This window comes from Henckelia pumila, chromosome 3, assembly GCF_033568475.1.
Source record: "Henckelia pumila isolate YLH828 chromosome 3, ASM3356847v2, whole genome shotgun sequence".
In the NCBI taxonomy this organism is placed as follows: domain Eukaryota; kingdom Viridiplantae; phylum Streptophyta; class Magnoliopsida; order Lamiales; family Gesneriaceae; genus Henckelia; species Henckelia pumila.
In genome coordinates this window covers 194,623,657-194,684,604 of record NC_133122.1, presented here as the reverse complement: position 1 = coordinate 194,684,604, position 60,948 = coordinate 194,623,657, and the positions used below count along the sequence as shown (strand labels likewise).

General features: G+C 34.6%; 6 protein-coding genes and 1 long non-coding RNA gene across 16 annotated transcripts; 5 read left to right on the top strand and 2 right to left on the bottom strand.

The window, feature by feature from the left end:
* Window positions 1-230: 230 nt before the first annotated feature.
* On the bottom strand, window positions 231-5,120 carry LOC140890274 (BTB/POZ domain-containing protein At1g04390-like). The gene is made up of 8 exons (XM_073298036.1): window positions 5,032-5,120; window positions 4,707-4,836; window positions 3,718-4,225; window positions 3,485-3,618; window positions 2,777-3,222; window positions 1,594-2,673; window positions 839-1,051; window positions 231-615 (listed from the first exon to the last, which is right to left on the bottom strand). Exons 1-8 carry the CDS (start codon window positions 5,118-5,120, stop codon window positions 231-233), a joined length of 2,985 nt encoding a protein of 994 aa, XP_073154137.1.
* Window positions 5,121-7,586: 2,466 nt separating this feature from the next.
* Window positions 7,587-14,876, top strand: LOC140887086 (uncharacterized). 2 transcript variants are annotated; one of them, XM_073294116.1, is made up of 16 exons: window positions 7,587-7,777; window positions 7,891-8,076; window positions 8,523-8,702; window positions 8,974-9,382; window positions 9,555-9,673; window positions 9,764-9,841; window positions 10,068-10,208; window positions 11,116-11,160; window positions 11,673-11,839; window positions 12,016-12,094; window positions 12,177-12,262; window positions 12,509-12,638; window positions 13,010-13,142; window positions 13,354-13,517; window positions 13,924-14,113; window positions 14,307-14,876. In XM_073294116.1, exons 1-16 carry the CDS (start codon window positions 7,658-7,660, stop codon window positions 14,507-14,509), a joined length of 2,430 nt encoding a protein of 809 aa, XP_073150217.1. In that variant the 5' UTR covers window positions 7,587-7,657; the 3' UTR covers window positions 14,510-14,876. The 2 variants fall into 2 exon arrangements, with proteins under 2 accessions (XP_073150217.1, XP_073150216.1); XM_073294115.1 differs by having other exon boundaries at window positions 14,304-14,876.
* A 2,309-nt stretch (window positions 14,877-17,185) lies between these two features.
* LOC140891990 (uncharacterized) lies at window positions 17,186-19,416 on the top strand. Its single transcript, XM_073300710.1, has 2 exons — window positions 17,186-17,245; window positions 17,313-19,416. Exon 2 carries the CDS (start codon window positions 17,422-17,424, stop codon window positions 19,135-19,137), a length of 1,716 nt encoding a protein of 571 aa, XP_073156811.1. The 5' UTR covers window positions 17,186-17,245; window positions 17,313-17,421; the 3' UTR covers window positions 19,138-19,416.
* A 688-nt stretch (window positions 19,417-20,104) lies between these two features.
* On the bottom strand, window positions 20,105-21,894 carry LOC140892911 (uncharacterized). The gene is made up of 2 exons (XR_012152936.1): window positions 21,758-21,894; window positions 20,105-20,483 (listed from the first exon to the last, which is right to left on the bottom strand). It is a non-coding gene; the product is annotated as an uncharacterized lncRNA (long non-coding RNA).
* A 997-nt stretch (window positions 21,895-22,891) lies between these two features.
* On the top strand, window positions 22,892-25,393 carry LOC140892118 (uncharacterized). Of its 3 annotated transcripts, none has more exons than XM_073300869.1 (3): window positions 22,892-22,944; window positions 23,062-24,388; window positions 24,611-25,393. In XM_073300869.1, the coding sequence occupies exon 2, from the start codon at window positions 23,087-23,089 to the stop codon at window positions 24,368-24,370; it is 1,284 nt and encodes a 427-aa protein (XP_073156970.1). In that variant the 5' UTR covers window positions 22,892-22,944; window positions 23,062-23,086; the 3' UTR covers window positions 24,371-24,388; window positions 24,611-25,393. The 3 variants fall into 3 exon arrangements, with proteins under 3 accessions (XP_073156970.1, XP_073156969.1, XP_073156968.1); XM_073300868.1 differs by having other exon boundaries at window positions 24,586-25,393; XM_073300867.1 differs by having other exon boundaries at window positions 23,062-25,391.
* Window positions 25,394-25,789: 396 nt separating this feature from the next.
* On the top strand, window positions 25,790-35,342 carry LOC140887771 (uncharacterized). Of its 7 annotated transcripts, none has more exons than XR_012152003.1 (14): window positions 25,790-26,154; window positions 26,246-26,341; window positions 27,313-27,396; window positions 27,746-27,820; window positions 28,274-28,354; window positions 28,588-28,727; window positions 29,853-30,110; window positions 30,683-30,857; window positions 31,232-31,315; window positions 31,490-31,598; window positions 31,678-31,871; window positions 32,546-33,433; window positions 34,622-34,733; window positions 34,902-35,342. XR_012152003.1 is itself a non-coding variant. In XM_073295233.1 (12 exons), exons 1-12 carry the CDS (start codon window positions 26,032-26,034, stop codon window positions 32,726-32,728), a joined length of 1,602 nt encoding a protein of 533 aa, XP_073151334.1. In that variant the 5' UTR covers window positions 25,790-26,031; the 3' UTR covers window positions 32,729-34,227. The 7 variants fall into 7 exon arrangements, 2 of the variants coding, with proteins under 2 accessions (XP_073151334.1, XP_073151335.1); XR_012152001.1 differs by having other exon boundaries at window positions 34,961-35,341; XR_012152004.1 differs by lacking the exon at window positions 34,622-34,733 and adding an exon at window positions 34,238-34,313 and having other exon boundaries at window positions 34,961-35,341.
* A 4,636-nt stretch (window positions 35,343-39,978) lies between these two features.
* On the top strand, window positions 39,979-44,466 carry LOC140892523 (NAC domain-containing protein 21/22). The gene is made up of 3 exons (XM_073301445.1): window positions 39,979-40,260; window positions 41,951-42,243; window positions 43,790-44,466. Exons 1-3 carry the CDS (start codon window positions 40,086-40,088, stop codon window positions 44,318-44,320), a joined length of 999 nt encoding a protein of 332 aa, XP_073157546.1. The 5' UTR covers window positions 39,979-40,085; the 3' UTR covers window positions 44,321-44,466.
* The last annotated feature ends 16,482 nt before the right edge of the window (window positions 44,467-60,948 follow it).

The following is a 60,948-nucleotide window of genomic DNA, read 5'->3' as shown; positions in this document are numbered from 1 at the left end:
ATATCATGTTTCACTTTCTCCAATTCTCTGTACATTGCCACAACGCCATTTTCTTGTAATTCACATAGATACTTCTATGTGAACCAAAAACAAAACCGCGAATACAACCGAACCGAATGAAAACTAAGTTCGAGCAAATGTAAGTAAGAATAACAGATAGATCGAGTACTTTAGTTACTTTACTGATGGCACGAACTATCTCAACAAGATAGACGTGATCAAGAGCGTCGTCAAGCTAACCAATCAGAAGAAGCTAACCAACCAGAAGTCTTTAGAAGATGAGACAAAGGCGCCAAATGACCTACTTCAACTCGCACCAAATTCCATTCAGGTAAATCAGCAACAACTTGAATTACATTTGCAGGCAAATTTGTAGAAAATTGCAAGCAAAAGACTAGAATTTTGCGACATTCTTCATAAAGATACTCGATTTGCCAAGAATCAGCTAGCCAACAGAGCTCCAAATATGGTCGAATCTCTTCCAGTTTCTCTTCTGGATCCAAATTATCCCACACACAGCCGAAATTAGGTGCAGGCAACTGGTCAGAATAGAGCCAGCTAACAAGTTTTTTCAGCGAATTCCAACTCACGGGAACCTTGATAGTATGTGAATTGCTGCAACACATATTTACAGAAAAAATATGATATTAAGAACACCATATGTGGCATTTCATAAACTACCCCCTTGTTTAAAAATTCCAAGAACATGGACAGTAATAAAAACATATTGTTAATCAAGTAAAAGATCGAAACAATTCGATGACAGTAGATATTTTGAAATTTCATCATGCTTAAAAGTTAAACCCAATGGTCAGGTCACTAGAAGCAAATATAATACCTTTCTTGCATTCCAGATCCAAACAAGACTTGTAAGTAAGCAGAGCTTGACTCCAAGACAACTCTGTGAACATGCAAATGAGGAACTGAAGCAAAGCAAAAATTGCACCTCCAATGCACCAGTTCTGTCGTGATGGCTTCCACAAGAAGATCCCTGATTACAGCAAAGGAGAAAATATACTCATTATAGCATCGAATCAAACACAGCGAATATCTGATTTACATGAGAAATATGAACAAATAGAAATCACTAAACAGTCTCTCCCTTAGCATGAAACTGCTCCTTGATGTTGTACCAAGTTAGGTGAATAGATAAACCAAGAATCTCCAATTCCAATTTAGTAACATGCATGCATGGCTCGAGTTCCAAGTTCTCAGGCGAGCATGAGCTGGGCCTTGAGCTCAATTTTCACTTGTCAAAAGCTTCAAATGGCTCATGAGCTTACAATTATTTTTCAATTTTCCAAAAAAAATTGTTTTAAGCTTGCGAGCCTAGCTAACTCATAATTTGAACTCACGAATATGTTGACCAACAAGGGATTTTTGAATGAAAGCTGATCTTATGATCCAGAACTTGAGCTTAATTCTTTTAGTCGAACTCCAGCTTGAATTTCACAAGTACTCAATTAACTATATGTAAACAAACATAGTTCAAGTTATCAATTTTAAATCGATGAATGGTGCTTTCTTAAAACTCGTGTCTAACTCAACATATTATTGTCCAGAGCCATTTCCAAGGGATAGAAAAGCACATACGAAAAATGATGATTGGTTGGCTCAAGAGCAGGACTTAGATCAAATCTCGGTATAGGGGTTTCCAAATTTGGTGCTTCTCTGTGCAGCATTTTCAACAGATGATCTCCCTGTTTACAGCACTTCGAAAAAATTATCAGATGATTTGCAAGGTCGTCATTAGCATGTAAATATCCCAAATATACAAATTCTAACAACTTCAAAAGTAACTGCCGATTCACGTTTACAGAAAGTTGGACCGAGTTAACTACTTCTCCTTGCAAAAGTGACTGCCGATCCACGGGAGGCAGTAACAATGGACATCTAAACATAAGAATTACTTTATGAGCACAGACAGCTTCTTGGTTTACAAGATCGAGCCTTAAATCAGCATTCTTATTCTCACCAAGTGCTTTCCCAATCCGCTGCCCCATTTTACTTGGGAAGCCGTATACTCCAAAAAAGCACAATATATAGGCAGCATACAATCTTGAACCAGGAGAAAACATACTACTACTGCAGAGTTCCTTGAGTTCCTGAACTATCTGATCATCGAACTGATAAGTTTTTTTAAGAGCAGAATGATGCACCAATTCAGCAAGAACCCTCAAGCTAAAAAGCAAAAACATGTCATCTCCTCCCCACTCTTCTGCACAGTGGAAGCAACAAATCTGCGTAGTGAAACCATCTAGCAAATGAGGCACCAAACTTGCTCTTTTTACACGAACAGGATCCTTTAACCACCACCTTATAAAGGCGATCAAAGTTTGTACTCCTTCACATTTAATGATGAGCCTTTGAAATTTTGGCAGGCTAGAATAGCATGCCAAACTCATTAAGCTCACCACAATCTGAAGATTGCTTGGAATCGCAACTTCACTGCTACACCTCAATTTTAGTGTCTTTAGTAAATTTTCAAGATAAACCTTGCGTCTGGATGGAAATAGTTCAAACAGTATGGACCTAGCCATGGATGCGATATATTTGCTTGCAGAACAAACCATCATAATAACTGCCCTAGCTGCCGATTCTCCGTGGATCGCATTTGGGTGACTTATTTGAGAAGTACGGCGCGGAATCTCTGTTGAGTTAATGAAGACCAAGCTGTCAAACATAAAGAAAGGAAAATATGTAAAACACAAACTGGATAAGCTATGCATCACGAAATCAACATCATGGACAGTCGTGTAGACCAAACATGGCATACCATACACATATTACAAGGACCTTAAGTTGAAATTTGTTTTTATGCATTTCACAGTTGAAATTCCCAGAACAATTTGCTGCAAGCCCTCCAAGAATATCCCATACATATGGTCTGAGAGACAGTTTAAAATTCGCACTAAGACCTTGTCGCACTTTGATGGCCAGATCATTCACAGATGACTCAAGTAGCATTTGATGAATTTCGTCATAATTGTCCAAAAGAAGATCAAGAAGGACTCTATCCACCCCTTCTTTCCAAAAGTACTGGTGATGATCACCTGCCCAACGAGTGACAGAAGCAAGACGGCATGCCTCTTTCACAACATCCATTTCGCTTTCAGTAAGCTTTTCAGACTGCAATTTCCAATTTTTGAGCTCCATGATCACTGCTTTGACAAGGGGCTCGGAGTATATGTTCATCATTTTTATACATCCTCTTCTGCTTAGCTGATTAATTCATGCAGCAAAAGAATTCAGGTGCATTAAAGTAAACAAGTTCCTCATAGTATATAAGAAAGTGTGTACTACATTTAGTGAAACACACCCCGGGTAGTCTATACTTTTATGTTATCTGATCAATATAGGCCATACAAGAATTTCATGCAAAATCAATGTCTGCGGTGGATAATCTAACGACTATTATCCAGAGAGATTGTTTCACTTAATGTAGCACATTCTTAATCAAACGAGTTCAAGTGCGAAAGAGTACCGCCAAACTTCTTGCAAGTCTAAATGCCCATAGACGGACTCCGAGTGAATTTGAACAATCCATGCAGTCCACGACCATTGTCAGAAGTGCTTCCCCACTTTCTAGTATCTTATCTGCCCCGTTACAACATAAAGCTGGCAGGAAGAATTGTCAAAAAAGTTGCAAGTTCACCACAATAACTTCAACAAGGAAACTAGCTGTAACAAGTACAAGTTCTGTAACAGTTTGAGTACCTAATGCATAATACAATTGCAGGACAACAAGTTTGGCTGAACTTTCAGACGTGTGTTTTGCAGAATCTAGAGCATTTAAGAACTTAGAATCATTATAGACACAGAACCTCAATGGTGGCCATAGCCACAGTATTTTACTTAAAGAAGAAGCCACTTCTAGAAATAATTTGATTGGTTTATCATCAACGCGAAATGTAGTTATGTTACAAACAAGGAAACTGACAGCCTTAGTTTTCTTCAAAATCGGCAGTCCTTCGTTGTCTTTTGTAAAAAGAAGCTGTGATAAAATGGAATTTAAGGCAGTGGCGCAAGACATAGCAACTTGCAGTTCCTGGGTAGACAACAATTCCACTAAAGGACCGATGAGATCCAAAACTTTAGATTGCAGATCTGAACCCCGTAAAACATTGGCCATCTTAGTGGAAACGTCGCAGGCCAACCTCATCAACCTCTGATTTTTGGATTTCAGAATACTCTCTAGTGCTTCAGTCATAGCATCCACTGAATCCTATAATAAGTAGAGACCAATATAAACTTTCAAACCCAGGCAGCGATCATCCTCCATTCATTTGATGAGGTAATTTTTTTTTATAAAATGCTTCATATGACACCCCATATTGTATATAACTTTCATCTTCACCGTGTTATTCTAATTTAAACTTCTTAAACATAGCAAATGCCTCACCCATGTCGTTTCAAATTCCATGAGTCAGTCAAGTAAATACATTAACCAATAGTCCATAACATCCAATAATAATAAACTTGCATACTGCAGTGTCTCTAGTCACTTTAAGCTTTTAGCAATCCATGTGAAACATCCCGTTGTCTGTTAAAAACAACATATTTAAGATTTCTTGGTGCCATTTTAAAATATAACTATAGATACTTTAGTAGCGTGGTGATGACCAACAGGCAGTATAATGCATATAATAGATAAATCGTTCGAATCAAAGTTTCTTGTTGGATCTGAAAGAAGCAAAGTTCCGTACCTTGACAAGTGGATGCTGTAATATATCGCTTGAAATACATTCAAGGAACGCATCAATTGATAGAATCACTAGTAACTGTATCTTAAAGTCCGGACAATGCCATTTCTCTGCGCTCTCCCGGTTTTTGCACCTTCAAGATGCAACATAACAAGAAAGGCTCGGTCGTAAGGTTGCCTAAATTTTCCACCAAAATCTACTACACCATAAATTCTTTATCATAAACTCATGGCAATTTTTAGCTGAACCCACATATATTTTCATTAAAAAAAGATGAAGAACAATGAACATTCTACTGATGACTTGGAATATGAACAGTCACTGCTACCCGAGTTTGAGAGCGTAGTGAAGGAGTCGATGAAGACTGAGCACGCGGCCTTTGCCGCGGTTGTTCTCCGCCTTCCCAGATGATGGCATTAGCATAATCCTCTTCGATTGATTCTACACAGAACTGCCGAAAAGAATGCAAACTACAGTTAAATCTCGCACGAATCAATTCAAGAAACTATATATCAAGCAATTGCAGAAAAGCAACCAAGGGAATTACGTGGTTCTTCAGGCTGTAAATTGGCCGGGAAATGGGTCAATGTGTTTCAAGATTGCAAGATCAAAGAACAAAAATTCACTCTTGTTTTTACTTTCTTTTGGCTCACAAGAAAAACACTCTCGAATCTTGATGGCTTCGACTCGATATGACTTCCTTCTTCTGTTTGAACTCTTAACCAACTAACCAACTGCCTTCAAAAAAAAAAAAACTAACCAACCAACTTCCCTTATTTTATATATATATTTAATTTTTTTATGGGTTGAAATTTAATCACGTGTGAAATACGTTTCATCAAATTGATTGTGAGATAGTATAAGTCAGAGGTGCAAACGAGCCGAGCTACTCGTGAGTAGCTCGGTTAAAACTCGATTCGAGCTCGGTTTGATCGAGTTCGAGCTCGAACTTCAAATATATGTGTTCGAGTAGCTCGCAATCTACTCCATAACACATATAAATAAAATATAATATAAATATATATATAAATATAATGTATATAATATAATATTTTATTTTATTTATTTATTCATATATATATATATATAATTTTCTAGCTCGAGCTATAGACGAGTTCGAGCTCGAGTACGAAACTAACTACTCGATCGAGCTCGAGCTCGAATAGTTAAATACGAGTCAAGCTCGAGCTCAAGTAGTGTGTTACTCGAGCTCGGCTCAATTCGATTGCACCCCTAGCTAGTATGAGTGACTATGACCCGAGTTTTCGTATTTGAAAATTAATTTTAATTAGCGTACACCTAAAAAAAGCAGTGTGATATTCATTAAATATTTTTTGTTTTAACTTTAATAATATGAAATTTCAAAGCAAGAGTTTCGTACAGTAATTAAGTTAATTGATCATTTGAAAATATTATTGCAATTTTTGTATTGGAAAATTAATTTCAAAAATGCTTTCTTGATCATCATATATAAAATATAGTTAAAAAACTAAAATTTTCTAATCATAACAATTAGACGGCACTTTTATTTGCGATAATTTTACGGATTTTAAATATTATATAAAATGGCCTTTTAAATCTAATTTATGTATGAAATAATATTTATTAGAATAATACTAATAAAAGATAAAATTATCTTAATTTTTTCTTGAAATTAAAGATTGTAATATTATTCAAATATCATCGTTTACAAGATACCAACAAAAAAAGAAATTATCCGTTCGTCTCTACTGCACCTCAGGACTCGGTGCAAAACTTAAACGAGTGTACAAGATAAAATTTAGAAATTGTCTTATTATTATTATTATTATTATTATTATTATTATTATTATTATTATTATTATTATTATTATTATTATAATAATAAAAACCATCTAATTAACTAACTTTCAATTAATTGGTGAAACTTGATTTGAAATTATCATCATCCTAACTTAATTTTCAATAAAACCAAAATTATTATGCAAAATTAGTCATTTTATAGCTTCATCTTTTTTAGTCATTAAATGTTTTATTATTTATCAAAATAACACTCGCTTTGTGTCATTCGATAATTTTTTTTACGAAAATGACACTCATTTTTTAAAATTTATATATATTTATTGTGATTTGTGATTATCTGTATAGGAAAACATTATATATATTATATTTTTAAAATTTTAAAATTTAGTGTTTTTTCGTTAAAAAAACTGAACTGTACGAGCACGCAACCTTAAATTACAAAACAAATCCAATAAACTATCAAATTACAAAAAAATATAAATTGTATTATATACACACAATGCATTGTATTTATATGTTAAGTTATACACACAATGCATGTGCATTAATGTTAGTAATTTTTTTATGTAAAAAGTGGTGATATATTTTAAAATTTGAGAAATATTGATAAAAATAAATAAATTGACATGCACTCTCTTTTTTTTTTTGAGAATACAATAAAATAAGAAAATTACCCACACAATCGACGAAACTTGAGCATAAACTCAAGACTTGCTTATTTCAAACAAAAAAATTATAAATAATAAACTACTAAATTTACTTAAATAAATTAAAAAATTTATTCATATGAAAATCGAACCTGAAATCATGTGACTCATGACCTCAACCTTAGCCGATAGGCTAATATCGGCTAAGGCCTCATGGGCAAATTGACATTACATGCACTCTTGCTGTACGGACTACTGGTATTATTATTTTCTATAAAAAAAAAACATACTATTAGATAAATTGTCATAAATTATCTTGCAATGGATCTATCTATTATGTTTTGACCCAATTGTACAGTACCCAATAAGGGCTAACTACATAAGCCCAAACCAAAGCCCAATTCCTCTTTCGACACGCCATGCAGGTGGCCCGCATGAACAAACAATACGAAAGATGGCGCTAGGGTTTATACGCCACGAGTAAAACCACCAATGGACGAGTTTTAGACGGAGAAGAATTGGAAAATGATTACCGGAGGGAAGAGCTTCGTTTCCTCACCGCCGGCATTCTCAAACGATGCCAAGAGACTTCTCGTTTGCACCGGAAACACTGTATCGATTTTCAGCACTTCGACTGGCTTACAGGTCCTTCCTCTTGTCAATATCTCATGCTTTTGGAACCTTTTTTAGTTTTAAAAATTGATTTCACGAGCAATTTCGTAAGAAAGTTGTAATTTTTTTGGTTTTTCTTTTTGAAGACAAGTGAATTGGTTGGCCACGGTTCACTGGTGACCTCGGTGATAGTTGTTCCTGCTTCCACTCCAGGGAGTACAGTCTTATGCTTTTGCTGGACGTCTTCTTTAGATGGCACGATCAAGTACTGGGATTTTGCGGCGCCTGAATTGATGAGGACTATAGACATTCGTTTCCCCATTCACTCAATGGTGATTTGAGTTTTTCCATAAATGTCATATTCAGCCGTTTATTGTTCGATTGCAGTGAAATGAATTCAGTGTTGCTCTATCTTCCTTCACACAGTGCGATTTACAATAATATCTAATAGCTGAATTGTATCTACTGCGGAGAGATTAATAAGGTCCCATCCCAGGATCTTGAGAAATTAGGAATATGAACTAGTACATCTTAATCCTCGTTTGGACAGGGAACTAATCTAATAATTTGGAATTTTAACCATAGTACATAACATTTGGGATGTTGACCTTTTGTTTATTTTTAGGGTTGTGTTATAAGTTATGGGCGCCATATAGAAGAATATGCATTATGCCCACTCTTTTCTTCAATACAATAAACAATGTCACAGGTTTACTGCTTTGTGATAACAAATTATGATTTGGGTCAACGTATTTAACATATGTTATCGTGAATACAGGTGATTCCAAGTTTATTTAGCCAGAAAACCAAAAGTAGTGAAAAGATTCCAGATCTTTTTGCTTATGTCTATGCTGAAGATGTGAAGCAAAAGGGAGAATTACCTAGTTTTTCATCCGGGCAGATTCGAAAATGTAATTTGACGAAGTCTCGCTTGGTTGGTGGAGTTACTTTGGCTGAGGTACTATTTTTTTTTTAATGTTTTACTCGTTATTGTGATTGTTTTGCAGTAACATGTTGGTAGTAATTATGAAAATTGTAGTCATGATAATGCTTTTACTGGATTAGATCCTAGAATACATTACTTGATTAGATCCTAGAAATACATTACTTATTAACTTCTTGTCTGTACTGTAGTTCTTTCGTTCACTTATTAGTTATCTATATATCTTTTGTATATTATATTATTATTTGACTTATTTTCTCAATGGCCATGTATTGTTGTTTTGCAGACAACAAAACCAGGTTCTATAATAGTTAGTGCCTCTGGGAAATACATTGGGATATATGAAAAGCGCAAGCTTCGGATATGGGAAATTCCAGGGGAAGAATCTGAAAACGTTGCTTATAAGAAAGTCAGATTGCATCATACAAAATCATTTACCACTCTGGCCTTTCATCCAACTGAAAGGGTGGTAGCAGCAGGTGATGCTACAGGAAGAATTCTATTATGGAGAGGTGTTGGTAGTGGAGCTTTCTCTAATGGTGATAAATCAATCAATGGAGGAATAGACAAAGATGTAGAGGATAGGCCTGGGGTGAGGGGTGACGATGATGCAGATTCTTGCACCACATGGCATTGGCATTCTTCACAAGTGAACGTTCTCTTCTTTTCTTCAGATGGTGCTTATTTGTTTTCAGGTATGATGAATTTCTAGTAATGCTTATTTAAAGTGAAAGAAACTGTTCATTATACTGGGCAACATAATATGGTACCAGTCCATGCCTTCCTTTTCTGATTTAATTTTTTTATTCTATTTTATTTGGAGATGAAACTTCAAGTTGTTTTACAAAAGAATTCTTAACTTTCTAGGTGGGAAAGAGGGAGTTTTAGTCGTATGGCAGTTAGACACTGGAAAGAAAAAATTTCTTCCACGGATTGGATCTCCACTTGTGCATTTCATAAATTCTTCCGACCCTTCATTAGCTTGTGTAAGAATAATATCAATTGAGTAATTGTTGTGTTATTCACAAATTCCATACGTTTCATGTGAGTTAGTTCTTAATAGTGAATTTCGTCAGATATCATGTGCAGATAACCGTATTCATCTACTCAGAATGCCTTCGATGGAGATCTTAAGATCCATTTCAGGGATTAAGGTTTGTTCCAATCTATTATCGACCTTTACAAACTGATTGGGATCAAAGAACCTATGAAAATGGGTACCCTTTCTGTAAAATAAGATACATATCCTCAGGCCATTTTTTATATAAGTTAAAATTCACAAGGGTAGGGAGTGGGAAACAATTGACTCCAAAATCCTTCACTCTAATGCTGAATGAATGTCTCGACCTGTGCTTATAAATTTAGTGGTATAAATTTCAGCTTCCAAGTTCATTTTTGGAATTTTACGAGGGATTTGGCTCGGGCGTTGTCGTCAATTACACTTATGGGCTGATTGCAGTACCCACAGAGAATTACCGTGTTCAATTTTATAGTTTATTTGACGATCGCGAGATTTCAGAGGTGAGCACGAACAATTTTGTTTATTAAGTCATGTTTTACATTTACTCGGCCCATTTTATGATTCAGTTTCAATTGTCTTGTCTTTGCTTCATCCCGAGTTTGTGTATCTCCTCACGCGTGAGAGGAAGACTAATGGCACATCAGGTTTTGTTTTGATACTTTTGGAAAGCATTCTGAGGAAATAAAGTGTATGGTTTTGTTTTGAGAAAAAAAGTTGGTATTACAGATGTCAATATGTCCGAAATTGTTCGATGATTTTTTTATAAATTTGAAGGCATTATATTTTTTAGTTCTTGTATAATATCACGATAAGAGTATTTTTGGTGCGTAATGAAAAAATTAGTTAAATGTAATGATCACGATGGGAGATTTGAAAAGGAGGGACAAATATGTATTGGGGGGAGAACTGAAAAGAATGAAAATCGATGATAGCGTTTGTTTCTATTTTGAGGATGAAATTTTTTTCATGATTACATAAATAAACGAGGGCTAAATTTTTCTTGGTAGATTCTTTTGGCATGCAATGCAATTTTACCTTCTGTTGGGGTGGGGAAATTGAGTGAATTTTTGTTCACTGTTTTTGCCACGTTGTTACATGGTATTATGTCTTTGGTTAAGACTGGAGATGAATCAGGATTGCAGTTTTAGTCCTGCGATGATGAGCATTGTAGGCTGTAGCTGGCTAGCTGATTTAATTTTGATCAAGTGACCTTTCTGTTTTTCATGTCAGTTTTCTCATGTGAAGTGTTTGGGTTTGATAAACAATTATTCTCAGTTTCTCACTTTAAGCTTTGTTACGCAGAAAAACTCTACTTGTTAAGCAAAGGTTGCCCGTTATTTCTGGCAGTGTGATCTCTTTTCTTCTCACTATTATTTGAAAATGATCTCTTAAATTTGCATGTTTCAGGTACAAATATGTCAAAGGAACCATCATCCAGGTGATGAAATCATGGTATAGGACCTCTTATTTTTATTCTCATCAATAGAAACCCTAATAAATCTTGATGAACAGATTTCTCCTTTTGTAACACTTTGATTTAGATTCAATAGTTTCCACAAGGATGATGGATACTATCATTTTGACTCACATTCCTCACTTACCATGCCTCCTGTCACTTTTCTTACTCTCATTTTGTTTTCTATTTGTAAATATATTTTCCATTGGTGCAGTTGCTTTAGAGGTGAATTTTGTATGCTTTAGAACTCTATAAATTTCAAAGTACACGCTTGTTTACGTGGTTTAAAAATCTATCTTGGTTGTCGGATCTTTTCATTTGATTTATTTTTAGTCTGTCTCGTGAATGAGTTTCTCTTTATTTTTCATCCCGTCAGCAATTGTATAATCTGATACAGACTTCAGTTATTCGAGTATTTGCACACTTCACAGTTCTAAAATTCTCGAGTCACTTATAAAAAGTCATTTTCTATCGATGTCAGCCTAAAGCAATTTTACAAACTTTGCAGGTAAAAGTGAATTTAGTGGCTCTTTCCTCAGATTGTTCTGCAATGATCACTGTTGAAACCAGACTCCCTGAAGAAGGAATAGGCAACCTTGTGAGTCTTAAATTCTGGTCATGTAACTCCCAGGACAAAGACTTCTCCTTATCTACCGTCATATATGAACCTCACAGGTTTGTTTCTTTTTAAACCCTTTCACAAATTTCTTGGCGTTATTTCATATTTCACATACTTTCGCAAGATCAAACCATGCATATTGTGTCTTGTCTGTCTGATAAATATAAGATAGAGAATTTTTAGCATTTATAACAACTAATAGAATCTCATGCTTGTGCTCAATTCTATGCAGGGAGGCTGGGATATCTTCCATAGCTTTCCGTCCAACTAGTAACATGGCCGTCAGTTCTTCATCTGGTGGCGACTTTAAGGTAGGTGGTCTCATTTACGATTCTAAGTTCTAACTGGTTGGCTGATGAGTTATTGATATTAGTTGACAATTTCGAATGGCAGATTTGGGCTCGTGACTACAAGACCACCCTGCAGGATTATACCCATCAGAGTACTGGCTGGGCATGCCATGCTATTGGATCATACAAGTATTCTCTTTGCACAAGATAATTTCAGCTTTATGACTTGATCCGATAAACCTATTTGAAAAACTGACATTCACATACTTACGGTTGTTTTGAAATCAATTAAGCCTGGTGAAGTTATATGATTTACTCATATCTATGGTTTTGCTACGGCCAATTTTACTTCTCTATTCATCGACTGCATAAATTTCGTGACAAGAATAGTAGTCTATAATTGAAGGATTCATAACCAAAGGTTCCGTTTGGCAGGAAGAAGCCTATGACTGCTGCTGCATTTTCGAGTGATGGGACTGTTTTGGCTGTTGCTGCAGATAAAGTTATTACCTTGTGGGATCCAGATGCGAATATTCTGGTGGCTGTCATTGGAGATAGTCTCGAGGTATTTTCTAACTTATCGGTATTTCATTATTATTTGGAATAGGAATTGGGAAAGTTTTTTGTACGTGAATCATGGCAAAGTGGTTTTTCCCTTTGATTAATCTCTTGTTTTGGCATTCTTCTACTGAGGGGATGGGCATTTCTTGCTATTGCTGAATGATGATTTTATGACAATAATTACTCGATGATTGCATGAGCAAGAGTTGTAGACTATCAATATCGTAGCCATTGTTATGGATTTTAACAATAATGTTGATATTCAAGGTCGTATTGGCATATGCCACAAATTTTACTCAAGATAATTCTATGTTGGTTTTTGTTATATCTTTCCATTATTAGTATTTTTATGCAAAATATTTACCTATTGTACAGCCAATTACAACTCTTTCATTTGTCGGGAAGTCAGAGTATCTTCTATCTGCTTCACAAGGTTCCAACCCTCAGGTGACTTTATGGAGTATGTCAAAGCTCTTGACATGTTGGTCCTACCGGCTTCATGCTGAAGGTGGTATTCTGTTTCCTCTAGGGGAAACTGGTACAGTGTTTGTGTTAGTCGATGTATTGATTGTTTTATATCTACAATTACGTAATGGGAAAGGACTCGCGTTGTGTTTTTATCTACAATACTTGCCTGGGTCAATAGCAAAGCTTGAAACATAGAAATTCTCTACTCGTATTGCATTTCTTGTAGGCTGATTGTGTGTTCATGTTTGCAGCTATTACTTGTTCGATGAACAACACTTCCTTTGCTGTTCTTGCTCGCACCAAGTCACCCACGCCCATGGTTTCTGATCATGCTGCATCACTAGGTGCTGATGGGGTTATCTTGTTTTTCAATGTTGAAAATCCAGTGCCATTGTCAACCTGGTTTGTCAGCAAGGTGACGTTCTCCGTCCTATGCTGTTTTAATTGGTTTTTTTCTCATTATTGATTCTGAGGCAATTTTGAATTTAGGTAGTGTCATTCATGTTATGCATATGATTTAGTTTAGGTGTGGTGCATGTATATATGATGCAAGAACTGCTACCGTCCATGCTACTTGACAGGGATTTTTTTTTTGGTTCAACGAAATCTGATTAATTTTTCCTTTGAAACCGTCATCTTGACGGCTGATTGCATACACCAGCGCCTCTGACAGTGGTATAACTTCGGTTGATAGTTATTAATGAACTACTATGCCTACTGAATACCCCCTATAGAGTGCTGATGAAAAATAAAAGGTTTTACTGCAAAAACGACTGTCTATTAAAGTTCATATTTGGATTAAAATATTCTCATATTCCCAGGCTGAGGGTGGAGGGCTTTCTTTTGTCGAGTCAAGTCTAAAAGCAGATGACGCCACAGAATCAAAATCAACCGAAGTGCTTGCTTACATAAACGGTGCTCATGAGTATGTTCTATTTGATCCATATGATGTGCAATCTGACAAGCTTAGCATTTCTGGTCCAAGGAATTTCGGCAGCCACGAGGAAACAGGTGAGATTTGATTTATACTGCATTATTCTTCTGCTTTCGGCCATTGGCATGCCCCACTTAATGTATATGAACCATGCTATCTCTCTCAGATGTCTGACATGATTGTTAGACTTCTCTTATGATAAATTCCCATTCATTTCTTGCTTTTGCACCACTTTTCGGTTGTGTTATGTAATTGGAATTTATTCAGCAGAAAGATTTGGCTATGCATCCATCTATGGTGAGTTACCAGTATTCAGCTTGACAAGAGATGAGATGCCACTCCCATCAATCCGGCCGGAGGGAACGTGGAAGACTATATTCAGTGGACCATCTCACAGTCTTCCTCCTCTTCCGAAGTTGTGTTCAGAGTTTTTGGAATCATTACTGGAGAGGAGGTCTATGGTTGTCGAATGAACGGATTAAATTTCTCTATTTAGCTCTTGGCTTGGTATCAGCGACGAGAGACGCGAGAGATATATCATTTGCACTGTCAGTTGCTTATGGCAGACCGAAAGAGATCATGCAGGTGAAGGAGGCAATACGGTGCCGTTTTCTTAGAGGCGAGATGAATGCGGTTAATTTATGGAGATTAGTCGGATATCATGGTGCCGGCTAGAAGTAAAGTTTGTGGAGATATAAATGTATTGATTGTTTTGGGATATATGTTAAAAGGAGGGTATTATTGTTGTATAACGAGGAATATAGTCAAAATGATCCTGTTAGTTTGTCCATTTTGTGTTTTGGTCTCGTAAGTATTTATTTTTGGTTTTTGGTCCTATAAGTTAAGTTATAATTGGTTTTTAATCATTTTTTCATAGAGTTTTGACGTGACATCAAAAAATGCTGACATGAGAGACAAAAACGCTCACGTGGCATTGAGAAATGATGATATGTCTGTTGTGACATCAACATTTAAATGTCATGTTTTCCAAACTGGATTGTATCGATCGGTTCAACCAGTTCGACTTGAAATGATCACTGGTTTTATCCGAAACACTCTCAAAAATCGTTTTAACGGTTGAACCGGCAAAATCAGTCAAGTTTTTCGATTTTTCTTTTCGAAAAATTAGTTTTTTTTTATTTTAAACTCTTAATTTAATATTTTATTATATATATATATATATGATTATTTGAAATTTTTTCTTCATTAAAAATATTATTTATTAATATTAGAATGTTTTAATTAATTAATTTATTTTTAAAAAAACATATAACTATAACTAATATTTTAAATATATTTATATAGTTATTTAGTTTTCAAAAATTACGATAAATGTATATTTTTCTATTTATATAAAAATTTTAGGTTTTTATAATTTTAAATATATTGTTAATTATATTATATTATATAAATAGTTTTCAATCTGATCGTATGGTTAAAATGGTCTAACCAATTGAATCATTTTTTTAAGTTAGATTGGTTTGATCACCGATTCGGTTATAAAAACATTGGTAAAATAAAAAAGAACTAAAAATCAAAACATAACTAAATTTACAGGATCAAAACCCAAAATTGAATACTTACATGACCAAATCACAAAATAAGCAAATTTACAAACTATTTTGACCATTATCCCTGATATATGTGACATTTTTGAAAGTTATATGAGGATTTTGTGAAGTTAATTTCCAAGCTAAGAATGTTCCTTAGTGTTATTTACTGTGTTACAAATTAATTACATGTCAAGATGCCATTTGATCTAAGGGTGGCTCGAGGATTTTGTTGAAAGAAATTGATGATTTGTTTACGCACGCTACACAATGAATTAGTATTTTACTTTTGAAAATTATTGATCTGAAATTTTAGGGCTTCTTTATTTGGAGAAATATCTTCTAGAATTTGGTGAATGGGAGTTGTCTCGATATCTCAGAAGTTATAATTACTATGCTAAAGTTGATTATACTTTTGTTAAACTTTACTAGTTTGTTTCGATTTATAGTATCTCTGGAGTTGAACACTCGTTTAAAAAGCTTGCTTTTGTATTAATTGTAAAGGTGTTTAAAACGTTTTAATTGTTTGAATTTGAATTTACGTTTTGAACTAATTGATATATTTAAAAAAACATATTTATGTGCAGATCTCTCGTGAGTTGTGAGACGGATTGATTTGATTCATACATATAGTGAAAAATAATACTTTTGATATAAAAAATCATACATTTTCATAGATTAGATATTCGTTTCATAAAATTGAACCGTAAAATTATCAGGCAAATGCTATGATGCATCGGGTGAAGTTGATTGGGCACCCTGGCCCATTTCATTGTGGGCCCGGGTGCCCGATCAAGGGAAAATGCTGCACCGGGTGAAGATCAACCGGTGGAGCATGCCCGGGCGGATTATCATATAGAAGTTTTTGTGTTATATGAGTAGTTTTCTTGTGAAACAGTATCACATAGTGAGACGATCGACCTTATCTATTTTATAATAAAAAGTAATATTTTTAACATAAAACGTAAGAATTTTTGTGTCCATTTTTATTTGTACACTGATCTCTGGCTATATGAAAAGGCTGATAATTTGTTCCAAGTATTCTACATGAGAAAATCATGTCTTCTCATTGAAGGTATTTTTTTATTATTTGTTTTTTGGTCATATAAATATTCAAATTTGGGGTTTGTACGTAATTTAAGTTTTATTTTAGCTTTTTTATCAAACATTCTCATTAGTTGATAATATTAGCATTAACTGAGAAGTTTGTGAAAGATTATGTGAAAAGTTTTATTGATGCTTAATTTATTCTTGTTGAGTAGACATTATTATCATAATTTTTAATTCATGAGTTGTAGGAAGGTATTTATGTCACCACAAACCGAAACTAAAGCAAGTGTTCGATTCAAAGGTGTTAGTACATATTGACTTATTATACTCCTAAATTCGTGCCTATATATTGAGCAATACAAAGCATTTGGTTGCCATCGCCTTCTACATTGAATAATTTCAACGGTATACAAGATCAAAGTTTTACCGGAGATGGGGACAGCACTTGGCCAAGTGGCGAAATGTCTAATTTTCTTTTCTTTTTCAGTTTTTTTTAATATTTATATAAATGGGAGAGAAACCAACTTTGGCAACTCTCAAGATAAAATTCAATAATGTAATCCACAATGGAATGGGAGGCTGTAACAAGTTCACTCAAAGATTAACAGAGTGCACATGACGACTTGGAGGACTCCACTCATTTTACATTCGCATTTGCTTTAAATCTATACTGCAGCTGAATCGCTCGAATTGTTCAGTTTCTTGATTTGCTATATTCTTCTCATGAGAGAGAGAACCACAATCAAATTCAAGATTTTTTTGGATAAAAAGATTATCTTGATTTCATGGCTATTCTCTTGCATTCATCGTCTCCTATAGCCAAACCATCTTCAGAAAACGGAGGGAAATCTTCTGGGTTTCGAGCCCATGCGCCCAAATTTCAGTCTTTCCCACTTAGCAAAGGTTATTCTAAAGTATTGTCTTCAACCCAGATAGCCAATGCTCCAAAAGATAGTGTTTTTACTCTGCCGAATTGGAGGTCTGGTAGGAGTGACATTAAAACCAGAGAAATTAGGCTGAACGATGCATTCCTGTATTTGGAGTATATGTTGGGGAAAGGCCACAAGCCTGATGTTGCAAATGCCACTCAGCTTTTGTACGATCTTTGTAAGTTTAATAAGCTAAGAAAAGCTACTAGAGTCATGGAGATGATAGTTAGGTCCGGTAGTATTCCGGATGCGGCTTCCTATACTTGTTTGGTTGATCATTTGTGTAAGAGGGGGAGTGTTGGGCATGCTATGCAGCTAGTGGAAAAAATGGAGGAATATGGGTACCCAACTAATACAGTTACTTATAATTCTCTTGTTAGAGGGCTTTGTATGCGCGGAAATTTGCATCAAAGTTTGCAGTTTGTGGAAAGATTGATGCAGAAGGGGTTGGTCCCTAATGCATTTACTTACTCAATCTTGCTTGAGGCTGCATACAAAGAGAGTGGAGTTGATGAAGCTAGGAGATTGTTGGATGATATTATTTTGAAAGGTGGGAATCTGAATCTTGCGAGTTATAATGTTATATTGACTGGTTTGTGCAAAGAAGGTAAAGTTGAAGAGGCAATGAAGCTTTTTCGTGATTTGCCCGGAAAGGGATATTACCCTAATGTTGTGAGCTATAACATCTTGTTGAGAAGCTTGTGCCATGAGGGATGTTGGCAAGAGGCGAATGAGCTTCTTGAAGAGATGGTGGGCGATGATTGTTCCCCATCTATAGTGACATATAATATACTGATTGGTTCACTTTCACTTCATGGTCGAACTGATCAGGCCCTCGAAGTTTTGGACGAGTTGTTTAGAGATGGCCGGTTCCAACCCAATGCTGCAAGTTACAACCCTGTTCTTTCTTCCCTTTGCAAGGAGAAGAAGGTAGATTCTGTCGTTAAGTGTCTAGACGAAATGGCATACAGAAATTGTAGCCCAAACGAGGGTACATACAATGCTATAGCCAGGCTTTGTAAGGAAGGAATGGTTCAAGAAGCATTCTCAATCATACAGAGTTTGAGAAATAAACAGGACTCCACAATTCATGACTTCTACAGAACGGTGATCACGAGTTTATGCAGGAAAGGAAACACATATCCGGCATTTCAGTTGCTTTACGAAATGACTTTGTGTGGTTTCAACCCGGATTCTTACACGTATTCTTCGCTTATTAGAGGACTGTGTATTGAGAGAATGCTTTCTGCTGCCATGGATGTGCTTAAAGTCATGGAAGACTATGGACACCGCCCCGGTGTAGACAATTTCAATACACTTGTTCTTGGATTGTGCAAATGTGGAAGAACAGATTTATCTATTGGGGTGGTTGAAATGATGATTGGAAAGGGTTACCTTCCTAGTGAGACCACCTATACCATTTTGATTGAAGGGATTATCCATGAAGATGAAAAGGAGCTGGCCGGAGCGGTTTTGAAGGAACTGAATGTCAAACGAGTCGTGAGTCGGAATACGTTGGAAAGGCTCACCATGCAGTATGATCTTGAAGGATTGGTTATACACATGGGATGAAAACTGATATGATGAACAATAGGGTCGAAAAGATGGTGGTTTCGCAAAGCATTCGGGATCAAGGCGTTTTAAGTACTCGTGGCAGATGGACTGTTCTGTACACTTATCGGTTCTTTGTACGACTAAAGCATAGGATGGCGATGACTGATGAGAGGTTTGATAGATCGTTCATTGGGAGAGACACGCGATCAAATCATAAAGCATTCAGATTTGAAATTCCTTGAATTTTTTTGACGTTTCTAACATGGTACATTTAAAGTTCGACATCACATTTGAGTCGCAACTAGGGGTGCAAACGAACTGAACCTGTTCGTGAGCTTTACGAACATGCTCGATAAATATTTGATTCGTATTCGAGCTTATCGAACTCGAGCCGAATTCGAACATGCTCGAACTTTTTTTCGAGCCGAGCTCAAGCCGAAATTATACTGTTCGATAGTTCACGAATAGTTCGCGAACCTTAATATTTAATTAATATAATATAATTATATAATAAATATATATATATTTCGAGCTTTTCGAACCATAATATTCGAATAGTTCACGAATAGGTTCGAATATTTCGAGCCAAACTCGAACTCAAACTTCATTTCGAGCCGAATTCGAGCCAAAATATTTGAAATTATCGAATTTCGAATCGAGCTCGAACTCAAATATACTCTTATCGAGCCGAATTTGAGTCTTAAAATTTTGCCATTATTCGACTCGATTCGATTCGTTTGCACCCCTAGTCGCAACTGGTCAAGATTAATACACAACGGCTTGCTTGTTTTCCATATATGGATGATATTGTGTTATAATTGTTGATCCTTTTCTCAAATTCATGATTATAAAGGTTAAATAGAAGAATAAGAATCATCTCTAATAGATAACACAAGAAAAGCATGGCCCTAAGGCTTGTAAACCATGTAAAGTGCAAGCACCTCAAGTTATTATCGAACCCTTTAAAAATCTCACAACCAAAAGATACCACAAAAATAATTAACAAAAAGAAATGGAAGCCGAGTATATTAAACATGATCATCGGTGACCTACGTTAACCAAAAATAACACACTCCAATGAGCTAACACATGAAATAGAGTTCGAAGTCTGAAAACTACAAGAGTTGGAACTACAAATTTTCCAGGAAGATATCACAAAATACGGACATCCGAATCCGTGAATAGGAAGATGGACTCCTTTTACAAAACTTCCTCAAAACCATCAAAGTTGCCAGGGCAGCAGATGATGAAAATTGAGCTTTAAGCAAAAGAAGCACATCCAATCCCATGTTTATCCTCTACTTGGATCTTTGTCTCATCTTTCGGCGCTTCCTCTTCAACCTCCTCATGCGCTTCTTCTTCCACTATATACACATTATATTGAATTTCAAATTCAAAGATATAAGGGAAAAATGCAAATTTAACAAAATCCAAATAAGTTTCTTTGTTTTATACTTTATCGACGAGTGTTCTTCATTATCTCGACAGGGTCAGCATTCAAGAAAACGTAAACAACAGGATTGCTTTTTAAATCCAATCAAAAAAATTAAAACTGACATTACAAGCAAAGCTCCCAAAAGCAAGTTCAATAGCGAGACGTTGGACTTATGTTGATGTCAACATTGGTAACTTCATCTCATGGGTAACTTCTATCTCATATTTATGATGCGGTGAGATCATGTTGAAATATGAATTTTTATTTTGATTCAATAAATTTATAGTTTAAAAAAAGAATACAATTGCAAATAATTAAAATAATTACAATTACAAATAATTTAAAACTTAAAGAAAGCAATACTAGAAAGATTTAGAAATTAACCTCTAATCTTCAATTTGAAATTTAACCCACCCATTTTTATTCCTTTATTATTATTATTATTATTATTATTATTATTATTATTATTATTATTATGTTCACTCTTTTCCTCATAAGAGATATTTACTGAACCGCTCACTATTTCAAGTCCATCTAAAAATCAATAATCTACAGGTTTTTCTTTTCATAAAAATTTTTTCCAGCATTTCCCAACACTACCAGTAGCTTCCCTAGCCAAATAACATATTCTAAAATTCCCATATACCATTTCTTCTGAATGATCCAACCATTAGAGTGAACACAAATAACCAATCTCGTTAATCAGAGCTTCGCTCCCTAAACAATGAAAAACAGGAGAATAATTAAACTACATATTACTCCAATTAACTAAGTCTTGAGAGTACCCTTATGTCTTAATAGTACTACTACCCCAATATCAAAATATTCTACATTTAGATCATTTGTTCATTCAAAAATAAAAAAAATCATTTGCGCATTCACAATACGTCATTAGGCAATAAAATGCAGCGCTCATACATCTAATTTTCCCCTTCAACTATTATATGCGGGACAAATCATAACCGAACACAAAAAAAAAAAACCAAGACGTGATTTTTTGAAGAAAACCATAAGCACAAATTCACATAAATAATCGTCCAGTATGAGTCAAAGTAAACATCGGAGTGACAGATTAACACAAATATTCAAACAGGAAAGTATATAGCATAAACAATCAAGACGAAATGAGGGATTAACTTCAATGAAAATATGCTAATTAATCACGATTCATAGATCACGACCAAACGGAGAGGATGCGCCTACCTTAGCCCTCATTACAACAGAAGTTTCCGAAGCTCAATTCGGAATCCACGAATGTTTTTGGTTTGAACACTGTGAAACCCTAAAATTGGGAGGAGCACATTTACAACATGCTAATTCTTCATTTCATTGGGTATATTTATAGGCCGAATGGGCCAAATTAGTGCAGGCCCATAATTCATAAATACATCCTTTTGTTTTAGATGAGAAATTACATGCTTAGTAGAAAAACTTCTTTAATTCTTCCCATACTTTTCATATTTTTATTTGTTTATTTGAATTCCGAATTTTACTTTTATCTCTAAGACTTTGTTCTAGTAATACAAGAATTGTGTATCTTTTACAACAATTCTATTAAGAATTTTACATTATCATTTCTAAAATTTTGGAGTGTTGATGAAATTGTCTTTATACTTTCAAAAATACATTTTTAACCACATGACTCCATCTTCCACATTTATCTTTCTATCGTATCTTATATCTCTTATTTCAATTTAAAAATTTTGAAAAATTTCACTTTCAAACTTGAAAGTCACACATATAATATGTATCACGACCCGATTCTACTAAAGTAAGCCCAAGAATTGGAGGCCTACTAGCGAGAAGCCTATTATGATTTGGTCCATTTCAAATCGAAGTTGGTATAAATTGATGCCTATAAAATATCAAACAAATCGAACAAAATTTATTAATAATGTGTCTCTTATTATATTATTAAGAATGTGATTATTATAATAAATATATTTAGTATATAGATTTGAACATTGAACACCATCATATTGCAACAAAGCTTCCTAGCAAATTGCAGTATGGCCTTTTTAATTTCACTTTCATCCGTCTTATCAACCTGTTTAGACAGCTTTATTTGTACAAACTAATTTCAAATGAGTCCTCAAAATTGTTTTCATCTCAACTTTTAGCAACAACATTTACCTAAAATACCATTTGAAGTCCCCTTTTCAAATAGCATGCTTAAGAACTATGTATCAGCAGCCATCTCCCGCCACACTTTCTTTCAAGAACTTTTGACCATGTGCGAACGTGTCCAACTTCTATTGGATGTAAAAATGGACCCCATTGTATTACTGCTGCTATTTATAATGCAAACTGGGGCAGGCACACACTAGCAACCCTACCCTCCGTACTACAGGATACTAACTACTAAACAACAAACCCACGCAATTCACAAGGTATCTCCGAGCCAGAAATCTCGGTGATGTTTGACATTTTCCGTTATAGTGGTTTTTTCTCCAGTTTTTTTAGTGTTAATTGCTGAATTTCTTTGAAATTCTTGATGCATTTTACAGGGAAATGGGTGTATGATTGACGAAGATGGCGTCTGCAGCTTGCGTGAATAGCGGCGTCGCAATGTCGCCGGAGAATTTCCTGGAGTGTGCTCCGGCTAGGTTTCCAGTGTACCGATGGTTGAGCCCCGGAATCTCATTGAGTCGCGAGTTTCCAGAAGAAGATGCCTCCGAAACCGCCGTTACTAAGTCTTCTGGGAGAACTCGAGCGGCATCCGAGAGTACTGATGCGGAGAAGCAGGGAGATTCAGATCCGGGAATCTCCGGCGAAGGCTTCGTGGATTTCGAGTTTCGGCTTGAAGATCCAGTCGTGATGCTTTCCGCCGATGAGCTGTTCTGTAACGGTAAGTTGGTACCCTTGCAGTTCTCTTCAATCTACCAGCCAAAAACATCAGCTCAAGCTCCAGCTCCAGTCTCTTCCGAGATCAGGTCACTTGACGCACCAAAATTTCAGCGGACAAAGGAGATTTCGTCTACGGATCCTTATTTGTTCTCTCCGAAGGCGCCGAGATGTTCGACTCGATGGAAGGAGTTTATCGGCTTGAAAAAACTGTATCAGAGCAGCAAAGGGAAACAAGAGGATCGCAAAACTCCGTCTTCTCCATTGTCCTCTAATAGTCACGGCGATCGAAATTCCGCCAGAGGTCTTAAAAACTTTCTTCACCGCAGCACAAGATCATCACTCAATGCATCCATTGATTCATCCTTGAGCCTTCCATTGCTGAAGGAGATGGATAACGAGTCGGCATCCATTTCGTCACAGCCATCGCTCTCGTCTTCTTCATCAGGCCATGACCACGATGATCACCCAAGACTCTCGCTCGATTCCGACAAGCCAAGGCCTACTACTCGCACTTCTCATAAAACCACCAGAAGCCTCAACAGAGCTCGAGTAGTTAAGCACAAGACATTGTCATCAGACAACCCAACGGCAGCGTCACGAGTAGGCCGAAGTTCAACCCGGAAAGCACCGGAATCTACCGTCCCAGCTAGCGGCGTTTCCGTGGATAGCCCTCGAATGAAACCGTCCGGGAAAATCGTGTTTCATGGGTTGGAGAGAAGTTCTAGCAGTCCAAGCTCTTTGAATGGTGGCTCCCGCTACAAGCATCGAGGCATAGAGAGATCGTACTCGGAAAAATTACGTGTTGCTCCAGTTCTTAATGTACCAGTTTGCTCACTTCTAGGCTCTTCGAAATCTGTTGTTTTTGGGTTTCCTCTGTTCTACACGCAACAGAAGAAAGAAGGCGGCATTAATGGCGGTGGAAACAGAACTCAGCGTCATCTCTGCAAGAACCGTACCGATCGAACTTGAGACAGTACATTTCCCCGGGTAACATTTAACCTCTTAACACTTTTCCGCCCAGTTAACAATGATTTTAGCAAGTTGTCTCTTTACATTTCAATGTGGGTTTTGTTTGTTCCTCTTCACAACAAGTTTTCACAAATTACTGCTGCAATTTCTAATGTACATAACCAAAGAACATATATGGTTCACTCTATTTTTTTTTTTTTTTTTTGTTTAAAAAGCTGAATGGAATCTCTGATACTTTAGCTTTTCGAAAAGTTACGATCGGGTCCGCCGTGTTGTATTCGTACGCGCCTCCTTTGCGATTGGGTTTTGGTGAGCTACACTTTTGGGAATGCAACGTAACACGGCATGCACTGCGCGCTTTCCCTGTTGTATTTGTTGTTGTACATTTGTACTCTTTTATTTTGTTTCTTCTTCCATTGTTCAGTCCTTTTTATTTTTATTTTTTTAATTATAATATAATATAGTTATTTGGGAAGCAATATTATTCGCAAAACTGCCACCTCTACTGCTCCGCTGTTCTTTCCTTTTCATTCATTTTATGCCAGTTTAATTTTTCCTGTATTTTTTTTACCATTAATTAATGAAAGTTTAGTAGACATGAAAATTAATTAATTAATAATATTTATAAACCCAATTATAAATTGAATAAAGATGTGAATGTGAGAATTGAATTTACACAAGAAACATTTAGTTTATCTCTTATTATTTTTTCGATCAATTTGGTTTTGACATATATAACCCGAAATCAAACCAAATAAATTTAGGTTTTTACACATATCCGAATTTCAAAACCTCTAGTTTTGCTTTGTCGAGAGATGAGATGTTATTATTTGTGGGTTTGGCTAACATCATCCAAGCTCTTTCTCTACTTTCAAGGCCGAGCCTTTATCAGGTGGAGCCTAAAATTATTTGTGGGTTTGGCTGACATGACTGGATTAATAGTTGCTTTCTGCGTTTTGACCAGATGTTGGCTAATTGAAGCCCATGAATTATTAATATGCCTTTAATGGATAATAAATGTTAGTATAAGCAAATAGCCCAGCTGGATAATTATTTGTCTTCTGCAATTATTTATATTTTTCCTTTAATATTTATATGTAATAATCATTTACTTCCTCTCTTCTATATTATTAAATTTGAGTTATAGATAATAACTACTTTGGTTTTAAAAAATAAAGTAACTATTTTTAGTAGGTTATGTCATACTTATTTTTTGTTTCCAAAATACTCTTATCTCATAATTATCATAATTTTTTAAAACAAAATAAATAATAATAAATTAATAATAAAAAACATAACATTAAATATAAATTATTTAAATTTTATTATATTTCATATAAAAGTTTGTGACACACAAATATAAAACTATATATTTTAAATAAAAATTTAATTTATATGCACGCATGGTGTGCATATGTTTACTAATTTAATATAAATTTCAACACCTATTTGTCACCGCAAAGCCACGTGTCAGTTTTTGCGGTGATTCGACAATTTCTTTACAAGAGTTAATTGGGCCAAACTGGATAATGCCCAATCCAAAACAAGGTCCAGCCCAACAAGCGCCTTCTTGTTCCTTCTGGACTTGGAGATAGCATCAGTGTGAATCCTAGTAGAATTTGGTGGGTGGAGGTAGCAACAGTTTTGAGAGCTCCGCCGCCATGGCCGGCGGCGGCTACTCGTGCAATACAGCAAGAGAAACTTTGGAGTGGATTGTTGCTATCAAAGATTTCCTAGAACCCTACAGATTCTTCTTGGATGCTCATGTTGTCAATTTCTTCACTGTAATTCTTCTTTCAGTTCGGATGTAAATATTTGGAATTGGATTGTGTGTTTACTGCAATGACTTGTTGATATTCGAGTGAATTCTAATAGGACAGGCTGTGGGAGGCTGTCGACAAAGAGTGGATGGATTGTCTTCGGAGAGAGCCTGTGGGACTTCTCCTTCAGATTCCTTCTGGTGTGATGCAGGTACTTTCTTAATATCCACATTTTCATTTTGAGGTTAAATTCGTGTGCTTTATGACTTTGAAAGTGTATTGACAATTTTAGATATGGTTTTCCATCTAGTATATCACATTTACTTTTTATATTTTGTTGCTGCAAAGTTATGAACTTACTTTGTAATTCATCAAACCTGATCGTAACCATGGTTCTAACCGAACTTGATTGAACATAGCCACACAATCATCACCTTTAGGTCCTCTCCATAAAGGTTGCACAGATATGCTTTGGTAGGGGTAGAACTAGCTGATGAGAGAGGCATGGAAACCGCTTTTGCTAATGAAAAATAAATATAATTTTTATTCATAATTTTTCTAACAATACAGGTTTTGCATCCCCTAATCTCCATCCAATGTCCAGGATCCCAGGGTCCATATTACCTTATTTGTACTATATTCTCGGTCCACCCCTGTTCGGAGGCATATAAAGAAGGCAGGAAGTACATGAATGTGCATTGTCTTTTAAGTATTAGATTAGCTGTTTACATTTTGATTTCGTGTCTTCTATTGTTCTTTATTTCATTCTTAGTTTTACATGCCGCATTTTAGTAGTTAGTGCTTGGATGGGGTGGGATTAATTGAACGATTCCTTTAGGTTGTGCTTGGATCAATGGGTTTGCATTGGTGAAATCAAATCCACTCAAATCCTTCAAATTTTAATTCAAATGCAACCAATTCCTCGACTTCCTTGTATGGTCAAAATTTAAAGTTGTGTTTGGATGGATTTGTGAGAGGATTTCAAATCAAATTGGAAAATACATCAATCGAACGATAACCTTAGTTCTTCATTTATTTTTCTTGTTTCTACTCTCGTCTCTTTTTTATATTTTACAATCCCCATGTCTAGCTTATTGCTGGAGATATACAGATGGAATCTCAAGCTTCATGAGAATCATGTCCTCATAATTTTCTCTCAATTTTTTTTGCTGCTGTTGCTAGAATAATTGGCCTGCCTCACTTAAAGAATTTGTTTGCACTCTAAAAGCGCTTTCTCTTCCTCGTGAGCAAGCTGATCTGCAGGAGGTATGTTTTGTTTACTACCTTTTGCATTTTAATAATTTCTTTTAACTGCGATGTCTTCTGATATATTGTTGGTGAGTTGTTGGCAAGTCTGCTGTCCATTTTGTCCTTGCAGTTTTTATGAAGTCATATCTAACATTCTAATTATCTAAGAACTTTTTCAATAGAAGAACTTCATACTCTCACACTTCAGATGACAGTAGGTTATAGTGAAAGCAGTTCAGGAATTTTTGGACCAGATTTAGTTTCGTATTTCTTCTACTTTTAAATACCATTTGAACTTATAGCTGGATATCACTTTCAACTTAATTCAGAAAATCAGGTCAATTTATTTATCCCTTTGTCTTTGCAGGCATTCCCAGGTCTGAATGTGGCATCACTAAATGATGTCATATCTCAAGGCATGAACCGAAAGAAAAAGCATGAAGTATGCTTGCATCCTACCTTTTCTTTGTTCTTCATCTGTTTGGATTTCATTTCCAGATCTGCCATGATCTTTTTATGTAGTACAATATGAGCTATTTGTATAGATAAAGACCTGGAGCTTTGTTTTATGGGTGGTAGGCTGGCAGTCTCATTATTGCTAGATGAATGATGCTGCTAATGGATGGTCCTGGTAATCTTGTTGATCCTTGATGGATGACACTATGCTAGTGAGGTTCTACATTAGTTTTGATAGATGTAATACTAATTTTGTTATATAGTTGGCCATCTTTAGAATACAGTTTCATCTTGTGGAAGCTTATGCATGGTCCACATCAAATAACTTTTATTTTAAGTCATTTAACCTTGGACTTCAATGTCACGTCTGGACTCCGGCCTTTGTTTAGTATGTGGGCAGGAATCCTAATTCTGTTATCTTTGGTACTCGTTGATCCAGATAGAATCACTAGCTTCTGTTATTGGCTTGATTGCTAAAAGTGTTGGGGCCGACACAGTTGTGGATGTTGGATCTGGTCAGGTATGATTTCAGTTGCTTTATGTTGCTCCCGATAATCCTACCCTGTACAAAATAATAGTAGTTTTTGCAGACTGCGAATTAAAATTACTCTGTGCAGTCATGGATTTGTTGCAAAGTGTTATTATGTGGTAAATGATTGTATAGTATATACAAGCTTTCTTGGATCTCATGTATGATACAAAATTAGATTCTTTTTTTTGGACTTAATGATTCCATTAAATTTGATTTTTCAGGGGTATCTTTCTCAAGTTCTTTGTTTCGAAAATGAGCTTTCTGTAGTAGCCATTGATGCTTCCTCCCATCATGGAGGCATTACTGATGCACGTGCCAAACGTATCAAGAAATATTATGCAGCTAAGATGCGGAAATCTTGGTATGAAACCAAAATCATTATGATCATTTTTCTGATATCTTGACAAATTGTAACCACCTTCATAAACTCGTTTCCTGGTCACTTACTAGCTTCCTGTTCAATTATTTTTCTGTCTTCAAACCAGTAGTGATAATCTGATCTGTGTTTCATGAACTTGGGTAATGGTACCATTAGATTCAAGTCGGGTAATGGGATGATATTTTTTCCCTGATCTGGCTTAAGATTTATAGATCTTTGATCTGTAAGGAAACTGTGATAGTGCATAGCACTAATATATGAGGATCGCTGTTCTCTCACCGTTCTTCCTTCCTGTCTAGATGCGCATGTGTTTGTATTGTGATGTGCATATGTATGTATCTGAGTGTTTTCATTGGTTATGTTTTTGTGCACACATGTCTATGATCACGAGTATGTTTTGGGGATGCACCCTTTTCATTGAATTTGTTTCTTGTACACATGATATTCATTTTGGAATCTGATTTATATTGACCAGTTCTCTGATTGGAATTATTTATTTGTCTTTAAAAATAAAATAAAATAAGAGTTTGTGTTCTCTTGTGGAGAAGATTTTTGTCATTCTGAAACTTTATTCCGGAATCCAAACAAATAATGGTAGGTATGCGTTCTCCTAGTTTGATTTGTAATTTCACTATGATGGCATTTCATGATTTTGACATCTGTACACTTGTATAAATTGGAAACCATTAATGTGGTCTCTCTTGGGCATCTCATTTGATCCTCTTTCCTGACGTTCATCCCATTTCCAATTTCAGTTTCGTTCTCACCTTTTGTTTTCAGAATCATGTTTACAATTTTAATATTTGGGGTTGTTTTAAATTGGATTGATGAGCATAATAATCTATATATAATAATGTGTTTGCTTCTCCTAAGTCAGATAAAAATGGGGGGTTCCTTCTGTGAATAATGCCCCATTATTCTGATGGTTTAGAGTTTTTACTGTTTTGTTGGGTTACTTGCATCTGAATTATATGCTCCGGCTAATCATATTTATTTATTTATTATTATTTTTTAATGAATTTTTGTATTTGCTAGTTCAAATCCTGCATAATCATTTATAAGTATTATCTTGTATTTGGGCTAATAGATTGTCAATTCTTCTGTTAGTCCAGTGCAAAGAGTTTTGACCATGCCAAAAACAGTCACATGCCGAGTACTGACTCCAGACATGTTGAAAAATATCAGCAGCTTATCAAAGGCAAATGATTCTGAAAAGTCTAATATTTTGGACATAAGTATCGAAGAAAAATCTCAGAAAGGAAGTGCTGGCAGTGAAATTGCCTCTCTTTCATGCACTAATGAGAAATCTTCGTTGATTCTGGCTGGACTCCATGCTTGTGGAGACCTTTCAGTGACAATGCTTAGGTACCCATCACATTTTTTAATGTTTTACTAATAACTGGTGTTTGCAGCAATTTGCCTCGCTTAATGATCATTTTATATGGTAAATACTTGCATGCAAATATCAATTTAAATTTGTTAGACAGCGGGTAGGTCTCAATGCCAATACCTCAATTAAAATTACGGTGTTAGTCACTATCTTTATGGAGCCTGTATTATTCTAATGCCTCTATTGGTTTTGTCATAAAATATCATAAGTTGGAATTTTCTACATGCTTAAGGAGTCCCTAACTTTTCAGATATATAATGAATTGTAAACCATGTAGAATGATTGAAGCACACGTTCGTTGTCAACATAAAATATACGTGTCAGTTATTAATTTGTTCCATTTTTAATCAATAAATTTTACAAGTTATGCATTTTTCGGGAATCTTAGTTTCTATGGTGTTGTGTCGAGTCATGATGATAGTTCCTTCATACTATTTGAGCCTACGTGACTCTGTTATATTTTCTTTATTGTATTCCATAGCTTGCTGTAATCTATATATCTTGCTTTATGTCTGCTGGGTGTAACTACTGACCATCTTTTACTTAGGACTTTCGTCGAATGCGAAGAGGTCAAAGCGGTGGTTAGCATTGGTTGCTGTTATAACTTGTTATCTGAAAAAGGGATCCATGAAGCTTATTTTGAAAGTGGTTTTCCAATGAGCAAGGGTGCTAACTCTGCAAGTTTACTTCTTGGGAAAAGTGCCCGTGACCTTGCTTGTCAGGTTTGTGTGCAATTTTAGTTTTGCCTTCGTGTGTAGATATTTGGATGTGGACCACAAACCTCAACTTTTGCATTCTGCATTTATTGTTTCAGCTAAGAATTTATAGTACAAACTGTATCTCAATTTATTTATATGGTTTTCTGATGGCTGTGCATTGATTTATTGTTGTATGGTGCTAGATCAACTGGTATTGTGCAGTGCCATTCACTCACTTTTCTTGCAACTTTGATATTCAATGTTATGTTCGTGCTGATTATGCTGCCTTTCTCTTATGAAATTGTGTGATTAATTTCTGTTGATTGTGTTTTGGTTAGTGTCAACTACTAGGTCTCCATGCAATTTTTTTTGCTGACACATTGCCTTGAAATAAATAGAGTGCAGATAGATGGAAAAGCCTGGGAGAAACTGCCGGCCTTCATAATTTTGAGCTTCATTCTTTTCGTGCTGCCTTTCAGATGGTATTTGAGACGGCACCTAGTTACTTTACTGTAGTCCAAGTGAATTAGTGAAATAAGGATATATCTACTTCTGTAATGTCTTCCGCCGACCAATGATTTTTCTTTTTATGTGTCATTCTTTTTCTACCAAAGTAGTTAGTTTTACGAAGACTCACACCTTGTTGAACTTTGAAGGTACTTCTACGATACTATCCAGAAATTATGATCCAAAGCCCTGCAATAGGGCGTCAAGGCAAAGCTTTGCGCCGCCAACATCATCGCAGGATCTTAGAGTCTGATACTGGTATTTTTGAATCTCTATAAGGACTGACAGAAGAAAGCGTAGCGATTCTCTATTTCTTTTACTGACGGTTCATTTGCAGGTTCAATCGGAGCTATTGATGCCTTAGTTGGTGAAGGATCTTCATACCTGAATTATGCTAGTGAAGAAACTGACAGTGTTTATAGGTATTCAATGTTTGTGAAGTTTTGCCATTCTGGATTAAGTCGGCTTGGTCATAGCAATTTTCACGATATTGACTTCTCTGACTTGTGGAAGGAAGCTGAACAATTTTCTGTGAGTTTGTTTTCTCTATTTTCACATTCCATCTGTTTTACAATTACCACTATCCAGGAAAATCAATTTGTTAGTTGATTCCGCTTTATAAATCATTCCTGATCTCATCGCTCCTTGATGGATACTAATGGCTGTGTATTTCTAGACGTGAAAAATGGAAAATTACCACATCGAGTTTGTTAGTGTGGTGGTTAGAAAGTGAGTTCATGTCAACAATTTCTTGGTTTTTCATGTTAAATTTATTTGATTCTCGGTGAGGTTGGAGTTGAATTTTATGTAATCCTATGTTTGGTGAAATGCAGTTGTTATGGGGCAGTATTTTGTGTTTCACCCCAGTTTTGGAGTTGAGTGCTAGGACTTCTATATTCCTTCTGAATTGCCTTTCATGTTTTGAATGATGTGGACTAGTATCTTTCCAAAAGATTGGATAGTCTCTTGAAGTTATTGCAAAGCAAACTTACCATTTTTTCCGGTTGTATGTTGATATATGGATATAGATATGTTCGGAAGTATGTTATGCATCTATGTCTGACACCAGCCATCCATACCCAGACTTAGAATTCTCTCGGAGTTTCGGCTTACACAAGTTTAACTGTTATTTTTTTAACGTATATGGCTGAGATGTGGATGGCATAAAGATTTTCATAATCTGCTATGAACTATTTACCCTGCAGGCACTCATTGGGCCTTACTGGACTCTTCGGGCTGCTCTGGGACCTGTTTTGGAAACTGTTCTGCTGCTTGATAGATTATTATTCCTTCAGGAGCAAGGCGACTTGCTTAAAGCAGTTATGCTGCCTATATTTAATCCTGTTTTATCTCCTAGAAATGTAGCTTTGATTGCAAAAAAACTGTGAAACAACTTCTATAACAAGTTGTCATGAACCGCAATCACTTTGTTCCTTTGTCTGTTACAACAATCAGGTGCTTAAAATGCGCAGGAAGAAAGGCAATTGGTAGTTTGGTACTCAGTGGCTGAGAAGAGTTGTTGGATGCTCGTGTGAGATTTGGTTGACAAATAGAGTTTATTTACAAATTTTCTTTTTCTCATTTGAGGATCACGTGATGGCATATTTTATCAGGGTATCGTGCATTGAATTGTATGCATGCTTTTTCTAGGGAGAGAGAGTGGGATATAATTTACAGTGAACAGAGAGAAATATGGGTTTTTCTGGTTTTTATACCAGAAATGTTGTCAATTATTTATTTTACAGCTTTTATACTGAGATATTGCGAAGAATGAAGAATCTGCAATAATTGGTTAACGTTTCTGAATACCGTCATCCTATCATCGATTTTACTGGCCCTTTCTCCTGTTAAATTATGTTGCAAGTTTTTATTTGATTTCTATATTAGATTTTCTTGACTTGTAGATTGGAACTTGTACGCCCTCCTGAAAACCAAGTGCTATCTAAAATCGAAAACCTGTTACTCTGATTTTCTCTTGAAATTTAGGGATTTTATATGATAAAAGATGGAGCTTCTTGAGAAGATGTATGGGCTACCGCAGTGGAGATTCTTGGTCCAAAAGCTCGAGCCAGCTTCAGTTGCAATGGACAAAAGTAAGCTGCTTGGCTTTTAAAAGCTTTATCTTCATATGGGTATAGATGTAAATGTACTCACTACTCATGCCTTTTGGATGTTACTACAACCTCAAGTATCTTTGGACAATGTAAGTACATGTATGTATTTCTTATGGATCAGATCAAAATAACTATCCTAAGGTTCAACCAATCCATTTGGATAAGATACATCCATCAGATGCCAATGAAAACTGATGGGTTGGGGATTTCTACTGATGTTAGTGCCTTATTCAGTCAAACTTTAGTGTTTAAATCTTGCCTTCCATGGTTTTCAATAATCGTTCTTGTACATGGAGTCAACATACAAATGCAATCATTTATATGTCTGTAGTTTTATTTTTTAAGGATTTCTCTTTATCCTTGTTTGCTACTTTTTCATATATGTGGTTCATTCATAGAACAATATATTACTAATGCTTAATTACTCAGACCGCTCTAAATTTCCATTATATCTTAAGATTTCTTATTACATGGAAAGAAATTACTTGAATTTGAGTATAAATCTTTTCATGCGCGGACAGCAAATTTCTGCAAGCAGACCCGTGCTAGATATTTTCTTTGCAAAACTTTTAACTTTTGGAACTACCGATTAATTGTTGATCCAAAGGTGATATTGTGTATTTAAATTTTAATTCAGAAATTTTTTAACCAAATGCCTGAAAGCAAATAGCTTTGGGAGCCTTCTTGTTCAGTTGTTTGCCTCGTTTTGTTCATTATGACATGCAAGTTTCTGTAAGTAATTTCTTATGTTTTTTCTCATCCTTATGTGTGTGAGCTGTTTAGGTAAGTTGTGGGTGGTATTGAAGGGAAGATAACGATGTTTATCAGTACAAGTATTCATCTTATCGCTGAATTGAAGGTTTATCAAATGCATCATTAAGGGTTTATCTTTTTTACTTAATGACATACTATTTCAGTATTTGTACCCCATGCTGGTACGATAAAGATAGTTTCATTTGTTAGGTAATCATTTTGTTACCCAACAATCTTTTCCCATTTTTTTTAATTTGCTTAGTTTCTAAACTGAGTTAGAAATATCTGATGAATTTCATTCCTGTGCTGTCATTTTCGTGAAATCCCGTCTTTTTTTTTTTTTAACTTCATTTATGGTACGTGTTCACCTCGTACAATTCCTTTTCACCATATAATTTAGTCTCTCTGAAACAGATGTGTCACCCCCATGCCCTTCTGTTTAACATCTTTAAACTGAGCCCTTAAAAATAGGGGGAAAGGACAAAGGAAATAGCGATGCCTACATTCAATCAATTGTTTCGTCATGGTAAGAGCTCCCTTGGGCGCTATGATATTCAATGATGAATCTCATTTCACACGCACACGCACGTGCTGCGCTTTAGTGCTGAAAGGGTTAGCTATATATTGTTGCATGCATGAAACCTTAGGTATGTGGTTGATCTGAAAATTCTGTTCTTTTTTCAAAAAAACTTAGGCACTAAGGTAGGGCTGTCTTTCTCACTGCTAAAGTTAACTCATGTTGTGCACGACTAGATGCCACGAGCAATTCGTCTGATTTGGCGTGACAACTGGCAGCTTGTGGAAGTTTCGCGTGTTCATGTTTGAAAAAAATAAGCTGTCGTTTTGCGCAAAGTGATTTGGTTTGTGGGGGAATATGTAAAAAACTTAGTTGTCAAGTCAATAATGTGATTGTTTGTAACAAGATAACCTGGAGGTTGCTATCACTATAAAGGCAGATGGATGAAGAATTCAAAGTATTTGGACAAAAATAAGTAGCTGATATACATTATGCTTTACCAGTCAACATTTAAAATTCCAGAAATAGATAAGGTGGCCTGTAAAAAATGTGCGAGGCTTTCGTTTTCAGCATCTGTGCGGAGTAACTAGTTGAAAGTGAGCCACACTACTACATTTATTTGGTTGCGGGACACGTGGGTGTCTAAAACGTGGTGTTTTATGGGAAATTATTTCAAAAAGTGTTTTTTTTTTTTTTTTTAACTAAAGATGGTGATTCATTTTTGTTGTTTGTTCTCTATCCACTAATGTCGTCTGAAGTTTTATTTTCGAGGTATTGCACATAATTTTAATATTTCTTCTTTGTTTAAAAAAAAAATGAATAATGATTGGGTCAGAAATGCCTCTCTTGCCTCTTCTCGAGTCCTCGACCCATTCTTGATTGGTTCGCTCGAAGAATTGTTGTGTCTTGTATTTGACTTTTACGATAAGTACAAAAAGTATATGTCAAAAGATAAGGTGTCAAATTAAAAGGGGTGTCAATTGGACAGTTTTCGGGTAGGTTTGGCTAAATTGGGTATCCTTGTGGCCCTTTGAACTCGATGAGTCCAATCTAAATTAGATTTGTTCGATCAGTTAGAAATCAAATAATTTTAAATTTAGAAATTAATAAAAATCATTAAATTTAATTTTAAATATATATTGATGATATTTAAAATAAAAAAAGTTAAAAGTTATCAATTTGTAATTAATTAATAATTATTAGTTAAAAACATTATAATAATATATTTTTATATTAAACCAATCATAATAAAATAATTTTTTTTCAATCCAATGATATCATATATTTGGTAAAATATTAATGATTTTGTATAAAAATTTATATATAAAAATGCGTATTTTAATGTTGTGTTTACTTTGTGTGATTAGATTACATATGGATAGATTGTATCGATACTTTTAAAAATGATTTTCATAGACTTGGAATAATGATGAATAAAAGAATATTATATTTACTTTGAGTTATTAATTTTGGGTCTGAAATAATTATTGAGGGACGAATCACAGTTTTATCCTCCAAAATGATAAACAATCTTATGTTTAATTTTGTATTTATATAATTTGGGTGAGATTATTGTTCAATATTGTAAATTTTTACTGATTCAAATGTGATTCATTTTTATTTATGAAAATTATTGGATATATATATATATATATTTTAAAAAAATAGATATAATTGATAAACTGAGTTATAAAAAAAAATAAAAAAATTGAAAGGAAAACAAATGAATTAAACCCGAGATTTTACCAAACGCGAGATTCATCTCAAACCCGCTTAGGAAGATCTGAGTTTAATGCGGGATTGAGTTTGGGCCGACTCATTGCCATCCTTGATCAAATACATCACTCAAGGATTCACAAAAAAATATAGTTCACGCTCTTGCAGGTAGCATGTAATAAAGTAAACGTCGGCTGCTAATGAGCTACCTCAACTACCCTCAGTTGTATAGTTTAAAGTCAAGTCACTTTTGATTCACAAGTTAACGCACAATTTGCAAATAATTTATTAGTCTTTTGGAAAGAATGGTTGGTGCTAATTTAATCGTAGAAAAATTTGGCGATCATTGATGATCACACATGAGAAAAGTTTCATTCATACAAGATGATGATACGTGGCCCAAAGGCCAACAGTGAGATGGATTTTTTTGCTGTTCAAATTCAGTGAAGCACGAGCATCACAGTACAAATAAAAAGTCATGTTTACATTACAATGACTTTGCCCACACATATAATATATTGCCACTCAAAATGCAAACAGAAATGATCGCGTAAAATCCGATAAAATTGGAAACGATACGTCAGAAATAATCATAAAAAAAAAACATCATTGGCTTTTCGATAAAAAGAGGCAAACTGTGGTCGTGTCGAATGCTTATTGGTGAATTACGAACTCGAAATGTTCCAGTAGCTGCCAAAATCAATCCTTCAAAATGTCACCTTTCAATAAAGACGTCACAGGAAAAATCGAGAAGTTTGGAGACTGAACTTTGGCGTAATCTCCATCTGCACGTAACCAAAAATATTTTATTTTTCATCATATACCCACACTACTGCAGAAGTGCGACCAGTCGATCGGGCCCGTGAAAAAAGTAATCGGATTAATTTGTCTTTGATAAAAATGTTTAGGTCATTGGTGGATCCATCGGTTTCAAATGAGATAATTCTCAATTTCGTTTCTCATTTATTTTTTCGTCCCTCTTTTTTTAATTGATCTGTTTCGTACAATTCAGTTAAAATTGACGGGATGGAAAAATATAACCAGCCCACTTTCATTTTTTTGGTGTAATCACTTGATTGATTCCTTCTCAATCCTTACAAACCGAACCCTAAACCCTTGATTCTTCCTCCCTTTCTTCAAAATACCATAAGTTTTCTTCCTCTTTATTTGTTTGTTACTTAATTTCTTCTCTGGTTTTGCATATGAACATAATTTAAGATTTGTATTTGGTATTTTTTTTTAAAAAAAAAACAAAAAATCAATTTGCGGTTCTTTCTTTCCAACATGTGAACAGAGATGAGAAAATGGAGGGCTGAAAATTCTGATAGTAGAATAAAAACCAATATCTTATTTATTGGAATTCTCCTGAAAAAGGGAGAGAAAGAAGCCGCAAGACGCCGCCTCTGTCTAGGTTAGAGCTACGAATGAACCGTCAAATCGAGTCGAATAATGGTAAAATGGTATGACTCGAGCCTTAAAATTCGGCTTGTTATAAGTATATTTGAGTTCGAACTCGATTTGAAGCTCGATTATTTCAAATGTTTTGGCTCGAAATCGATATTTTGGCTCGAAATCGGCTCGAAATGAAGTTCGAGTTCGGCTCAAAATATTCGAACCTATTCGTGAACTATTTGGATATTATGGTTCGAAAAGGTTCGAAATGTATAAATATTTATTATATAATTATATTATATTAATTAAATATTAATGCTCGCGAACTATTCGCGAACTATCGAACAAAATAATTTTGGCTCGAGCTCGGCTCGAAAAGAGTTCGAACATGTTCGAATTCAACTCGAGTTCGATAAATTCGAATACAAATAAAATATTTATCGAATAGGCTCGAAAAACTCGTAAACTTATTCGGTTCGATTGCAACCCCTAGTCCAGGTCAATTTTTCGGAAAGACGGTAAAAGAAATCTAATACAAATATACAATATTTTTACGGGTTAAACAAGTAAATTATTCCGTCAATTTTAACATTTAAATTGAATGGAAGGATTGATTTCGAAAAATATTCTAAACTTGGATGATGAAACAGGTGTTGAAAAACGAGGGACAAAATTAGGACTATCAAAAAAATAAGGGAAGAAATTAAGAATTATCCTCATTTCAAATCTATTCAAATGTAGTTTTGCTTTTTTTAGATACATAAAACCATACATTTCAAATCTGTCTTATAGATATCATGTTAACAAAGATGAATTTTAAGTTATCCCAATTTTGATAGTCATTTGAATTTTACTTTTCATTACTAATACATTATAAATTAAATTGTAAATTTAATATTTGATCAATTAATTATAAATAATAAAAGTATTCGAGTTATAAATTTGAAATCCATTCATTCTAATTAAAACCAACCATAATTTCTCAAAATGCAAAATTCACTGCCTAATTTTGACCATATACTTGTATTCCTTCCTTGCGGCAGTGTTGTGAATATTTCACACACGCATCCACTATCCCAGTCGGCACACACGTGGCAACTATTCATCTTTCCAACTTTTCTTTTAAAAAATAACACTAAAAATTACAATTTTGGTCATACATGTAATATACTTGTCATTTTACGATTTTATTTTTTTATATTTTTATATTTCAATTTTAGTTCTGCATATTTTGATTTTTAACAATTTTAATTTTTTTTTTCAAAAATTATTACGTAATATTATACTCATAAAATTCATATCATCACTGTATTGGTGCCGCATCAACGCTATATCGAAAAAGTATCAAAATAAAAAAAAATAACGGACTAAAACTAAAATTTAAAAATATAAATGATCAAAACCGCAAAACGACAAACATACCAAATTAAAAAAGTAATTTTTCCAAAAAAATATAATAAAAAATTTTCAAACCCCACGGACGCCTCCCTCTTACTTTTTATTTTATTTTATTTTTATATCTGCTTGATATTAATATAAGATGTCTCTTCAAAAAAAAAATATTAAGATAAGATGTCAAAATTGTAAAAAAAAAATAATTTAATTATTTTTAACTACGATTATTGTCAAATTTAAGACCAACGTCAGGTTTTGCAATTATTGTCAAATTTAAGACCAATTGTTAATGAAACATCTCTTGTATCGTTATTTTTTAGTTATCCATTAGTTTAAATATATATTATCTAAATTTTTACTCATGTTTTCAATGATTTTACTCGCGTGCAACATACGTCCGCTTTCTTAGTTTAAGAGTCGCATTTGATATCAATTCAATAAAAAATTATAACTCTTTGTCCGATGAAAGACCAGTACCTCGCTCGAATCGCAAAAAAATATGCTCTAGATCAAATTAGGCACTTGCACACAAGTACACCCCAACGTAATTGAATGTTAAAACAAAATTTATAGAGTAACTAATAATAAATAAATAAATAGCACTTGCCCACTCGCCAGTGCTACATAATATTCTTTTCCTCTTTTCTATTTTTTTATTTTAAAAAAAAATTCATAATTAGCTACATAATAATTTTCTTTCGTGTATATATTTATACACATAGGAGTTCCTATTTGGCCATCTTCAAAGGCATATAATCAAACAATAATCATTCTCTCTCACACACACTAATCAACACACATATACACCACCACCACCACCACCACCACCAACACCACCACCGCCGCGGCGGCCTGAAAATGATCAGTTTGAGCACGGTGGAGGCGAAGTTACCCCCCGGTTTTCGGTTCCATCCGAAAGATGAAGAACTTGTATGCAATTACTTGATGAACTGGATCACAGGATGCACCCAACACATGACTCCTTTGTTGATCCAGGTTGATCTTAACAAGTGTGAACCTTGGGATATTCCAGGTACTTTCATTTATAGCCATCTTTCCATATATATATATATGTGTGCTCGCGCGCGCGCACTTATATATAGCTAGATTGTTATGCAAAAACAAGATTTTGAATTAGGCTTATGAAATTTAATTGATTCTCTCTTTAACTTTGTGGGTTTGACAATTAGAAATCATAGGGACGAAATGTTATCTAGCTACTTGCTCTTGTGTGGATACAATTAATTAAATGGTAATTTTTCTTTTGTTTAATAAAATTTTCCAAATTATTTTTTTAGAGATATATAAATCAGAACAGAATGTTATATATGTTTAACTATTTTGGCTTAGTTTCAACCACCCCACCCGGCTCTAACTCATCGTTAATGGTATATATAGCTTGAAATATAGATGCATATATATATATATATTTAATTTATATATATATGTGTCTGCAGACAATTAGTTCATGCATTTATATTTCTTGGTTTATTAATTTGACGTTAATTAATAGTAGGACACACACACACATACACACACATTTTGGAACTACACCTAAAGATTTCTCATACATGCACCAGTTACCTTTTTGAAGAAATCGACCCCTTTGTCTTGAGTAGCAAAGGATCGATGGAGACAAATATTAATTATTCGAGATCATAATATAAAAAAATATCCGACTTCACAAGTGTAATTGTCTAAATTTTGATTCGTACGCGTGTATACAGTATACTGGTTAAGCTCAATCAATTTCGAATATATCGATGATAACTATAATATGTTATTTCATGCATTATATCAACATGGAGGCCTTCTCGAATTTACCGTGAGATCAATGGTGATTTCTCTAGCTTAATTCACATGTTTACAATAAGAACTTAATTCTATTAATTAAGTTTGATTGTATTCAGCATTCAGCGATTAACATTAATTTATTAATGTCTCATTATGTAATTTTCGTGCATCTCCACCACACAATATAAGCACATCTCTATCGATATTCGACTATCATGGCTTGTTGACCACTAGATAATTATGGTCTCATATATGCTATATATTTTCAATGGAATTTTGTAATGCTATTCCTGTAAATTTGTGTTTTGTGGGTTCTATTTTTGTGAGCGTTAAATTTTTTTTTATCCGATAACTTGTGAACATTAAATCAGTCGAATATGTTTTATTCGGCATTGATCCTCTCTCATGGCATGATGCATGTGACGAGAATAAAGCCTATATCACACACGTACATTAGAATTCATGTAAACAAAACGAAGGGAAAATAAAGTGGAACGACGAGATTACTTGAAAAAAATGAGAGCTAGAGAAAAACTTTGTTAATTAAACGAATTGAGTTGTTTTTGACACTACTTTAATTGCCCATGTATAATTATTGGTGGCTCTCATGATACTTAGCTATCAAAAATATGGCTTAAATTGTAAAGAGTGCCCACATGCATATGCTTGGCCACATGCAGTTTGCCTTCAATAAGTCCACATCATCTACCTTAAATAATCTTCTGTATTATTTATATTTTAAAAAGATAATAATAAAATAAAATTGGTGTATATATTTATATATCATGTATTAAAGAACTATTTATATTATATTTTGGATTATGGATTATTCGGGATAAATTATCCTGCTATTTTTTTAGCAGAATTAGACGTACGTACCTGTCTCTTATAACAATTATTTTTTTTTTTCGTAAAAAAAAAAAAAAAAGATACTGCATGTGTGGGAGGCAAGGAATGGTATTTCTACAGCCAACGTGACAGAAAATATGCAACCGGGCTAAGAACAAATCGGGCCACAGTTTCGGGTTACTGGAAGGCCACGGGCAAAGACCGGCGCGTGATTCGGAAGGGGACCCAAGTCGGCATGAGGAAAACTCTTGTGTTCTACCAGGGCCGTGCCCCCAAGGGTAGGAAAACCGAGTGGGTCATGCACGAGTTTCGCCTTGAAGGAGCCTCTAGCCCCGGCCCCGGCTCCGGCCCGAAACAAGCTCATTCTGTCAAGGTAAAACTCATGTGCTATCGCATTTAATCATTCAATTATAACTCACCGTTTCATGTGAATGATCATGAGATTCAAAATTCTTGCATCATCTTACAATTGGTTCAAATTTTAAGGTAATCATGTGTAAAAAAAATAGTTGTGTTAATCCTTATAATTAAGACCTTGTCTTTCAATATACTATCACATCGATCCTAATTTGTTGTCTCATAAAATTAGCCGAGTGGTGATTATATAACATTGAAGTTTCCAAAATCAATTTTTGTATTAATTAATCATATGTCATGGTGAGTACGTACAAACTTTAGTATAGACAGAAGAATGTGATTATAGTTGGTAAAGGTACTGAAATTAAATTCAACTTAAAAATTAAAAGGCATTTCTGATACAGAAGAAGGGTAGATAATATATATTTGTTATATATACATATATATATATATATATATATATATAATTATGTATATTGTTGAGTTAATTAATATTAGTATCTCACTAACTATGATAATTAATATAATACTCGACAAGTTGATGTTTTTTTAATCGATCATATCTTCAACTTGTCAATGTTATGGACGTCATTAATTTACAGGCTGCTTTCATTTAGAATAATGACTATTAAGAATCTACCCGTAATAAAATAAAGACTATCGAGAATATATATTTATCGCTTTTTTTTTAATGTAAATTGTTGTCTTTTTAGTTGTAGATAATGTAGGCGCACGACAATAAGTTTTTTTGGCCATTTGCTAATTTAATCTTGACTTTAAATAATGTCGTTTGTCTTTTATGCCTTTCGACTGTATATGCTCACCCGAAAGTAGAATCTTTTTGACATTTAGAAAGCGACAACTAATGTATTTTTTTTTATATACATATATATTCTTTTGAGAAAGACAACTGATGATTTTTCGTAGATACATAAATTATATGTCAAATCTCTCATTTATGTATAAAATAATTTTTCTATCCCCAACATTTTCTCCAACGAATATATCTCTGAAAATTTTGCATCGAAGTTTACTTTTACATGATATATATTTACATGTTGAATATTATATATCTTTCACGGTTTAAACTTTTCATTAAATTAATTAGTGATATCAACTTTTAAATATATATATATATATATATATATATATATATATATAAAATTTACAATTGTTTACTTTGGTAAAGGTGATGAGATTCAACATTCTCGTGTCATCCCACAAAATTTGACTCCAGTTTTGTGATAATTATTTATATTTAAAAATAACTATGTTTTGTATTTTAATTTAAAAAAAATAAGTTTTTTAGTCCAGTAACTTTATCTCTTTGAGTTTTAGTTTATTAAATTTTTCGATTTGGATTTAATTTGGTACGCTAACTTTGCATTTTTAGTGTTTTTTTGTTCAACTGCATACGTGTCAATTAACTTATGATTGGTACGTGGACAAATTAATAGACCAAAAAACTTGTTTTTCTTTTAATTTATCATCGCATCTCATCGATAATCATAATCGGGTTTTTGTATTTGACGTGATAATAATTTGGTCCATATATACTGCAGGAGCAAGACTGGGTTTTGTGCAGAATGTTTTACAAGAACGGATCAGAAACCCCAAACAAACAAGAAAACCCAAACGCCATTATTAATATTAATGGCCAGAGCCAGCTGATACCTAATCCTTCTTTATCAGTACTTCTCCCTCCATTAATGGAACCATGCAACAACATCTTCTATCCCCAGCAAGTGCCCTGCTTCTCCAATGTTGTAAACACCCAAACAAACCCTAACTTCTCCTCCTTCACCAACCTTCATGAACAACCTTCCAGCTGCATCAAAAGTACTACTTTGGGAAAAACAATCTCCCACCCCGTGATTCACAATCGGACACTGTTGGATTATAATGCTAATTCTTGCGATGCGAAGGTGATTAAAGATGTTTTGAATTATCTCACCAGAACAGAAAGTGTGAATGATAATAATAACCCGCCGGCAGCCATTCACGAGTCTCCCAGCTTTGGAGAAGGAAGTTCGGAGAGTTACTTATCGGATCAAGCGGGATTGTCTCCCTTGTGGATTAATCAGTATTCGTGATTATATATATGCCATGTTGGGAAACTTGGGATTTCAATTGAGTTTCCAAATATGTTTATGTCCAAAGAATTCGTGTAAAAATATATATATATTGGAAGATAATTAGTGTACATTAATATCTATCATCTATTTGAATGTATTTTGAGTCGTGAATTTTAAGAGGATTTTCTCGGGATAGTTTGAAAAATGGCCTTGGACAAAATATAATTTTAAATATTGGTGAGCTTTCTTCCAAATTCTTTTGCAAAATATTAATCTTCATATGCTGGAAAAACAAATTAGAGCAAACAAATTAAAAATGAAAAATTGAGAATATTAGATTTCAAAGAGTAACATTCTTGTGAGACGGGTCAATCCTATCTATATTTATAATAATAAGTAATATTTTTTTGACATAAAATTTAAATACTTTTTAATGGATAACCCATGTAAGAGATCCGTCTAAAAAAAATGACATTTTATATCATTTCGTAAGTGTTTTTTTGTCTTTCAAAATGGTCAAAGAAATTAAAGTTATTGGAGACCCTTTTTTTTTTGGATCATTTTATCTTATCTTTACTGGTACTATCTCAATGACGTATTCAAGTACAAAGATTTATCATATATGTGGGATCCACTAAAAAAATTAGTAAATCCAACTTGTATTAATAAATTTCAAACTTTACATTTTATTAAGATCGTGTCTATACGTAGAATTTCATTTATCCTTTTTGTTTTCCTATTTATGTATATGTGAGTGTGGGGCCTATAAAAATAGGTATGTTAGGCCTATATATTAGCAAAGTCAATAATTAATGACATTGTCCTAGTTGTTTCTCATATCCACTTAATTGACTTTTTCCCCAAATAAAAATTTGGGTTAACGATTGTTTATTTGATTTTTCACTAGTTAAAAAATTGTAATTATTTTATCGTATAAACTTGACTAGATTCATGAATGATCCACTTGTAATCGAAAATTTGGATTAATAGATGGTCCAAAAGATTATACTGATTTAATATTTCAATATATATACATTTTTAGATTGGTGGAAAATTAATTTATATATAAGAAATTTTGAAATATCTATATATATATATGTGTGTGTGTGTGTATATACATATATATAGTTTTATCAAAATACGTGTAGTTTTAATAAAAAAAAATGCAAGTTTACCTTAAAAATGTATAATTTTACACTAATGTATACAACTATTTTTATCGTAGATTATGACATGTAAGATGTGTGTTCTACCAAAAATTAAAAAAAATTGAATTATTTTTAAATTTTATGATTAAAAATTATTAATTTTAGAAATTTAAATGGTTAGAGAGAGAAATAAAATATAAAAAATATGTTATTATAATGTATGTAGTAAAGAATAGTGTTACTCCCGAGGCTGATGTGTCAAGAAATTGCACGGATAAAAAGCAGTGCTCTTGGCAGGCTTCTAGAAGAAAGAGAACATAATTGAACCGATAGATCTAACATCAGAATGTGAGGGATTATGAGAATTTGTATGATGGGAATGCACGGTTGAGAAAAACTTAAAATATTTTATGGTTATCACTCATACCAATAAAATGCATCTTCTTTTTTAGAAATTGATCATTATCAGGGGCGGCCCTCATGAAGGGCGAGCCGGGCGACCGCCCATGGCCCATTTTGAGAGAGGGCCCCAATTAATTTTATAAATTATTATAATATACATATAATATTTTAGCTAATTAAATAAAAAATAAAATATTATGTCATAATCCCCGTGAAAAGCACGTACAATCATAAGTTAATCACTTTTTTCTTTCGATCAATTCGTGCAATTTTTATCAAATCTAATTTTCATCTTCAATTATTCGTAGTGTGCACCTCATATACAAGTAGTTTTTTTTATTTCTCTTATTTTTTTATATATTATGAATTATTTCTGATTTTAAATTAAATTAAGAAAATTGAGAATAAAATTTTGGCATAAAAAGAAGTTTCTCCAATAAAATTATTAAAATTTTATTTGGATATCCAATGAGTCAAAATATATTAAATGATTTAACGATTATTTTTATTGAAAAAAAAATATTTGAGTATATTTCATATGATGTTATAATTTATGATTTGTTTTTATAAAAATTACAAGTATGTTGTATTTTATATAATATTTGTTTTTAAATAAATATAGTAAGAAATTATGTAAAACATTATTTTTAATATGTATCTTTACAATTATATATCAAGGCTTACTTTGATTATGATATTAAATTATTATATAGTTATATATATGCATGTATTTGAGTTTTCAAGTTAATACGACAGAGCTCATATTTTGTGTTCGCCAAAGGACTCATTTTTTCTGAGGACCGGCCCTGATCATTATATAAGAATTCCAAAGTAAAGTGTGGTTGCTTTGGGAAAATTATGAGATGGATGACCTATCGAGAAGTTTCATAGGGTACGTGTGAGTGAAAAATATAAACATGTTGGAAAGATCTGTGTTGATATAGTGAGGAATATAGTCTAAAACTTTAAAGTAGGTTTTTTATGAGATGACCTTATGGATCTTTATTCATAAAATGAATCATCCTTACTCATATTTACCGTAAAATATAATAATTTTGGCATAAAAATATTAGACAAAAACTTTTATGAGACGGTCTCAAGGGTCATTTTTTTTAAACGTGTCTCTTATATGAGTTATCAATTAAAAAATATTAAATTTTATGTCAAAAGTATTATTTATTATTATAAACATGGGTAGGGCTGACTCGTCTCATGGATGAGACCGTCTCATAGGAGTGTTACTCAAAATATTATTTTTTCATGGGTGACCAAAATAGGATATTTGTTTCATGAAATTGGCCTATGAGATTGTCTCCCGTGAGTTTTTTGTGTATATTAAAATCATGGGAAAAATTGCAAATTTAATCTTGTATATTTGTCACTTTGCGGTTTTGGTCCTCCATGTTTTCACATTTCAATTTTAGTACTGCATGTTTTGATTTTTGGTAATTTCGGTCCTTTTTATTAAAAAATGCTTACGTGGCACTGTACATGTCAGCGCCACGTCAAAAAAAGGACTAAAATTGCCAAAAAAATAAAGATAGCGGGCTAAAACTGAAATCTGAAAATATAAAGTACTGAAATCGCAAAGTGGCAAATATAAAGGACCAAAAAACAATTTTTCCTAAAATCATGTAGTTAATTTGATATGATAGATGGTGTTTTAGGCAAACCTAAAAGAGCAACATTTCTGTAAGACGGTCTTATCCGTGAGACGGATCAATCCTATTCATATTAATTTATAATAATAAGTAATATTTTTAACATAAAATATAATAGTTTTTAATGGATAACTCATATAAGAGACACGTCTCAATAAAATGACATTGAGACTGTCTCTTAAGAGTTTTTGTCAACCTTAAAATTACAATATGACTCTATATTATAATAATAATAATAATAATAATAATAATAATAATAATAATAATAATAATAATAATAATAATAATAATAATAATAATAATAGGATATTACAGGTGTCAAGCATCAATATTGAAAAAAAAAAAGTTAATTGAAACTAATTAGAGCATCATTTTCTCTTATCGAACCCTCCTTTTGTTAAAATGTCAAAATATATTATATGAGATAGTTGGAATTGCGTAATTATCAAATAAGGCCAAACGCTTCACAACAACAAAGGATTACGTTGATATTTGATAAATAATTGTGATTATTTTGACTATCACTTTCATTTAACCAAACCCCATGGGAAGACATGTGAAATTAAAACTACTAAATCCTCATGATAGCTCATCACTCAGATTTGCAAAGACTCACAATTAATTAACTTAAATAAAAATATTGATATGGTGTCAGAAATACGAACATGAAACCGAAAATTGATGACTTGTTCGGTTTCACGTTAACCATCAAAAGAAAGCCTAATATCGAAAATTAATTCATCAATGCCAAAGTTTGATGAATTAGTAATTAAGATGAAACCCTAAAACTTAAAATGATATCAACTAGTATAATAACTTAAGTTTAAATCATATATTTTTCCAAGAGAAAATAAATATAATGCGAGTATTTAATTTATATTTTTGTTGTCTATATAAAACGTCACAATATAGAAAAATAAAATTAGGTTAGTTTGTGGAGCCAAGATTTGGTCTGTGATGCCCGACTTCAAGGCATTCTTGAAGGATACCTACGACCAAACATAACACAATTATTGACCCACAAACCACGTTTTCACCATCTAATTATCGTCAAAATCACCAATTTTGTCTGTTAATGTCTTAATGACATCATTAATTCTTAAATAATCACATCAATTTTGACGATGCTAATTAAGTTACCTAACTATTTTTTTTTAACTCTTCCCGCTGTGGGCTATACACTTTTTTGACTGTACGTAAATAAATCAAATTAAAGAATTCAATATCTTCGTTAATTTGACTTCCTGTTGTCTCGTTTTCAATATCATAATTTATATAAATGAAGTGATAATATTATTTTTTAAATTTCATTAAACGTTTAATTAATTTTATGCTCTTTTCTCTAATTATAAATTTATAAATGCGCTTAAGAACTATTATGACCAAAAAATTGTATGGATAATTTAATAAAATTGATGAATGATTAAATTTGAAAGGAAGGAAGAGAGAAACTGTTTAATAAATGGATTATCTGTTGGACTAGATTAGGCTTTATGCCTAAATGGGCTTTCATTATGTTAATGAAAAATTAGTTAAGCTTTGGGCTTGTTAAAGTGGATGGTTAAGAGTGAAATATTAGTATCCCACATTGGAAAAATAACTTGGCATAGGTGTGCTTATAACTTCAGTAACGAGAATACTTTCAATTCGAGTGATACTTGCAATTGCCGTCTTGCGGAATCTTGAAGTACACCAAATGGATGTAAAGACTGCTTTTCTAAATGGAGATTTAGAAAAAAAAATTTACATGAAACAACCTGAGGGATTTTCTGCACCTGGGCAAGAAAATAAGGTTTGTAAATTGGTGAAGTCTTTGTATGGCTTAAAGCAAGCACTAAAACAATGGTACGAAAAATTTGACAAAGTCATGCTAGAAAGTGGATTTAAAGTCAATGAGTGTGACAAATGTGTATACGTAAAGAACACTGAAAGTGGCTACGTCATTTTGTGTCTTTACGTAGATGACATGCTTATCATCGGAAGCAATGATAAAATGATCAAATCCACTAAGAAACTGCTGAACTCAAAATTCGACATGAAGGATTTGGGATTAGCCGATGTCATCCTTGGAATTAAAATCCATAGAACATCAGAAGGGATGGTTCTAAGTCAATCACATTATGTGGAAAAAATACTTGAGAAATTCAATAAGGATGACTCTGCATTGGCTAAAACTCCGATAGATCCAAGTCAACATCTATCGAAGAATCGGGGTGAGAGTATCTCCCAACTAGAATACTCTCGAGTCATTGGTAGTCTGATGTACTTAATGAGTTGTACACGACCAGACATAGCCTATGCAGTAAGCAAATTGAGTAGATTCACGAGTAATCCAGGAACTGAATACTGGAAAGCAATTATCAGATTGCTAAGGTATTTAAGATACACTCGTGATCATGGGATGCACTATACTAGATATCCTGCTGTTATTGAAGGATACAGTGATGCAAACTGGATATCTGATATGAAAGACTCAAAATCTACAAGTGGATTTGTATTCACTTTAGGAGGTGCAGCAATAGCTTGGAAATATTTTAAACAAACTGTAATAGCCAGATCCACGATGGAATCTGAGTTTATTGCACTTGATAAGTGTGCTGAGGAAGCTGAATGGTTGCGTCTATTTTTAGAAGATGTTCCAGGATGGGTGAAACCTATATCGGCTATTTGCATTCATTGTGATAGCCAATCTGCGATCGGAAGGGCACAAATCAAGATGTATAATGGAAAGTCTAGACATATACGTCGTAGACACAACACCATTAGACAACTACTCTCAACTGGAGTTATCTCTATTGACTATGTAAAGTCAAATGATAATATAGCGGATCCGTTAATCAAAGGGTTAATGATAAGTGCATTTTGTATGCATTAGTTTGTGTTATTTTTATTTATATTTTTGTGTGAATTCATATTGTTTTTATGTGTTTTTATGTGTTTTAGTTCATATGTGTGTATTTCACTCTTCCGGTTGATTTTGTAGAAAAATAGTTTTTTGAAGAGTGAATTACGGAGCAGCCTTGATCGAAAAATCAAATTTAATTTTAGAGAGTTTCAAATCCGATCTCACCATTTAGATTAAATTTCAAGATGTTTTGAAGCTTCTGTCCAAATTTCAGCTTGATCCGACGGCTAGATCCTGAGATATGAATTTTTGAAAATCGTCGCTCGGTGCAGAATTTTTGTACTGCGCGCGCGCGCGAGTTTCGTGTCCAGGCCTCTGTTTTTATGTGTTGCGCACGCGCGAGGCCTATGCCGCGCGCGCGCGTGTTCGAGGGTCATATGTGTTCCGAAAAATCCTTGTTTTGAGAGGAAATTAACTGGTAGGCGTTCCGGACCATATATATACAAGATATAACATATTTTTGAGTTTTCCGAAGTTCCAGAGAGCACAGAACACAGAGGAGGCGGCTACAAGGCTTGGAAGAGAAGATTTCTTCTTTTTTTTCTTCTTTTTATTTTTATTTTTGAATTATTATTTTTAATTATTGAGTAGTTTATTTTCAACCAAGACGACGTGATTGGGCCGAACAAATTCATGTAGAAAACTTGGATGTTTGTTTGGGATTTTTTAGAGTTGATTTTATTTTATTGATTGTTAAATTTATATTTATCTTGTGAATAGTCTGATCAACTGTTTGCTTGCATGTTAATCGATTCCAAGTCGACAGAGGAGGTATTGATTTTGATCACTCTGATAATTAACATATTGTAAAATCGACTAGAAATAGAATTCGGTTTCAGTGTGCGGTTTGGGTGTAAACTGAATTTTCACAAATATTTAATGCATTTAAATTTGATTAGAATTACGAAAGATTAGTTCATCAATATTTGAATAGGTTTGATTGTTCTAGAAATAGTCCTTTGAACAAATTAGGAGAATTCCCGTGAATTAAGATTAAATCTGAGTCCTGAATCGACTACATGTTACAAGATTTGTTCGATACCTACGTGTGTCTTGGTTGTCTTTATTTTAATTATTTTTATCTTTAGTTATTTTTATTCGTATTTTTTAAGCAGTTTTTATTTTATATTCTTATTTTATTTAATTCAAAATATTTTCTATTATTTTGTCTAGATTAAGTAAAATAATTAAATCTTGAAAATTGACAATAGTCCCTGTGGGATCGATACTTGGACTCTCAGTCCACTTTACTATTACTTGACATGGTGCGCTTGCCAGTAGATTTTTATCAAACCGATTTAGCCGGTCAAGTTTTTGGCGCCGTTGCCGGAGACTGTTTAGTTAATATTATGATAGATTATTTGCTTGAAACTAGACATTTTTTTTCTTGCATTATTTTTTTATTTTTAATTATTAATTATTTTTTTCTTACTTATGAGGTACTTGGGGATGGATCATCGACAGGTGTTCACAAGGTTTGGCCAACAATACTCGGAGCCTTTCCATGCTGCTTGGGAGAGATTCAATGATTTGGCTAACAGGTTTAGATGTCATGATTTTTCGAACTACACTCTAGTTCAAATTTTTTATGGTGGTTTGGATGAGATTACAAGAAGTTGGGTAGATTCTGGAGCTTTTGCCACTAGCAGTCACTTGTTCAGCAGAGATAAAAACAGTGCGATGCACTTATTAAATGATATGACAGATTTCGACTACCATTGGCATTGTGATCCTTCACTGCAGGATTGGGGTCACCAATATCCTCCAGATATCGACTCTGAAAATTTTTCAAACCAACCACCGGAGCGTCAAGAAGAGTGTGTAGGGTATTTTGAGGATCATGTGGCTCAGTTGGAGAATATTTGCGGCAACAGACAGAGAAAAATCAATTCTTAGAAAGCCATATCAAGTCTTGGAGTCTTTTGGATGAACAGATTGCGCTTCTTAGAGAACCAATTTTTGAGATCTGCCAAGAGAGTGAACTAACTGAGCCAGCGCATGAAAAAATAATTTTTGAGGAATTTTATTGTGAAGAAGAGCCAATAGTGGGCTTGGAGGAGGAAGAAACATACAAGGCTACAGATTTTACCTCGTCAATGGTCATTCCATGTACATCGTTAGAAGATTATTTCTTTCCATTGACGCCACCTCCAAAATATTCCATCCTCCATGAGCTTCAGCCTGCAATCCGAGTCTCCTTCCGAACTGATCAGTTCCGACAGAGTGTTATTGGACCGAAGAGCTTCCCATGCATATATCACGTCAAGCTTGAGGGCGAAGGAAATCAAGACTCATACGTAGAGTCGTATGATTCTTACTATGGGCGGCAGCCACTCTTTGATGGTTGCTTCTGCATAGTCGGGCTGTAGACTATAAACTTAGCGCTTACTGGGAGGCAACCCAGAGTTCTTTCCCTTGTTTTTTATTTTATTCTTGGTTTTTTTTTTATTTAATTTTTACTTCTTTCCCATTCCAATTTTCCGAGCCTGCCGATATACACAGTTTGTTGCTTCTGTCCCAGCTGATACTGTCAAGAAGGAAGAGGATGAATCAAAAACCAGGAGAGTGTTATTTTTGTTCTCATTGTGTTTTTTGTTCGTCTTTGCATTTGTGTGTTTGTTATGTATTCTATTCATTGTTTTGAAGCATTGAGGGCAATGCTTTGGATAAGTATGGGGGGGGGGTAGAATAGTTTATTTGCATTGTTTGTGTTGCATCTGTCATGTTTCGTGTTTGTTTTCATATTGTTTTTTTAAGTTCGTTTGTGTTGTCTTGCATGAGTATGATGAGTCATGGTAGCCAATGATGATGAAGTTTATTTGAAAAAAAAATTTGAAAAAATTTGCTCTTGACTGGACATGAGAAACTGTAGGTTGAACCATGAATATTTTTAAACACTAATGTTAGACCAGTGAATTGTAGCGAAAGATTTGATGAAGTTTCTGTCTGTTTGACCATTGCACGGCAATAAGTGGTTTGTGGATCTTGATTGTGTTCTATGAATTTTGATGAGGCTCTAGTTTACACTTATGATCTTGGGCGCACCTAGTAAAAATTTATATACAATTCCATCCGGACCTTGCGTCGTGAAAAATTACTCGCAAGCGTACGAGTGTCAAGTTTTAGTAAAGTGAAAAATAGAGTGTCGATCCCACAGGGAATAATTTGAAAATATTCAATACTTGCAATTAAAATAGTCTTAATTTTATTTAGAAAATTAAACTTTAGAAGGGTAATGACAAAGTAAATAAATATAGAAAATTGAAAAGCGCGCACAAACACAATCCTGTAAAGATTATCAATCAAAGAAAAATAGTCTAGAGGTTTGATTTCATCTGGTCTCAACAATATTCAATCTCAATCAATCTATTTTCATGAATTCATTTAAATTAATAACCAAGAACACATAGATTATACTATTTCCCTCTCCCGAGTATCAAATAGAATGTATCAATTACAGATCGATTTCAATATCCCTATAAAAAATCTACTTGTAATGATATGTGTGAAACAATGTTCTTTTTAAGTTCTATTAAAGTTATAAGCTCTCCCGAGTCATATAAACAATTAAAAGTGTGAATTCTATTGATCCTATTCTAAATCCCCTCTCCCGAGTGCCGGATTCTGAATAAATATGACAAATCAATTTATGGCCAGTAAATTGAAAAGACTATCAAACCTAGAATTACAATTAATTTAGAAGAATTCTATTCATAAAAATCAACCATTCATAAATATCTTGACCAGGTTACATCGACCTCTAGACTTAAAAAGTTTAGTTCATAATAAAATTCATAGCAATATAAATCATGTTCAGAAATTCAAACATAATTCAATCTCAAAAGAAATAAATAAAGTAAAGATAACAAATCCGAAGTCTTTCTTCCGTGTCCGGTTGAAAAGTCTTCGTCTTTGTTCCAAGCAACTCCAAATCTCGATCGAAACTTTAACAACTTTTCTCTCAAGATTATTTTTGTGTAGTGGCCGCTTTTTTTTTTCTCCTTAGGTCTGAAAAAACCCTTAAATATACCCTTAAGATTCGTCCAAACACCTTCCAAAAGTATCCAAAAATTCCCAAAATTAAACACAGCACTTCGTAATACAGACTACGACGCGCGGACGCACCACAAGAGAGGCGGGCGCGCATAGCTTCCTGTGGAAAAATTGTTGAGTTTCACTTCAGTTGACACGCGGGCGCACCACGACAGGCTCGGGCGCGCATAGTCGTCTGTCCAGGTTTCTTCAAACTACGAACCATCTTCGCTTGCTTCGCTCTTTACTTGACTTCTATTATTTATTCTATCATACATTCATTATTTCCTGTAATTCCTGACATCCAACAAAAACAACAACAACTTTCACATAATACAGCTCGAAACCAAGCAATTATCCAATAATATCAACACAAATTACGTACACAAAAAGCACTTATCAAATTCCCCCAAACTTAAATGTTTGCTAGTCCCGAGCAAAAATCATTCAAGCCTCAAACACAAAACACTAACTATTCCACTCAACAAATCAAGACCAACCAAGAAATATTATGAAACAATAGCCTTAGCAAAATATTCAGAAAATTTCATCCAATCATATCAAACTAACATTTTTCAAACACACGTCAGTGACCTCCAAAAATTACAAATCCCGCAACTCACGTGCAAAATACTCTTATCTAACTCAATTCACACATTCATAGATCAGGAGGACTTTAACAGGTGAAAGGATCAAACACAGGATAATTACTTCTGAAACCCACACGAAAATCAGGTTATTTCACAAAAGAAACTTGTGTGCGTGTTTCGGTCAAAAATTCATATTCATTAAGAGTGTCAATCAATCATCCATAGGCTAGATTCTCGCAACCCTTCTTCACTAGTATATTGGGCAACTGAGACTCGGTCAATAGGACTTAATTGGCTTAGTAAGGCCTGGCTCATGGCTACAAATGAAGGAAAAGAATTCAAAATAAAGAGTAATTCATATTCATGCTCAATCTAACTTTAACTCCTTTTTCATTCACAATTTCACATTCTTTCTTCTTCAATTCACTTCATTTTTTTCACTTTCTTCATTCTTTTTTTTCACAACTTTTTTCTCTTTTTCCCAACAATTTCAACTTTTTTTTTTTTACCACCTCTTTGCATCTTTTCAATTCATCATCACACCATTCCATTTTTTCACAAATAAAAACTATGAGCATATCACAATTTAGCATTCAATTTACTCCCTTAAAGGTAGGAATTAGTGTATAAGCTATCGGGTAGTCAATGTAGGACCTTGAAATAATCACGAATTGGGGTATAATCACACGTTTACATGATGCCATTCGATTTTCAGATAACTCAAACAAGGTACTAGGGATAAAATTAATAAGGTAGCTTGAAAGGCTCAAACGAATTCAGAAAAAAAAAATGCCTAAATCATCCCTAATCTCAGTATTGCCCGTATTGCGCCTCAAAGGGTGTCCGAACTAGTTCTAGACAATCTCAATTCACAAGTAAATCACACAAATTTTAACCAGTGCAGAAAAAAATAATCATCAACAGAAAACGATAGTTTTCAAATCAGATCACGTACCTAAAGTACTCATGTATATCTTGTGACAGCTCAAAGGGCAACTAAGGATATAATACTTCCAATAAAAATCAAGCCCAAAAATCTCAAGAATTGCCTCATTCACTTCTATGTTTGTATGTTTTAATTCAGACTTAAGCAAAAGCACAGAATGTATAGGGATTCATTCATCTCAGTGGTTTACTGATAAAAATTCTTTTAGTTCAATCATGGAGTAAAGCTAAAAAATTTCATTTGCATCATTGACCAATGTATTTTCTTTTCTTTCATGGTTTCTTGGATGTAACTCACATTCATCAACAATTCACCCTTTCACAACCTCACAAACTAATCAAATCTCGCAAATGCATCCCACCACTACACAATACAGAAGACTAACACAATAAACAGAAACAAAATAAAACAAAACACACAAAAAGGAATAAAAACACATTCAGCACTTTGGAATCACGAAGCAAAATCCCCCCAAACTTGGTACAATCAGTGTCCTCAATGATTTAAACAAGAAATAAATAGGACATGTACCGCAAACGACGACCGTCAGTGGTCGTCGCTATCATCACTCATATCGTGACTATCAACAGCAGGTGTCGGGTTTGAAGTACCACAAGCAGGTGGCCACTGAGGAAAAGGGGGAAAAGGATGAGCCGAACTCGCCGCTTGAGGAAATTGGTGGCTTAATGCACCAGTGAATCCCATCATGTAATCTATGAAAACGTCATGTCTTTGCTTAAAGTGATGGAATTCTTGACGATGTTGGCGCAAACCTTCCTCAATGGAAGTAACCCGCGCTTCCAAAGAAGGAGGCGTCGCAGACTGTGATGCAGAAGCTCGACTAGCAGCAGCTCGAGCATTGAAAGATCTTCTAGCCGCACGTTCTCTTTGTTCACTAGCATATTGGTGGCGAGAGGACGAAGAACCACCGGGTATGAGAGCCGTAGGCTTCAACAACTCTTCAGTAGGGCTCCAATCAACCCCAACTCCTTCACACAAATCAGTAATAATGGAAGGCAAAGCAAGGTCCCCCCTTGATCGACCAGTAAATACATTTTGAATCGTCTCTTGACAGATACGGCCCAAATCCATAGCCATTCCTTCCACGATGCAATAAACAAGAATCGCCCTTTCACGTGTGACCTCATGATCATGGTCTGTGGGCTTCAGTCGAGCACAGACGAGAGCGTACCATCTCTTGGCATCACTTTTCAAATCAACCTTTCGCAACTTGGAAGGTTTAAAATCACTTCCCAATCTCCACACAGCTCCCTCGACACAGATAGATTGGATAATAGCATCATAATCAATGTCCCCAGATCGATATGCCACATACTCATCATTATCTATTGGCGGAATCTGAAAGAGAGTATTAATGGCAACCGAATCAAACGGCACCATGTGTCCTCTGACTAATACTTTGAATTCAACGTGTTTAACTTTCAGATTGGCATAAAACTCTCGCACCACTGAAATAACAGCTTCTTGAGGCTGCTTAACAAATTGAAGCCATTGACGTTGTATCGCCTCATCCCCGACATTGCATCTAATAATTCCATTTGGCTCAAAACCAATGGTAGTGTTAAATCCTCTCTCAGGCAAAATATTCTTAGAAAGCAACTCTTGATAATTTGCTTCGGCCGTTGGATTCCAAAAACGATGATTATCAAAATCAGGGGTGGAAGAAGAAGATTCCCCCAACTTTGTTTTCTTCTTAGGAGCCATAAATCAAACACTTGGCAGACACAATAGGAACTTGCAATTCACAAGAACAATTCAACAATCTTGATACCCACAACTAATAATTCCAGTCACCCCACCTCTACACTTCAATGTAACACTACGACAATCAATTCACCCCACGAAATGACAAATTCACTCCAAAAGCTCCTTCCAGTTCAAGAACCCAATAAACAGAAAAGTGGGCACACACGTGAACAGAGAACTTACCACTGGAGCAAGAGAAAAATCCACAATAACCCAGAAACGTATAGCCTTGCACCAAGCTTGATGCCTCACCCATGAACGAGAAGTTAGAGATTAGAGAAAACGAAAATTTATAAGGTAGAGAGGATGAATTGAGAGAAAAGAACAAAAATATAGAGATAAAAGGGAAAACAATTACAATAGAAGAAGAAAGGGAGAAAAAAACGGCATTTTGGAGAGAAAAGATTTTGAAGAAAAGGAAATATAAGGTAAAAATAGAAAAAGGGAATGAGAGAAAGAAGGGAAAGAAATCGGGCAATAAGTTTAGGCGGGGCTGGCGCGCGTAAGGAACGGCGGGCGCGCATAGGGCACTGCTCATGTTCTTTTATTCGTAAAGCGACGCGCGGGCGCGCTCTAGTGACCAGCGCCCGCGCATAGCACTCTGTAGAACTGCACTTGTGTTCATTGATTTCGGGCGCGGGCGCGCATAGTGCACTGTAAATAATTTTGAGATTGGCCTTTCTTCATGCGCGGGCGCGCCACAGGAGGTGCGGGCGCGCATAACCGTCTGGACCAGTTCTTCAGTTGTAATTTTCGGGACACGCGGCCGTGCGTGACATTTTGGAATTGGTTCCTGAAAATGAAATAAAGGAAAAAAATATATATATATATAACTAACAAGGAAATGACAAAATGCAAAGCAGAAACCGAAAATACAAAATTAAAACGAAAAGGACAAATAGGTTGCCTCCCATTTAGCGCTTGTTTTATAGTCCTCAGCCGGACTTGCACCAGTTTTAAGCCGGGTCTGTGAGGAGAGTACTCTCAGTACTTCGTACTTCAGTACCATGATAATGTTTCACCCTTTGCCCGTTCACTTTGAATATTCTTCCATCTGTACATCGCAGCTCAATCGCACCGTGCGGATATACCTTCTCCACCATAAATGGTCCAGACCATCTGGACTTTAATTTTCCTGGAAACAATTTTATACGGGAGTTAAATAACAATACTTTCTGACCTGGTTCGAATTCGCGAGGTACAATGTTCTTATCATGCCACTTCTTTGTTTGTTCCTTGTAGATCTTGGCATTCTCATATGCATCATTTCGAAACTCGTTCAATTCTGTCAACTGTAATTTACGTAACTCCCCCGATGCTTCGATATCCATATTCAGCTTCTTGACCGCCCAAAATGCTTTATGCTCTAACTTCAAGGGCAAATGACATGCCTTACCAAACACCAACCTATACGGTGACATCCCAATCGGTGTTTTGAACGCAGTGCGGTATGCCCATAATGCGTCATCCAGCTTGAGTGCCCAATCTTTTCTATTCGTCTTCACCGTCTTCTCTAATACTTGCTTGATTTCTCGGTTAGAAATTTCCGCTTGACCATTGGTTTGCGGATGATATGCACACGCCACCTTATGCCTGACACCATACTTAGCGAGCAAGGTATTAAAAATTTTATTACAAAAGTGCGTACCTTCATCACTGATTATTGCTCGTGGTGTCCCAAACCGTGTAAAAATGTTTTTCTGCAAAAATTTTACTACAACACGAGCATCATTAGTAGAGGTGGCAATTGCTTCCACCCATTTCGACACATAATCCACTGCTAATAGGATATAAGTGTAGCCAAAAGAAGGGAGAAAAGGACCCATAAAATCAATACCCCACACATCAAATAATTCAACTTCTAAAATGTTTGTGAGGGGTAATTCATGCTTTCTAGAAATATTTCCCGTTCTCTGGCACTTATCACATGATTTCACTAAGGTATAACTATCTTTAAATAACGTAGGCCAATAAAAACCAGATTGTAATACCTTAGCGGCAGTTCGGGTGGCTCCAAAATGTCCTCCATAGGGAGAGGAATGGCATTGTTCCAAAATTTCAGCTGCCTCTTGCCCCGCCACACATCGTCTAATCACTTGATCAGCACAACGTTTGAAAACATAGGGATCATCCCATAAATAGAACTTAACGTCATGGAAAAACTTCTTCTTTTGATGTCGATTCAACTCTGGAGGCATAGCACCACAAGACAAAAAATTCGCTATATCAGCAAACCAAGGGGTATAGGAACTTACCTCAAAGATCTGTTCATCCGGAAACAGTTCCTTTATGCTTTCCTCCTCCTTCACGTTCTCTAACTCCAATCTCGATAAGTGATCTGCAACTTGATTTTCACTTCCCTTCTTATCCTTGATTTCAAAGTCAAACTCTTGTAACAGTAGGATCCACCTTATCAAGCGTGGCTTAGCGTCCTGTTTGGCAAACAAGTAGCGAATCGCTGCATGGTCAGTATAAACAACTACTTTAGTACCAATTAAATATGGACGGAATTTATCAAAAGCAAAAACTACTGCAAGCATCTCTTTTTTTGTAGTAGTGTAGTTTTGCTGGGTGGCATCCATGGTGCGGCTGGCATAATATATGGCTCTGAAAATCTTATCTCTCCTCTGGCCTAATACCGCGCTCACTGCATAGTCACTAGCATCACACATAAGCTCAAAGGGCTCCTTCCAATCCGGTGCAATCATGATGGGTGCTGTGGTCAACGCTGTCTTTATCTTTTCAAAGGCCTGCAAACAATCATCATCAAAAATGAATGTAGAATCTTTTTCAAGTAAATTACACAGGGGTTTTGTGATTTTAGAAAAATCCTTGATGAAACGCCGATAAAACACTGCATGGCCTAAAAAACTTCTGATGCCCTTTATGTTCTTTGGAGGTGGAAGCTTCTCAATTGCAACCACTTTAGCTCGATCCACCTCTAATTCATTGGATGACACTTTATGTCCAAGGACAATGTCCTCTTGAACCATAAAGTGACATTTTTCCCAATTTAGCACTAAATTCTTTTCCTGACACCTCTGCAAAACAAGAGACAAATTATGCAAGCAATGATCAAAAGAGGTACCAAATACGGAAAAGTCATCCATAAAAACTTCCATCACGTCCTCCACCATATCTGCAAAAATCGCCATCATACACCGCTGAAAAGTTGCAGGTGCATTACACAATCCA

What these genes read in the sequence shown, in the direction of transcription:
- LOC140887086 (XM_073294115.1), top strand. Translation starts at nt 7,658, where the DNA reads ATGATTACCGGAGGGAAGAGCTTCGTTTCCTCACCGCCGGCATTCTCA. An exon ending in GTGGAGTTACTTTGGCTGAG is followed by an intron (nt 8,703 to 8,973) that starts GTACTATTTTTT and finishes GTTGTTTTGCAG; the next exon opens with ACAACAAAACCAGGTTCTAT. An exon ending in CAACCTGGTTTGTCAGCAAG is followed by an intron (nt 13,518 to 13,923) that starts GTGACGTTCTCC and finishes TCATATTCCCAG; the next exon opens with GCTGAGGGTGGAGGGCTTTC.
- LOC140891990 (XM_073300710.1), top strand. Translation starts at nt 17,422, where the DNA reads ATGGCTATTCTCTTGCATTCATCGTCTCCTATAGCCAAACCATCTTCA.
- LOC140887771 (XM_073295233.1), top strand. Translation starts at nt 26,032, where the DNA reads ATGGCCGGCGGCGGCTACTCGTGCAATACAGCAAGAGAAACTTTGGAG. An exon ending in CCCGTGACCTTGCTTGTCAG is followed by an intron (nt 30,858 to 31,231) that starts GTTTGTGTGCAA and finishes TGAAATAAATAG; the next exon opens with AGTGCAGATAGATGGAAAAG. An exon ending in TTCGTGCTGCCTTTCAGATG is followed by an intron (nt 31,316 to 31,489) that starts GTATTTGAGACG and finishes TGAACTTTGAAG; the next exon opens with GTACTTCTACGATACTATCC.
- LOC140890274 (XM_073298036.1), bottom strand. Translation starts at nt 5,120, where the DNA reads ATGCCATCATCTGGGAAGGCGGAGAACAACCGCGGCAAAGGCCGCGTG. An exon ending in GACTTGCAAGAAGTTTGGCG is followed by an intron (nt 3,223 to 3,484) that starts GTACTCTTTCGC and finishes TGAATTAATCAG; the next exon opens with CTAAGCAGAAGAGGATGTAT. An exon ending in GTCCTTGTAATATGTGTATG is followed by an intron (nt 2,674 to 2,776) that starts GTATGCCATGTT and finishes TATGTTTGACAG; the next exon opens with CTTGGTCTTCATTAACTCAA.
- LOC140892523 (XM_073301445.1), top strand. Translation starts at nt 40,086, where the DNA reads ATGATCAGTTTGAGCACGGTGGAGGCGAAGTTACCCCCCGGTTTTCGG. An exon ending in TGAACCTTGGGATATTCCAG is followed by an intron (nt 40,261 to 41,950) that starts GTACTTTCATTT and finishes AAAAAAAAAAAG; the next exon opens with ATACTGCATGTGTGGGAGGC. An exon ending in AACAAGCTCATTCTGTCAAG is followed by an intron (nt 42,244 to 43,789) that starts GTAAAACTCATG and finishes TATATACTGCAG; the next exon opens with GAGCAAGACTGGGTTTTGTG.
- LOC140892118 (XM_073300869.1), top strand. Translation starts at nt 23,087, where the DNA reads ATGGCGTCTGCAGCTTGCGTGAATAGCGGCGTCGCAATGTCGCCGGAG.